Genomic DNA, 69,495 nt, shown 5'->3' with positions numbered 1-69,495 from the left:
CTTTAATAAAAATTTAATAAAAAACAATAAAATGTCTAATTTCTCTTAAATTAATAAAATAAAAAGAAATATAAAAAAGTTGAACAATGTTGAAAGTAGTGTTGAATTTTTGAAATGTTGCGTTAACAACAGTCTGTTACCAAAATATATATATTATTAATATTATCATTATTATCAGGACATTTATACAGCGCCAATTAAATTATTATCTCAAAGGCGCCATCATAAATAATGCAATAAATTCATGAATGACCGCATCTATAAAATCTATAAATAAATTCAATAAATTATAAGCATAAATTGTTTGCTACAACAAAAACAGGTAAGTTTTCAATAATTTCTTAAACATAATTAAATTTAAATCCTGATTTCTTAAATAAAAAGGAAGGCTATTCCACACAGCTGGTCCACAAACTGAAAAATTTCTTGTTCCAATCTTCAAACGGGTAGGCGGAACCATCATGTAATTCAATTCATCACACCGAAGTCGAATTGTTAGTGTTGAAACCACTCGTGGCAAACATTTGTCAACGAGGTATTTTGGTGCGCATCCATTCATATTTTAAAAATCACCCTTTTTTCAATCGTCAACCAGTGCAGTTCTTTAAATATAGGAGTTACATGATCGAACTTTGCCCCACCAACCACGACTTTTGCTGCACGATTATGAATAGACTGAATCATAGCAATTGACTTCTCCGGCAATCCAAAATACAAACTATTACAGTAATCGAGTCTCGAGTGAATGAATGCATGAACCAAACCTTCAGCTGTTTTTTTATCTATTGATCTTCTTATCAAATTCAATTTTCGTAATTGAACAGTACATACTCTGGATAAAAATTTTATATGTTCAACCATTGTCAATCTGGAATCTAATATCCAACCTAGACTTGTTGCTGTGGAACAAAATTGTATATTCAAATCGTCAATCAAAACAGAATCTATATTCATCTTAGAAAGCTGCTGCCATGTACCAACTGGCAACAGTTGAGTCTTGCTCCGATTTAGCCTCAATCGATTTGTTGCCATCCAGTCATTAATATCCGATAAACACTGGACAAAGTTATCAACTATAGATTGGAATCTTTCTGGGGGTCCCTTTACTGTTATCTGAATATCGTCTGCAAAAGCGTGACCCATAAATCCATGAAAATCCAGTATATTAAAAATCTCAGCCGTATATAACAAAAATAATGTTGGTCCTAACACCGAGCCCTGCGGCACACCAGTTGAAACCAAATGAATTGCCGATAAATCATCCATAAATAACACCTGTTGCGTTCGTTGTAACAAATAAGACCGAAACCATAATTCCACTGTACCTGATAAACCAAAACAGATCGCCAGTCGTCTTAAGAGGATATCGTGATCAACGCAGTCAAAAGCTGCGCTCATATCTAAAAATACCAGCAGGGAGGAATTTCCAACATCGATGTTTTCCAACAAAACCGATAAAACCTGCAACAAAGCCGTTTCCGTTGAATGATGTTGTCTATATCCTGACTGAAACACAGGCAATAAATTGTTCTGGCGTATGTGCGTCAACAGCTCCTTGGCAACAATTCTCTCAATCACCTTTGAAATAAACGAGAGATTGGACACTGGTCTATAGTTGTTTAAATCATTAATGTCCATGCCTGGTCTTTTTAACAGCGGTGTAACAATCGCATGTTTAAGTCTGTTTGGAAAGTTGCCTTGTTTGAAACAAAGGTTAATAAAACTGGTTAAAAACCTAGTAAACAAATTTATATGTTTCTGAAAAATGTGCGTAGGCAAAATATCCAACGAACATGATTTTGATGGAGAACTTAGAACTATTCTTTTAACATCGTCTTCAGTGCATACTGGAAAAGTAGAGAACACATTTTCAACTTTGAACTCTGACTGATTGAAGTTTGGATAATCTGCAGTCTTCGTCGATTCTCGAACTTTATCTATTTTATTATTGAAAAACGTTAAAAATTTTTGAGCTGTATGGTCAGTGGCATCTTTTAAACTTACACAGCAATTTATTAATAATACTCCAAATTTTTTTTGGATTATTTTGATTTTCCTTAACGAGCTCCTTCCAATATAGATTTTTCTTTTGAGTGTATATAAAACTTTTGCTTTCATGGCCATTACCCAGTTTTTTTTATCTTCTTCCTTCAACGTTTTTCTATATCGTTTTTCCATTTTTCTACAATAAGCCTTCGACCGTCTACATTCAGAATCAAACCAAGGTGCCATCGGATCATCTCTAACATCAACCATACGATAAGGTGCAACTATTTCAGTGATTTTCGTCATTTCGCTTTCAAATAAATTCCATAAATCATCAGTATTTTCACCCTGGTATAATCTACTTAAAGGAGAATCAAGGACCAAAGAAATAAAACGATCATGATTCATGTTTTTCCCGGAGGCAGAACTCTAATATCGAAAACTGGAAAAGACATAGAAGTGATAATCAGGTCTAACACACCTCCTAATTCATGCGTTGGTTCATTTATTCTATTAACAAGATTAAAATTACCAAAAACTCACATAATGACACACTGTGAGGATCCATGTGTTTCTCTACATGCACATTAAAATCACCAGCTAAGACAACATTGTTACTAAGCAAGGATATTATCTCTAAAACAGCAACAAGTTCCTGAAAGAATAAAGATGAAATTAAAGCCGATCCTGGTCTATAAACAGCCAATAAAACAATATGAGTTCCATTTATTTTTAATTTAATGGCTAATGCCTCAAAAGTCTTTAACACAGGTAATCTGATGAGTTTGAAATTAAAACATCTTTTAAAATAAATTATTAATCCACCATGAAATGGATCATGAGGTCTGACAAAACCTACAAAATTATAACCTGGTGGCATTGCCCGCCTAACAGCAATTTCATTACTAGACCCATGACATGTTTCAGTCAAAACTAAGATATCCAAACCATCGCAAATTACCTCATACACTCTATCATATTTCGACAAAATTGACCTAATATTCAAAAGCCCTAGTCTTATTTTAACATTGTTAAGCATTTTACAACCATTGTTTTTCATATGACTTTTACCTTTACCTTTTATGACTTTTTGAAACTCACGATCCGCCACTTTCCCACAGGTCCTCTGACCCTGTATAAAAAACCTCCCGTACATGCAGCTTCTCTTGATTTTGCATTAGCAATCAAACTTTTCAATTCACTCCTCTGTTCAGCAGTCAGATCATTGGCAAACCATACCTTACTAAGTTCTTCAGACATTTGCTTAAGTTTGTATGAACTCTTCATCACCAACTCTTTAGCTGAAATGTTATCCATCACTATCAAAATTGGCCTATTTGTTGATATAGATATATATTGAAACATGAATATTTTATATATATATATAAATTTATTTTCAAAGAAATATCAACTTAAAATTTAAATTATTTGCCTACTTCTAAAAAATGAACATTCAAATCATTCATTATTTGTTGTTCTAATTTTTAGTTTTAGATGTGGCTGCATTTAATACAATTTGAAACGACACTGATTTATCGTTATTAGTTATTTGCTGGTGTAAACTGTTTTGATGAGTTAAAGATTGATCTTTTATTTCTATATAGAAGCAGGACGTCCACTGCTAGGAATACTTGTCAAAAATGAATTGGCTAACTGCAATAAACCATCCCATATTTGTGTAAAGGTTAAAGGTCCTCTAGGTAAATTCTTCCAAAGTTGAGAAAAAGCAACAACACCTAATGAAAGAATATGAATACGTGCCGAACGACGCATCACACGCGCGCAAATCATTTGATAGGTGAGGAGTCTTTGAATCATATTTGAACCCGGTTACTTCCCGCACTGCGAAACAGCACCTAGCGCCTTAAACCATTGGGCCATCACTGGATTGAAAGTTTAAAATGTTAGCAGTATCAATGTCATAAATATTCAGTGTGGAAAAAATTTTCAAAATTTTGAGATCTAAAATGAATTTGAATAAAAAGAACACATGTAATGAATTTTGTTTTACTAACAAACACACATACTTACTCAAACATACATATTCCCACCATACTAAAAATTTGTACAAAGTTGATGGCTCAGCTTTGGACTGCTTCTCATCCTATTGTTGTAACCTTTAACAATCCTTACTACCAACACCGATGTTATAACTTCAATGATCTCTATATTTCCAACACCTGTGTTGTAGATTCCAACGATCGTCAAGTTATCGTTATTCCGTAGGTTCCAGATTTCCGATGGATGAACACAACTGCTTCAAACGCAAACCTTGTTGAACGTTTATTTGAATGCCAACAGTAGTAGAAATACGAAATTACTTTCAATCGAACTAACTAAATAAATCACAACTACAACTTCGCATCAAACCTCTCCTAGTCTCTTTTCGTAATATAGCGAAAATTGCAAAAATAAAGAATAATCAAAATAGCGCAATTTGATCATAGCAGCGGTTATAACAGGCGCTTTAACAAAATCAATGTTAATGTTAACAATTAGAACAAGAAAAACGTTCAATGAAAATGTTAATAATCACAACGAAAAAAGTGTGTCTTTAATTGTTTCTTGAATTGTAGTAGAGATAAGTTAGACTGGCGCAAACAATGTAGAAGATCACTCCAAGTTTTGGTCCGCAGATATGCGCTGATGTTTCTTCAGGACTTTGGGAGAATGTACAAACAGGACCTTTAACCAAAACTTCTTACTGCAATGTTCAATCTCGTCAATGGAGCCAGTAAGGAATCAAAAAAACATTTGTACAGTTTTGTCTGTAAAAGAAACACAAAAGCGTATTCTAAATTGTATGCAGATGTATTCTAAAACTATACAAAGGTATTCTAAGTAGGCGAATGTAACTGTTAAATGACTTGAACTGCTTGCTTTTGTAGCTCCCTGCACATTGAAACTTGTTGTCAGTCGCTGATTGGACTTTACCTGACTGAAATTTAAAAAATTTTTAACTTTATTATTTATGTTTTCTTTTTATGTATTTCTGATAATTTCGTAGTTATTTTGTTTTGTTTGATCATACAAGCTCATTGAGCTTCTGTATTTCCCGGCCTGAAATAAAACCGTGTGTTTGTGTGTGCGCGTGCGTGCGTGCGTGTGCCTGTGTGAGGTTACGCTTATCAACACTGAAAATACATTTTTACTGTAATTGCATTACTTAATTTTTAATTTCTTTGTTCCTATATTTTAATATTCTGATTGTCAGTAATTACATTCATTTAAAATTTCATTCCTATTTATCTCATGTGCCAGATTCTGATTTTTTTTAATTTCTATATTTTGATGTGGTGATCAATTAGGCATTTTAATTAGTGAAACAGATGTCGCGGGGCAGTTTTAATAACCAAATTAAATGCACTAAGAAAACCGTATGCAAATGAAGGACGGGCAAAGATTCTGAACTGAAAAGAATTTCAGCTAATATCAAAATCACAATGATTATGTTTGATAACCTGTGATCTCTTTTTTTTCTCTCATTATTTCACAGTTAAATAGCTATATAACCTGGTTGGTTTTGAGTTTTAAATTGAATTGTGACTATTTATTTTATTTTATTTTAGCTTATTTAAATTAATTTCAATATGTCTATCAGCGCATATAAATGTTGGGACGTTCGAACCAATGGATTTGATAAATTTCATGGAGAAAATATTTACGAAATTTTGAAAAAATTAGCAAGTTTTGCAAATGATAAAAACAATACTCGCCAGTTGAGAGAATTAAATGAAGTTTACAAGTTGTTGAACAAGCTGACAAATGAATTTTTACCAGCCAAGAAATCAACTATGGATATGTTGGCGAAAGGTTGTTTTGACGAGAATGCTCTTTCTGTTTTGCAACTTCTGGGAAAAGAAGTCATCCCACTTATTTGCAACGTTTTTAAAAACTCTATGAGTGAGGAAGTTCAACAAGAAACTAGCGAATTAATAGGAGTTGTATGTCGAAATGAACTTTTCTGTTCTCTTGTTTGGGATGATGAAAAAACAGTTGAAAGTTTGATCAGTCGTTTAACTACAAGTAAAGATATTAAGCATTTATTATGCCATATTGAAATAATATCAATGCTATCAAAACATGAAAACCAGATCAAAAAGATGGTGAACCAAAATGTAGTTTTCCACTTGTCGGCTTTGTTAGACTCCAGTCTGATAACAAATGGAAAACAACTGGAACAAATATTTTCCACTCTTCAAATTTTTATTGGCCATTGGTCACCTGACGTAAAAAAACAATTAAAAAATTCAAATTTACTAGGAAGGATTTCAAAGTTTTTGAATAGCGAAAATAAGGAACTTTCAACCGTTGCATACGAGTTTGTTCAAAATTTGATCCAATGCCCTTCGCTACTGAAGCGATTTGAAAGAAATGGATTTGTAAAACATTTCATGCAATCGTTCTATGCTGCTGATGGTGGTGATGAAAAATTGAAATATTTCAAGTACATTCTAGCCTGTTGTCAGTATAAAAATAATTTATCAAAATCAAACGTTCTCTTTCTTCTTGAACAGATATCCAACCCTTTAACGCTTAATTATTTCGGAAGAATAATGTCCATATTACTCTACCAATCCAATAACTCTGAAGAGTTTCGACAATTGTTTGCGGCGAATATTGTAGAAACGTTTACAAAATTTTTAAATAGAAATGCTTCTCTGAGTATTGTTGAAAGATCAGCGTACATTCCAAAACTGGCTAGTAGTACATTGGCCCAGTCGCTCAGCGGTTCAACTGATGAAACGAAGACAGATCTGACCTATACAGCTCTGAAAGATTCAATGAAATCTTATAAAAAAAGACTGCCATGTCAATACATCAAATATATAATTTCTTTCTTTCACCAATTTGTCAGAGAGACACACTGGATAAAATATTTTGAAAATAAAAACTTCATAGGGACAATGGTGAAATGTTTAATTGCTCACAAAAATGACGAAGTAATTGTTCAAATATTTCAAAAATTATGCACATTTAGTAATTATTTCCCACTCTTGCTAACGGAAATGTTTCTACCAGCTTTTCATCTTCATTATTTAGAAACTGAAGATGATAAGAGCTTACTGTACGATGTTCTCAACATTAACATTTTTTGGCTGGCCCGTATTTTTAACCGATTCTGCACGTCTTATTGGAAGGTTGTAAATAAATCTGACAGCGAAGTGAAAAAGAGGTCAATCATATCTTTAGCCTATCTGTCCAGCAACAAACAACATGAATTCACGAAAATCATAACTCGGGATACAATAATAAAAACCTTACTGGAAGTAATGCACGATGATCAGGACAAATATCAAACATTGGCGACTATTGCCTATGCTTATGTAATGCGACAATGCAAAGCCTCACCGTTGAAGGTTACAAACAAAACCATACATGATGAAGAAGTCTCAACAGAGCTCAACACTACTGACAAATTTTTAAATATTTCCAACAAAGATGTGTCATTTTGTTTTAATGATGGTCAAATTGTTCTGTCAAATAGTGATGTCTTGTCGGAAAAATCAGATGTTTTTAAAGCGATGTTTAAAGGATCATTTGCAGAATCATACACGAAAACAGTGAAAATGCCAGAAACATCAAGGGAAATCTTCACTATTTTCAACGACTGCATTTTATCCGGATCAAAGCTGCCACTGCAAAATTATTTGGACAGAACGGAAATCATTTTAGGCATATTTAAACTAGCCCACATGTACATGGTGGCATTTGTTGAGCAGCAGTGCATCGAAATCATGCAAATTAATATTGATAAATATTTGGAAGAGATTTTGCACAATCAGATTCTTTTATATGATTCAACTCTATCATTTCATTGCGTAGTATACGCATGTAGAAATATAAATGATAGTAGTATTTGTCACATTTTGCATGAGATTAAAAGGTATATAACATTTTCTGATTTGTTAGCATACTCCATAGCATTGTATGAGGAGATTTTGTAATGTTAGTTTCAATGTTCATCATACATTTAACATTATTCGTTTATCCACATTTTTACCCATTTGTTTCGGCTTGTTATTTTAAAATTTTAAAAGTTTAGATTAATAAATTTATATGGCATATTGATATTATATATGTGTGTCTATATATAAATACCTTAACTATCACAAATAAAACTTTTTAGGAGATTATAATTAGCATAACAATCAAATTAAACAAAATATCGCATGTACATATTTTATTTATTTTTATTATTTATTGAGTTAATTGTTATTTTGTTGCCGCATAGGGGCTTCAGTTAGCGCCCTTTATTATACTATTATGTTAGTGGTGTGAAAAAAATGTCTTCATAAAACGCTCTTATGTTATTTTTCTTTACTGAAAGAATCATCATTCTCACTTCAGTACTCCGTTCGTTGTCACCCAATTGACACTCAACATCGTTTAACTTCTTTGTCCTTAAAACTATAATTAAAATCAAATCTGGCATTCTTATTTATACAAATTAACTTCATAGCCAATAAATCAGCGAACGAATGAACGAACGAACAAATGACTGAATGGATGAACAAATAGATGAATGAATGGATCAATGAATGAATAATTGAATGAATGACATTTCATTCAATTTTATTGATGCTAGATCCCGACACTACCACCTAAGTATTGCGAGAGTAAAAGGGTATAAGTGAAATGAATGATTTTATAACTAAGTAAACCCATCAACTATGTATTATATTTGGTGTATATACGCGACTTTCAAAATCTGGAGTTGGTAGTAATACTGTACGAGTGGTGGATCCTGAATTTTGCGGTTTGGGAGTTGATTTCAAAGTTTTAAAACTGTAAAGTTGATGATCTTTTTTCCTAATTAAAAAGTTTTTTTGTACAAGAACACAGAGCACTAGGTTGTGGAAATCACCAGCCATCAAATGCATTTAAGTTCATGCAAATGCATGCAAGGCTCCAGAACTGTAAATTAAAAAAATTATAACATAAGTTCACTTTTCTTGCATAACGTATGTAAATAAAAAACATGAGAGTGATGTTTTTCAATTGTATTTAATAATTATTTAAGATTAAGATTAAAGCGAAAATGTACAAAGTCATTTTTTGATTGTGTAATCATTAAATCAATTTTAGTTTTTTTTTAAGTTTTATTTTTATTTCCGAATTAACTGTATCACCAGTTAATTGTTTTTTCTGCAAAATTTAACTTTCTTGTTGACTACTTGACTTGAGTAATAAATAAAATAAAATGAAATGAATGAGTTGTCTTGACTTGAGGTTGATCCTGAGCTGAGGAGATCTCACTTGACTGCCCACTCCAGACACACACAGTACAAAACTTAGTACTAGACTAGTACTGTGGTGGGTAGACACTGTATTGTACATTTAATTCTGGCATTGCTTTTTTTGTTGCATTTTGCATTCTTTGCTTTTGCATACTTTTGCTTAATTAAAAGCTAAGTTCTTTGTTACCAGCAAACATTTATTTATTATTACTAATATTAAATAAAATAATAATTTATTATATTATTATATTTCATATAATATAAATATAAATCAGGCTTGGTTAGGTTAGGTTTTTTTGCTTCTGTTTTCGCTCTGTGGGTGGGTTTGGTTAGTGTTGTGGTTAGTGTTGTGGTTGGAGGTTAGGGATAGAGCTGTTTATTATGATAGATCATGGCATAATATAATTTAATAATTTATGTTGATAATTAAATATAATTTAATAATTATATATAAATTTTTATTCAATTTATATCTAATATATGACATATATTAATTAATTATTATGTGAAGTATGTTATATATTTATTATTTAAATAATGATATCACGAACGCATATACCATATTACATTTCTAAACCTCATCCATTACACTCTGACTTCCTGACTAATAAATATCAAATATGTAAATAAGAAAGATCCAAAAAAGCGAAATTTTGTTGTAATTTTATTGTTATATGTAAGATAGGAACATCGATTCTCAGTCTTATATCATATTATACAATTATTAAAGTCAAATTTCGAAAAAAATATTCTTATATTATACGATTGCTACAGTTGTTTGTCAAACTTTGAACAAATTGTGACCTAATATTTATTTATTATTATTCTTATTTTCCTCTTTCAGTTATTTCCCAACCAACCAAGCAAACAAAGGCTAACTAGTATATACAATGAAAATTGAAATCGCCTTCATAGTTCTAAATTAAAGTAACGTTAGCATCGCCGAGGTTAAATGACGACGATATAAATATGAACAGCGAAACTCAAAATCCCGAATCAATTCTAACTCAGGCCAAGGAGGCTGACGAAGAAGACAAAAGTACTTCCTCCATCATTTATTATTTTAATATTATTATATATTATTATATTATTTTTATTTTATATAAATATTTTATAGTATATTAATTATATTATTATATATTATTTCAAAAACTATCAATCGTTTCATTTTAAAATCGGTCTCTCATATCAACTTGGCTTTGTTCACGTTTTAAGCTCTATTCTGATCAACGATTCATAGTTCCCATGTATTATATGGTAATATAATATTAAATTTATATTATATATATATATATTAATATGAAATAATATATATTAATGTAATATAATTTGTGTGATAATTTCAACAAACTGTAATCAAATTGCATCTTCTAAATTCACTTTTCACCATTTGTTCACCATTGAAAAATTTATTCATTTCTTGCAATAATGAATGATGTTTAATGTGATCTACTTTTTTAAACCAGTCAAACATTTAGAAAAGATGATAAATAAGAAGAGGAAGAGGAAGTTGTTTCAGAGAATATTTTGTTGCTGGAAGGCTGACACGGACTCTATAGGAACAAGGATCTCTGAAATTGTGACCAGCGAGGATGCATCCCTCAAAAAACTGCCCGTTGGTCCTCTTCGTTTCATCTTGGATCTCTGCAAGAAATAGATTATTGACTCACTAATTTTTTGTCCTTCGTTTTAATTTGAAATTTGGAATAGTTCTTAAATGATAAAAGCCTTTCATTTTTGTGATGATAGGATCATTGGGAATATTTAGAAAGCCATCAATGGTTGCATTATTTGTTCCACTGTTTCACCATCACCAACCACACACACACACACACCATCACCAACTCACCATCAGACAGCCGTTGCGGAAGGGATCGTCGCGGGTCCGACGCAGCAGTTCGCCGACAGGGTCTGCCTGGTTGTTGACCTCGATGAAACTCTCGTCCACAGCACTTTCAAGGTTTGTGTCAAATCTTTCGTGATGAGGGTGTCATCAGTTGGTCACTGGTCAGTTTGAATGGTGAAAGGGTCGCCAGAGTGTTCCGTGCCTCACTTGATGTTTTGCCCTGTCTATTTTTTTATTTTTTTGCTTCAACATTACCTTCATCATTTGCTCAACAGTTTTAATTTCGATAACATTCCCAAACATTTCCAAACATTTCCTTTACTCTTCTTCCCATTGCAAGCAAGTCAGTTTACAAGACAAATCGTCATCCAAATTTTAACAAATCATCAGAGGAATGCATGCAGAGCACTTGAAGCATGCTGATGACGGGATGTTGATGATGATGGTGATGATGATGATGGTGGTGATGATGATGATGAAAACGTATTAATGATTATGACATAACAGAGGAAATATATTGAAATATTGATGGAGGTTATGAACTTATAACAAAATAATGTTATGTACTGTACATCTGCCATCATCATCTGCTGGATGGCCAAGCAAGCAGCTATCATCTGACTAACCATTTAACCAATCAATCAACTAAACTGTTTATCAACCAACCAACCTGCCAACAAACCAACCAGTCAACCAACCAACCAGTCAACCAACCAACCAACCAGTCAACCAACAAACCAACCAACAAACAAACCAACCAACAAACAAACCAACCAACAAACAAACCAACCAGCCAACCAACCATCCAGCCAGCCAGTCAACCAACCAACCAACAAACAAACAAACCAGTCAACCAACCATCCAACCAACCAACCAACCAGTCAACCAACCAGTTAACCAACCAACAAACCAACCAACAAACAAACAAACCAACCAACCAGCCAACCAATAAACCAACAAACAAACCAACCAACAAACCAACCAACAAACAAACCAACCAGCCAACCAACCATCCAACCAACCATCCAACCAACCAGCCAACCAACAAACAAACCAACCGGCCAACCAACAAACCAACAAACCAACCAACCAACAAAAAACCAGTCAACCAACCATCCAACCAACCAACCAGGTAATAACGAATCCTGATTACATCATACCAGTCGAGATTGACTCACGAGTTTATTCTGTAAGTTAATGGTTTTTTTTATTGCTATTATTATTATTATTGTTATTATTATTATCATTGAAGTTTATTAGGTTAATTGAAGTGCTTCATGAATGAATGAACGAACGAACGAACGAATGAATGAATGAATGAATGATTAAATGAACGAATGAATGAATGAATTTCGATTGAGTACCGTCAAGTATTTTTAATAGAGTCTTGTTTTGGTTGATGGAGAACAACGACATATCCTCAATAAACACATTTTAAGTTGTGTATGTGATGCGTGTGTGTGAGAGAAAGAAAGAAAGAGAGAGAGAGAAAGAGAGAGCATGCTTAGGATAACGAGACACGCAACAACCTCCCTACAATTCTTGTTTTCTGGACTGAATCAGCTAATGAAACCGGCTTAGCTAATGAAATAATTTTGATTTGTATTACTAAACGTCTGGATGTGATGTACATAGGACGCACACACACACACACACACACACACACACACACACACACATACAATATATAATACACACACACACAAACACACAATGTGCGAATGCAGGTGTACGTTTTGAAGCGACCGTATGCAGAGCTGTTCATTGATGAGATCGGAGGACTGTTCGAATGCATACTCTTCACCGCCAGTCTATCCAAGGTTGCCGTTACTTTATCAATAGTACTACTACTATTACCACGGCGTTTTTTGCTACTTCTACTAACTTCTACTACTGCTACTTCTACTACTGCTACTACTTCTACTACTGCTACAACTACTACTGCTGCTACTTTTACTACTATTACTACTACTACTACCGATACTTCTACTACTAACTACTGCTACTACTACAACAACAACAACAACAACTACTACTACTACTACTACTACTATTACTACTACTACTACTACTACTGCTATTACTACTACTACTACTACAACTACTATTACTACTGCTGGTACTACTACTACTACCACAACTACTGATACTACTACTGCTACTACTATTACTACTACTGCTACTACTACTACTACAACTACTGCTGGCACTACTACTACAACTACTCCTGATACTACTACTACTGCTAATACCAACTACTGTCGCTGATACTTCTACTACTACTATTAATGCTGTTATACAGTAGAACAAATACAGCAGAGTATTGTAGTCATAGCTGTTTGTTGATGACACGCACATCAACAGTACGCCGATCCACTGACCAACCTACTGGACAGGAACAAAGTCTTTCAGCACCGCCTGTTCAGAGAGGCCTGCATATTCAAGAAGGGCATCTACATCAAGGACCTGCAGAGTCTCGGTCGGCCACTGGACAGGCTGGCCCTGCTGGACAACTCACCGACGTCCTACATGAACCAGCCCAATAATGGGGTGCGTAGGTGTGGTTGGTTTCTCCCACGTTTTTGTGTTGCATGCATGGCAGTAATGGCGCTGTGTTGTATTGTGTTGTGTTGTGATTTGAAAGGCACCGAACTACCCCATGTAACTAAGGTAATAAATGAAGTGGCAGCAGCAGGATAAAAAGTTATGGAAAATAAAAGTAATCGCGAGGACGAATGAAGAACATTCCACTTTTTTGTAATCGGTTAATCTATAATGCATTGTGTCTTCCCAAAATATGCCATTATATTGATACACCACAAATAGCAGTGAGTGATTGATTTTAACTTTTTTCATTTAGACCTATTGGATTGATAAACGATAAACGCAGATGTCAATCGAAGACATCTGTGGCATAACATTTTCCATTTTATACTACAGCTTTGGCCACGATGCCTATCTATTGGTCTTGTTGTCAGTGCGTTCAAGTGGTAAATGTTGTTTATATGGACAGCCGTATAAATTATGATGCTTGACCCTTGTTCTTAGGCTAAATATAAATTGATTGAAGGAGCTGCAGTACTGCTACTTCGTGTCAGTCGTTCAATGACGCACGTTGCATAAGTTCTTTTATTCTGTTGGAGCCCAATTGAAGCAAGCTTAATCTGTAAATTTTGTTTTAATTGTAGATATCCGGTTCATACCGCTGTTACAAGAACTCGCCACTGTGTTTGTTAATCAACTCATCAACTATTGCGTACAATGCTGGTACCAGAGGCGCACCTGTCATGAAACACCAACGAGCGCCTTCCAACATAGCGCAGAAACAAGCTGATTGTGCAGTGAGCAAATGCATGTTTGCTACATCAATCGGCACAGGCAATGCCTTTTTTCTACAAATTTCAAAAATCCACATAAAAATAATAAAACAAATAATTGTCTGCAACAAAAAGTTGTTTCCATGTCGACTTTCCCAGCAGCAAGTTCCACTCACAGTGCTGCTACATGATGGCTTCCAGTTTTTTTCATTTCCAATCTCTTCAATGAATCGAATGCTTCATGTGTATCTGCATGTGACGGCTTTGTTGTTGTTTGGTGTTGTTCATTTTTTGCGTCTTTTTATTGTTTAATTGTGGTTGTTGTAGCAGTAGCATTATTATTGGTAGTAGTGGTAGCTGTAGAGGTAGTAGTATTAGCGGCGGTAGTGTATTTTTGTAAGCTGTTTGTTAGGTTTTTATTCGTCAGAAAATAATTTCGTTACAAAACGGAGTTAATTGAGAACAACCACTTTGAAGATTCCCATAAAGTCCTGGTTCGGTGACATGAAAGACAGGGAACTTCTCAAACTGATTCCACACTTGAAGAAGCTTGCCACTTGCACGAACGTTTACACTTGCTTGCCAGCCATCCACAAGGCCAGATTTATCGATGGGAAGGAGAGTTTACAGCCCGATGAAAATGCTGATGCAGTTGACGTTAGCACGCAGAACAACTTGATAAACATCACGAGTCCCGTGCCAACACTTTCTGCAAAATCTTCCTTCGTCTTCGCTTCCGACGCCAGCAAAAAGAACAACAACAATTCTGGGGAGGTTGCTTTCAACAGGGTCATAAAAAGAAACAGTAGTTCTAATGTTATGTTTCGAAGGAACAAAAAAAGAAGCTCGAGTGAAGCGCAACATAAATCGACCAAATTAAACAGCCAGGTCCTCAAGAAGAGGAGCACCGATGTTTCCTCTAACCCGGATGTTTGCAAGGCACCGAACGAAAACTCGAGCAGTGGACAGCGAAGCATGGACCACTTGAACAGAGAAACTATGCAGCCTCCGCAGGATTGCACGAAACCAAGCAATCTGGAGAACATTTTTTCACTGTCCGACTACCACAAGGAAGACGACACTTGTGGACCGACGCCGACGAGCGGCTCCAGCAGGGGCAGCATGTTCTCGCTGAAGAACCACAACCTCCTTCCCAGGCAGTACAGAGATCCAAGCAATAGAAAGACGACTTCATTGAGGAACTTTATAAATAGCGATAGTTCTAAGCAAGCGCATCGAAACAGTGGTGAAGCGCCACAAGACAGCAGCCACAAACATCATCAACAACAACAACAACACATCTCTCATCAAAAATTCAACTCCAACCGACCATATTCAACTTCTGTTTTAGGAATGCAACAAAAACATAATAGCAAAACAACATCACATCAAGGACAACATCATCGTCACGACAACAAGAAAGAAACTTTCCATAGAGACAACAACAACCAGACGACAACTACACCAACAACAACAACGACCACAACAACGACAACAAATCCAAGCATCAATCTCCCTAATTACTTCGACGCATTAAACATCAACCTTGAGGACCGACAAAACAACAACATCGATAACAACATTAATAATATCAACAACACCTCTGTCATTAACAACAACAACTTATGCAACAACACAAACAACAACACAAACAATGCGAGAACGCTTCAAGTTAATAGCAGTAGTATATTTAACGTCTTCAACAACATCAACAACAATAATAATAACATCAATAATGACAACAGCAACAACGTCAACAACAACAACAACAGCAATTATAATTATAACAATAGTAATAGATATGTTTATAATAATATCTGCAATATCAGTGACAGTATTATACTCAATAACAGTTATAATAATAATAACAACAACAACAATAATAATAATAATAGTAATAATAATAGGAACCATAACAACAAAATAAATCTCCTTCCACCTCCAACTGGCATGAATATTTCAAGAACATATTAATTTTAGAAATAATATTTTTATTTTTTTTATATTTTTTAATTGTTATTATTATTATCAATATTGTTATTATTAATTTAGTTATTATTATTTTTAATTGGACCATTTCTTTCGGAACGATAACTTGTTAGTTAATTAATAGATAGATAGTTCTTTCTAGTAAGTATTGATAGTCTGATGGACGACATGCCATCAGTAATTTAGAGAAGATATAAATGTTAGAGTGCTTTATGCAGGGTCTCAGAGTTGGATCACGAATTTTTTCCACTCTGACTCCTTGATTGGAAGTTTTCCAACTACTACGACTCCGAGTTAATTTTTTAACTTTCGCATCATAATTTGTCTTGAATACCGCCACTGAAAGGGAACCAAATTGAAAAAGGGTTAAAATCAGACGATGTAGGTATGTCTTTCTTAGTAGGGATTACTTCACGTTTATTTTTTAAAACACGCTGAAAGAAAATTATGTGATTTTATTCTTATTCACTATCAGTATTAAAATGGTTGCGTATCGCTACGCACATGTATCTTCTAAAAAAAACACGGTCTTATTAAAATATTTTTAGAACAAAGAGTGAAATTTTTTCAACTTTCAAAAAATATCCGACCCTGACTACGAAAAATCCTCCGACAACATTTGTTATATGAAATCGATGTTTCTATGTATGTTTTAGGTTTTGTTTGTTTGTATGTATGTTTGTATGCGTGTGTATGCATTTGCTTGTTCGTTTTTTGCTTGTTATATATATGTTTTTATGTATGTTGTTAGTACGAGTGTTTGCATGTAAGTCAACATGTCTCAATACTATGCCAAAAGTTATCTATGTATTCATACGAATTTATTAGTATCTAGTCTGGTTTAAATTTATTATTAAATTAAAAATATTAAATTTGTCAAAGGATAGCATATGCTTGCAACATATACTTACACACACGCACACTCACACACACACATACATAGAATATAGATTTTAAACAATCGAAAGCACCACAGATTCCACATTATAAACCCTCCAATGGTTCATCCTTCATCCATTACTCTTGCTATCTTTTCAAAGCATTTATATTTTCATATAGTTTTTATTATGTCTCTACTCTGTTGTACAGGCTGCTTAGCATATATAAAGGATGCATTATTATTATTTTTGTTATTATTATTAATAGACTACATAATCGATTTTTATTCTTTATATTTTAGTTTATTTTATCTTATTTTCATTTCATTGTATGTTTATTTTACTTTTGGAAAATTAAAAGAGTTTCCATTATTATTATTATTATATGTTTTTTTTATAAGCGCTCATTACAGATCATCTTGTAGGTGCATATATACAGGCTGTCTATATATATTTCTATTTTTTTTAATACTTTATGGTGTGTGTGCGTATATATATATATATATATATGTGTGTGTGTGTGTGTGTATCTGTGCCTGTTTGTTTTGGATGTTTGAGTGTAGTAGCGAAAGATATATCCTAGATTTATTCCATTCCGTTGGCAAACCATTTCATAGCTTTATTGAGCAATGAAACCAAACAGACTTTTGCCAATTTTTAACTAGTATTTTATGTAATCATTTAAAATAACCATACTTGTTTTATTGTTATTTTTATTATTTCTTGTTATTTCTTCCCACCATAATAAACCCTGCACATTGGGGCTGCGTGATTTGATGGATGGGTAGATGGATATTTTATTAACACTTTTTTAATACAGACGATTTTGTGTGTAATGTACAGTGTACATTACATACGTACATATTATGTACGTATGTAATGTGTATTGTATTGCAATTTATCAGTAGATCTAATATACATATTTATATATTAATATTTACGTATGCATATATGAGTGTTTATAATTACAGTATATAATTACAAACATATGTATACATTACGTATATTTACATACATGTAACCATATATATACAATACATACATTTACTTACATTAGTATGTATGTACCTATAAGTATATATGCATATATTTATATGAATATATTAGAAATGGTTAGGTAGTAATTTAGTATCCATTTGTTTTTTTTATAAAATAGGCGAAAAGATAGATGGATGGATGGATGGATAGATAGATGGAAGGATCCATCAATCCATCCATTATCTACTTATAGATAATTGATGGATAAATGCATAGATGTTTTGATGAATGTGTGGGTAAATTATTCGACCTGTGATAAGATAGATAGATAGATAGGTTGGTAGGTAGGTAGGCAGGCAGGCAGACAGACAGACAGACAGACAGACAGACAGACAGACAGATAGATAGATAGATAGATATAGATAGATAGATGGATGGATGGATGGATGGATAGATAGATAGATAGATAGATAGATAGATAGATAGATAGATAGATAGATAGATATAGATAGATAGATAGATATAGATAGATTCATAGATAGATACATAGATAGATATACATATTAGTCATCATCAATTTGATGTGTTTTAAACTTAAGTTGATAATTAACACAATGGTCTTATTTATAAAACACTTGAACTCTCCTCAACTAACCAACCAACTAGTCGACTCAATCTTCCAGAGTCATTTGGTTTTTATTATTTGTTTTTTTTATAAAATGTGTTAATACTTTCAAATGTTTATATTAGATTAAGATTGTCAGAAATGCAATTATTGATGAAAATCACAGTGTATATATATATATATATATATATATATATATATTTATGTATATATATATATATATGTTTATATTAATGTATATATGTATATATATATATATATATATATATTAATCTGAGTTTACACCTTTACACCTATATCTATCTATCTATCTATCTAAGGTGTAAACTAAGATTAATATATATATATATTTATTAATTTTCTTTCACTTCAGCCAATCCGACCTCTCAGAATTTTTTATTTTCGTGAATTTTGTTGATTAGTTAATATTATTTATTTAAATAAAAAACTTTATGCAAGTGTATGACTTTATTAAAATGCTCTGACGAAGTGCACGATTTCATCCAAGGAAGGAATGGAACCTCCTTGTTATTTACATCTTATTTTATATCTTTCTGACGCAAGCACTCGATTATTCAAACAAACGTCTGGGCCCGAAAGGTGTAATGTAAACTAAGATTGGAAAACATTGAGGTCGCCATACGTCTGTTCTACAAAATCTTATTTTTACGTTAGAAGTTAACTATTTTGTGCGTTGTTTTCTGTCGAATTTTCATATTTTTCAACGTTAATGTAAATCATTTTTAGTTTTTTAGACTTGAATACTTTTTTTATGTTTTATGCCGACGACTTTAAAATATTTTAAAGAAAATTTTGAACCATCAATGCCCGTAGATAGTTTATTATTTTTAAATAGAATGTTTATAAAGCTAAAACAAAATGATAGTATCACTAGTCGTTTTTCATTAAATTGTTATGTGGATTTGTATATTTGCAATTTTATTGAATTAGTGCATAATAAAAATTATTTCTGTTCGAACTGCATGTTATTGGAAAAAATACTCAAATGCAATTTATTCAGTGTTAAATCTTGTTTGTTTTTAAGTTTAGAGGCTTCTGCAAAATCAAAGTAACATCACATTGATATCATATGTTTTACTGGCTGTTATTTCGGCAGAATCATTTCAATCATAATTGGGCCGCTTTCTCGTCAACTCTAAATTTCTAGCTTTCCAAACTCTGACATTACATTTTTCCTATTAGCTCAGTTCATAAACAGCCTTTTTTCGATCCTGATAAATTTGTTTCTCGAGATTGTTGATCGCAGCGCCATGTGCGTACGATTATATACGATCAGTAGGCCTAATGTTTATCAGTCGAAACAGAAAGGACTTGAATTATTTGAAGATAAAGTAATTTAAAGAATACATTTTGGTATGCCGCACTCTACGTGACCAGAAATTTTTGTAAATTTTCTCGTGATGCAGTCAGTAAAAAATGCCACTGGCGAACTTGAGGTTGTTGTTGATGACCTTCTCACCGCTTTTGAATCCTCTAATATGTAAATGTTTCCAACGTAATTCATTTTACATCATTTGCAATGTCAAGATGTTGAAGAATGCAATTTTTTCTAACACTTCTACTGAAAAGAAAACATTCAGTACTGAGGTGCGCCGACTTGGCCGAAACATACTGCTGTCAATACGTCTTCTTGTAGAAGTGGAGTGAAAATTCAATTCCAACATCGATAATCACAATTTATCTGACCATGTCAAACGCTATTTCGAATTTAATAAAAGAGTGAAAAAGCTTGCTTTTTTAACATTACTTGAACGGAACAGAATAATTTGTCACAGTTTGCTTCTACATTGAATCAAAATATCACTGTCACTTAATTTATTTTTCCAGATGAAAACTTCCTATCAGAACTTTTCAGAAAGGATGAAAGTTTAATGACACGCGGACTACTTTTATTTTTCTTGCTATAAAACAGAAAACTCTTACGGGATCTACAACCCTCAAATCAAGGAGCAAATAAACGACATCAACGAATCATCATTCCATATTTGAGACAAGTCTCAAATTTCATGTTTGTGCCTAGAACTTTGCATATCAGTAATTCTATGCATCTGTCTTACAATGGATGAATTCACTCAACTTTAAAGAAAACATTCACTTGTTTGAAGATTTAATTTTTTTAAACATTAGTTCAAAAAATTTAACAAAACTATTTCTACCTGATTTATTGCAGTTAAAAAAATGCTTGCACTTGATAAATCCCCAAGTAATTAACAAAGAATGTTATAATTTGAAAACAATATTAAGACGGAGAAACAGAATGATACAATAATATCAGCAAAACACCGCTAAGTTCCGTCCATGTTTATATAATGATTGTATCAACGTTTCAATGAACAAAGGTTTATCAATTAGGCATAAATTAAAAAGTAATACTATCTGAACGTTGTAGATATGTGCATATGTTAGCATCTAATGTCAACCAACTTCAAAACTGACAATAAATTTCTAGCGTTCAAATTAGTTTTGAAACACCAATGAAAAATACTACAAAGTTCGTATAAACAATTTCTGAAAATAATAAACTAAATAAACGTTAAGAAATAGTTTGCAGTAATTCAGGTATACAAATCAGATTTAGAAATGGTGCATTAATCATTGACACATAGCGATTTTTTAACAGGCAATTCTAACATAACGCATGTAGTAACGTGCTAATTTGATATAATGAACCTCGTAACGTGTTGCATTAATATAAGATATCTTTTAACAAATTCAAATAACAAAGGGATAACAATTGAAACTGCAACATAACAAATCAAATAACACCTTACACATTTATTTGCAACATACATGATGACGATTATGTAATAAGAAGATCGAATTATAAGCGACAGGCCCAACCAACTGGATGGAAAGTTATAAGAAGACACGACGTCAGAAAGTATGAACATTTAAGAAGATATTCAGCACGCCACTGCAAAACAAATGCTGGAAGCTTGGAACATAATTCATCAATAATAAAAAAATTAATTATTTCAATCAATTAATCAAACAATCAATCACTCATTTATTTATTTCTCCATCAACAAATATTAGAATGATAGCAAAAATAATTACCAAAAAAATTGAACTTTAAAAAAATATCAGCAAAATCACGTGAAAATAATAATCAAGTGAGAGAAACGTGAACAAAAATTTGAAATTATCACCCCTTCATCATGAACCTACTAGAAATCATCTCGCCACTCACCGCAGAATCACATCACCAACTGATGAACACGTGATGACCCAGCTGGTGAACATCATCTGCTGCATTCCAAGGCATGGATGGAGAGGGGCGGATAAGAAATAATTGAACGTAACTGCAGTGGGCAAGAAGATGCCAACCCATGGTGATGAAGAGTGATGACCGAAGATGAAATGGTGAAGATAAGATGATCAAGACGACAAAGTGTTAAAGATAAAATGATGATGTAAACCCATGCAATGCCATGACCCATGATCACGTCATCCATTATTGTCGTGCTAATTATACGTCTTTATAAATTACAATATTGTTCATTAGATAGATACTGAACGGTTGAATGAATGAATGAATGAATGAATGAATGAATGAATGAATGAAGGAATGAATGAATGAATGAATGAATGTACAAACAGATAAATTATGCATATCCAACATACAACGTCAAAATAAATGGACATCTATTAAAATATAACGACAAACAACAGAGCATACAGAGTAATTGAACAGCCGAAATGCATTTGAATATCTGAACATCTGTTGTTCTACAGCACGATAGAACCACATAACATATGATGAGATGATTACACCAACAACATGTGATGGGATGATTGCATCAACAACATGTGATAAGATGATTGCATCAACAACATGTGATAAGATGATCATATCATCATGAAGAATTAGCGAACAAACATAAAACCATAGATCATATTGAATTGTGCATCAATAAAAACAACCTGTCAGCCAACAGATGCTAATTTCATCTTAGAACGGCCACAGGTAGCGAGCGAACGAACGCAAACACACAACACAAAACAGAGTCCTCCATACAACAAACAGCTAAGGATTAGTTAACGAAAAAACACAATTATTATTGAACAAAACCAGCGTTAATCAACGACAACAAAAACTAAAGCATCGTTAACAACAGCAACGACAAAGAAATCAAAAACAGCAGCAGCAGAGGACTTTCAGTGATCTAATATTCTCAAATTGCCAGATACAATTTTGTTCTCGAGAATTGAACCGGGAGGAATATCAATTCTGTCACCGTGATTGGCTATGATTATCACGGTGCCCTGCATTGGGGAGGAGTTACATCAATTATGTTAATGTGTAGATGATGATTGGATTGAATTGATTATGTTAATGAGTGGTAGACGGTTGGGTTGAAATGAATATGTTATAAGTGGATGAGGAATTCAAGGCAGATTAGATTGCTACTGTTAAATTACCACAAACTGCATCACCATCATCATAATGACCTTGAGAGAAACCCCCTTTCCGAAGGTCACATCCCCTGAAACAGTCAGGTGATCAAGCTCCAACATGTCGGGGATGCTGGCAAATCGACTCAAAAAGTCTTTCACCTGTTTGACGTTGGTGGTGAGGAAGAATCATAATTATCATCGTCAGCATCATCATCGTCATCGTCACAAACATCTTTATCATTAATATCACCGTTATTTTCGTTGGCGTCATCATCATCATTCCTTTTCAATCATCGTCATCACCCCACCACCAGCAGCACCATCATCATCGTCGTCGTCATCATCCCATCCTCAAGATGTCACGACAAATGTGAAGCACGTACATGAATGATGTAATGTGGCATGAAGGAACATGCACCACCAAACATCAATGAATACGGTTTTTTTTTAAATTCTCATACGAACGCAAGAAGATGAAAACTCAAAAACAATACGCAGACTAAAGTGATTTTAGAGTGAGCAGAAATTCGACAACATATACGAAATTAACAACAACAGACACAAATATCCCTAGCAACTGACAATTAAAAGGAAGTTTCCATTGCAATAGAAACATGAATGTAGCGGTCACTCTGCATCACTGACGGGTGTCCAACTGCTACTAACGCATCGTGTGTGGATTCGCGTGAATCAACGCATCACACGCACTGCGTATGACAAGCGAGGATCTCGTTTGCATTCGTACACAGTCACTGCAACTCAGAAAAAGACGACACCTCTAACCATTACACTGCAACGTCTAGCCGCTAATGTTATTGGATCTGATGTTGATGAACGATTCGGAAAGCGAACCTTGTTGAACGAGTTGCCCAGTTTGACGAGAGGCACAGTGAGGAAGTTTCTCTTCGGGTTCATCTCGAGGAAGCCGTGCTTCAGGCTGTACAGGTTGCTCATGATGATCAGCAGGTCGGAGGTCGTCTTCACGGGCAGGAATCTACTGCGAGGTACGTTGATGCCTGTCTCATGTGTCAGGTTTGATCGATGTGTGTGTGCATGTTTGTGTGTGCATGTTTGTGTGTGCGTGTGTGTGTACGTGCGTGTGTGTGTACTTGTGATAATGATATTAATGCAATATGATAAGTTCAATGCAACACACCATAACACGATGCAACATAATCATGATACAATATCAAACAATACAAACCTATGGCCCCCTCAAAACTTTTAATGGCAGCTCCGACGGCTGTTTCCAGTTGGATGACATTCAACCCATTCTCCAGTGTCTGTGCGGGTTAACCAGTATTCAGCAGTATCATATTTATTATTAATATATGATGATAAGTAAATTACAATAACAATTAATCTATTATTCATTGACACAAAGATGCTAGATGAGCCATGCTTATTAATGAATGAAAACTGGAGAGTGGAGAATTTGGCTACCACATAGGTGCGTTCAAGGACCGACCAGTGCAACAACTCTCGTTGTGGTACCACTGAAAACCAACAACTGCATGCAACCTGCTCTGCAGCCGACAGCCAAACTCCATGTGTTTATGTTAGACTCAGCAGCGGTGCAGTAAAGTGGATCATTGCACAATCAGACAAACAAACACACAAACAATCAGACAAACAAACAAACACACTCAAACACACAAACAAACAAACACACTCAAACACACAAACAAACAAACACACAAATAAACAAACAAACAAACACTAATAAACGTACTTTGGGATTAACAATGATCTCCAGATGCACGGCGTGATCTTCAATGACTCGATTCATGGCTTTCAGATTGACCCACAAGTTGTTTGTGTTGAAAATTCTGTTGTTGTTCATATTTGCTGATTGGTTGGCTTGTTGATTGACTGAGTGATTTTTGGTTACAAATTATTTGAACATGGAGGCGAATGACATGAGACATCTCAGCCCACAGAAGCTCAAACAACATCAACACAGACGGCCAACCAGTTGTGCTTGGATGGATGACAGATGAAATTTTATAAGATTCCGTTAATGCAAACAACAATGGAAAAAACAATTAAGAAGCAATTGAATTACGATGAAATAATTATATAACTAATCAACTAGAAATATTTGTAAGCAATATCTTTCAACAGTTTTGAAAACATAAGAAAGAGTATCACTGGCTTATACAGTTTAACACAAAAATCAACACTCACATGAAAGAAACAAACAAAAAATATGAGACATCAAACCAACAGAAGAGCAAAATATACAATAATAATTAAAAACAAAGCAGCTAACTTGAACTTGCTGACACTCTTGAACTCTTCAACCTGGCCAGGAAAAATAGTTTAACAAACTCTTTCTTACTTGAATGTCAATCAAAAAGCCTTTGTAACATAACATAACATAACATAAACAGAAAATAGAGAGGCGCGTTCCTATGCCTCCAGCAAATGAAAATCTTCCATTGTATTTTAAAAATAATAAAATAATATCAAAAATGGTATTGAACGTCTAATCCTACCTAATAAACATGCTAATAGAAAGCATCTCACGACAAATCTCATTATAGCACCAAGAAATAGTTCCAGAATAGATATAACCACACAATTATACACAGCTATGTACCAAGTGTGCATGCACGTAACGAAATAACACGTTTTAACGGACAACACGCGACAACAAAGATACAGCAACAACACGAGCACAACGACACACAACAACGTACATGTTCCTTCGGCACTTGGGCCATCTCCAACAACCTCAACTTATCTTCATACACGACCAATGTACCTCCCTGATCAATGTATCACAATAATGTTTGTTTATCTATCTCAATGAAAATAATAATAATAACAATAATACATTATGCAACTGAAATAAGAATATACAAGTTTTATTAATTCTATCGCTAAGTGGTGCTATTGATACCTGTATTAAAGGTTTGCCACCAATACGCACACACACACACACACGCACACACACACGCACACACGCACGCACACACACACGCACACAACATAATGAAAAATATTTTAAAAAAATATGAAATTTAGTTAAAGTAATGATGAATGACAACAAACAGCAAGAAGAAGGAAACCTTGATGTCTGCTCTCGTTTTGTCCGTCACCTCCATCACAAACTCTGGAGCCTGACCAGATGGTGGGTTCAACAGGAAGCTCAGAATATCTGATGATCACGTGAGTGAGTATGTGAGTAGACGAGTGAGTGAAGGAGTAAGAGTGGGTGAATGAGCGAGTAAACGAGTGAGTGAATGAGTGAGAGTGTGTGATGTGAAGCTGGCAAAGGAAAAGAGAACAGTCACCAAAGAGTAGACTCTCAAAAAAACCAGCCAACATTTTTATCAGCTGAATGTGGGGAGTGAAATGGAGAGATAGACTTATGATAGACTTACTAGGCGGCATCATCAGAGATGGATGCATGCCAAGTTTTGTTTAATTTGGTAATTTACAATTTTTGTTCTAACATATTTTGTTTATCAATAACATCAATGATGGAGACTTAGAAATGAAAGAATTATGAAGAATTAGAAAAACTGGGAGCTGTGAATCTGCCTGCATCAGTACATGTATTTTGGCCGAAAATGTAAATGCATAAACAAAACAATAGAGCAACAACCAAAAAACAATAAATAAAAACAAGACACAAAGATAAAAATTAAAAATGAAAATTGGAGATGAACATTAAACGTAAAACAAGAGCACAAACCAACAACTGAACAGACACAAACAAATGTAAACCAACTGATATCGGCCGTGGCTCCCAGGTTGTCCATGTTGGATATGAAGACGTACTCCCTGCCTTCGTTGATGAACTGAGCCAGCAGACCCGTGTTGTAGAAGCTCTCGTACACATCTCCGTGCCCGGGCGGGTACCAGCTGAGTTCAACGAGTTCTCAATAGTTCAGTTAATGCTATCTCAACATCTCATCACACATTCAGTTATTAGCTGCTGCCTGATTAGATGCAGCAGGCGTGCAGATTAATGAGTGAAAGTGAATGACCACCACATAAGTTAATAATTGAAGTTAATGACCAATCCATAGGTTAATTAATAATTAATGTTAACGGAGTTTGAAAATCGCACGCAAACACTCAGCAGCTTGATGGTCAGTTGCGGAATAAAATAAAACACTGAAAACATTACAAACAATTTAAACAAAAAATATATTGAACAATTGTTTATTGCTCAGTGATAACAATTTCTAAAATGAAGTTGAAAGAACACATCATCACCTTCCATATCATCATTACAATTGTCATCACCAACATCATTCTCGCCACCACCACTGCATCTTATCATTAAGCAAGTTTCTATGGTGGTGATTCAAGAAAGTGATGCTAGGGGGTGGTGAGCCAATAAAATGTGACAGTGACAACAGAACTGAATGAATATGACAAAATAACTTTTACCTAGCAAACTATAAAGACAGCCATACGCACTTGCTAACATAAGTGCATACACACAAAAACATAGGGAAAAAGTCAAGTAAATAGCAATGAAAGCATTTAAATAAGTTACAATTCTTTGGTTCATGGGGTACGCAGGCAACAAATATAAAAAAAATGATGAAAGTGGCAATGAAAACATGATGGCAGTTAAAACATAGCAAACTTATTTTTTATTTTAGCTGAACTATTTATTGGTGGCGGCATTGAAAGAAGGGGTGATAGTTGCTCAATTGCTAGCGACTTTGTGGAGGCATCTTGCGGCAAAATGAATATAAAAATGAGTAACACACTATTAACTTAAATTAGGATTCTGTGAACAATTTTATGGATTTGAGAATTGCAATTTAATAACAAATCAAACTTTGATGAACACATTTATGCGGTTGTGAAGAAATGTTACAAGATGTTGGATATGTTTATTCATAGACATTTCAAGTAACATTATAGACTTTCAACTAAATATAGAGACGGTAAATTATGAACAAAAAATAAATCAATGTTAATATGTAAATAAGAATGTAACGAGAATGTAAGGTATATGAATATATAAGTAAATATGAATTAAGTGGAGTAGATAAGAACCATATTATCTGAAATAGAAACCTTATTGCAAGAGATGCTAAAAACTATTTTGTTCCATCGGATCAACAGGCAAAATACAACAACAACGCGTTGCGCGTGGTGTGTGCGCGTGTCAGTGCGTGTGTGTGAGTGTTTTCTAACTATCTGCGTTTCGAATCGTTATCCTCGTTCTCAATCAAGATTTTATAAAGAAAAAGAGATTTCTCGTATCGTTATTCAAAAGAGACATTTTTCAAAAAGTCTCAAAATAAAAATACGAAACTAAATTTTCATTTCGTATCGTTATTACAATGGTTCAAATCGATATAAATACACAAAAAACTTTCTTTGAAAAAAGAAAAGTTATAATAAAATCGTAACTATTGCTCAATTATCATGAATAGAACGACTTTGATTTCGGTTTATTTTTGTGCAGTACACTGGTGATGCAGAGTGGCGGGAAAACAACTTAGCTCAGACGGTAAATGTGCCGGGCGTCGGTGTCATTGCGCTTTGCCCTGGTTCAAAAACCATCTCTCAGAGACTCAAATATAATGTGGATAGCTTTTTGGTGTTTTCTCATAACTCACTAAATAGGAAGAGGAGCAATAAGTTCGGCAAATGAGAGATAACTGCATTTAGGTTCTACATTTTACTACTTTGTTATCTCACACACAGAAACAACACACAAGGAGTGGATGGTAGACAATGTATCGATATTAATAGCTGGAACTTCCACAGTCCTACTTGAGATGTTATACAAATTAATTATGTAATAGTGAGAGTAAGGATAGCACCACACCATTGAGAGTAATAATTATAAATAATAATAATAATAAAAATAATAATAATAATAATAATAATAAAAAAATAGCTGTCAGCACCGCAAATAAATTATTTAGCAAGCAAAAGGATTGAAGACACACGGGAGTGAGGACGTGAGGGTAGTTAATGTTGTGAACTTTTGGCTGATAAAAATACAACCATAACAAATATTTACATTTACGTATTTATTTAAATAAATTTATTTACATATTTATTTAAATATATATTATTATCATTGAAATGATTACTTTAAAATAATCATGTTAATAGTAACGAGACAAATTATTAGATAAATTCAAACAGCTGGATGGATCACAATAATTTAAGCATATGTCATCATCATAAACCAACATAATCATAATCATAGGTCATCATCATAGGTCATCACCATGACAACCATCCCAAAAAGTGAGAGTATCCTCACCATCATGGTGGTACTCATCAGTTAAACCATCGCAATTAGCAGAGACATCATTATCACGAATCCCCTCTCAAAATCATCATTGTTTTTTTTCATTGTTATCATCATCATCTTCATCATCGTCATCATCCTCATCATCTTCATCATCATCATCATCAGCAACAACAACAACAACATTCAACACCAACACCATCCTCCTCATCATTTTCATCTTCATCATCATCAGCAGCAATAACAACAACAACAACATTCAACACCAACATCATCCTCATCTTCATCATCATCACCATCAACAACAACAACATTCAACATCAACACCAACAACACCATCACCATCCTCTTCAGCATCACCACAAACGTTACCATTCTGAATTAGTCAATCCTTTGTGGCTTCTAGAAAGAAATACATTTATTCTACTTTAATCTTTTCCACCAAGTAAAAATAGTAAATATAGTAATCTAGTAAGACAGTAATCCCCAGCTATTAAAAAACATATGGCGCTATCATTATCATCACTGGTTTGAAACATGCTTGTGTGATGATGAAGATGATCGTGATATGTAATTATGTCCTATTGATGTTAAACTTCCATTAAATGCCTCTAAACAATGTGAATATTAATGGAAATATAAATATCTGTAAAAAAAAGTACTTTTTCCAATTTATTTATTCATTCATTCATTCTTTCATTCATTCATTCACATTCATTCATTCATTCATTTACTTATTCATTCATTCATTTATTTACTTAAAGGTTAAAAAGATTAAAGGTTACTCTCTCTTTTGCGCTTGCTTCAGAGGTTTCAACGACAAACACACACAGTGTATACGAATACGCGTGAAAACCACGCATCGTACACATTGCATATGATAGGTGGGACGATGACGATGATCAATTGGGAATGATAGCATTATAGTTACCTGTATAATTAATCTACCTGACGTCATGCGAACGTGACGAACACACCAGCTTCACATCTACAGCAACACATGCATCATTCAAAATCAGTAATCTACTTTTAAGGAACTGAACCATTGAACTTGAAACGTATGTTCAATGGGAAATGTTTCACAATTAATGCAATATATATGAAAAAGTTGAGATGATTTATTTGGCCCTAGGAAACTACGGAGAAAGTTTAATTTAGCTGGAGGATTAAATGGAGTAATTTAGACCTAAAACAGACAACTGAACTAATCTGTCAACACACAGTTAGAAAAATAAAAATGCAAAATAACTACATATGGATATTAATAGATTAACCTGTCTACTAAACATGAATAAGTGCAATCATACGGCAAGCAACATGGATGACCGAACAAAATTAAATACGCGAAACTACATTAAACAATGCAACATACCAGTAGGAAGCATCAAAGATGGAATCGTACATCGTAACTGACCACTGCAACACACCATCACAAAACAACAACATAATAAAACCACCAATAACAAAGACACCAGGGCGATATGAAGAAGAAAATTGAACAGCCAGTCCAACCAGAACAACAAGTTAAACAACAACTGTCAATAATTTACAGATAAAAATCAACACTCTTTTAAACGATTGTCTTTATAACTAAATGAAACTAGCAACTTTTTAACAAAAACAACGAATAAAACACCAACACAGGAAAAAAAATTGCAAGACTCACGCATCGAGATCTTCAACGCTGCAACTCCTTCCAATGGGAAGCAAGGATTCCCTATTGATTCTCGGATACCTGGATTTAAATGTTTTTGTTTTGTGTCAGTATGTTTGTAGTTTTGATTGTAGACATGTATGTTTATGTGTGTTTGTATGTGATGTGTGTGTGTGTGTGTGTGTGTGTGTGTGTGTGTGTGTGTGTGTGTGTGTGTGTGTGTGATTTTGTAGCTTCCGTGGTTAAGTGTGTATTGTTATTGTGATTTGATGCATGTACGTTACTGACAGAATAGCAGTAAGTGGTTAACTTGTTATAGTGCAAATTGGATTCACGCATTCAATACCTTATCAATATTTGAATACTGATAACTTACAGGACAAACACATTTGTTTGTACAACTCTCCATTTATCTACCTACCCATCCATTCATTCATCTACCCCTCAATCCATCCATCCAATATTTTCCAGTTTCAAAAAAAAAAACGAAAAAAACTAAGTTCTTCATCTGCTGATTGTGACAAACAGGCTTCATGCCAAGCAAAATAAGACTTGCCAGGCATCATTTACTATCAACTTTTAAACTATGCAATGCATCTTTTTGTTGTACCTTCAATAAATCCACTGTTCTCGACCTTTTTTTAAACCATAAGCATAAGCATTAAAAAATTGAACTAACTTCAACATAACCTATCTTTAAATTCAAATATTTATTTGACTAAAAAAAATTGGCACATAAATAAATCTGCTTTGAAACGTTCAGCTGGACAAAAAAGAAAAGTGTTGTTGGGATTGTCCTTAATGAACTGTCGAGCCACTAATTTGGTAACTTTCAATGAAACGCCAGAAACAAACTTCAACAGACGCTCAATTAGATTTAATAACATCAACTCGACATCAATTTCACAAACAATTTTAAAATCAAAACTTCATCTTGAAACGTCACAATCCCACTCAAAGATGTCTTCCTCATCAGCAACTCAGAGTAGCATGCAAGGAATTTGAGCTGGAACTCCTGATAACGACACTTACGAATGCTAACCCAAAGTGGTAGATAAAAAAATACTATGAAAACATCTGTAGCCTCTTTCATACAAATTCAAAAATTGCCAGATGTTACCTACCCCCTCGTGAAAAATGACAAGCAACAATTGAAAGATATGAAATAAAACATCCTATTTATTTTTAGAAATATATGATAGACTTATACATGCAAATAAATATGCTATATTAATGTATTTTGCACCACCATAGAATCTCAGACAGACATATACAAATAGGAACAGAACCTAACCCTACACACACACACACACACACACACACACACACACACACACACACACACACACACACACACAACACACAGACATAAACAATGCAGACATTCATCAAGTAAAGCGGGTTATACAAATGTCGAAAGCGAGCTTTTATTGCCTTAGGGACGAATCTACTATCACATGATAGTTCATAACATCTGAATAACGACAACAACATCAAACTGAACATGCTAACAATAGAAAATATATGAAGTAGTTGTAACAATTAGAATAGCAACAGTAGAAAAGAAACTTGAAGGCATAATTCATAACTACATAATACAATCATTTCTCTTTACAATTCATAATATGATAATCTCTAGTTGCTTTAAAATAGAGAATGTATAATATACAGTTCACTCAATAACAAACAGCTCTCAATTTAAATTGTGTCACAGTGTAAAATTAGGACAAATAAGAGCCATGTGTGCCACACCACCATGAAAATACAGATACAGAAAATATGTTCACAACGTGTAGTTCACATAAATCCTTGGCCAAATTCATGTACATGAATGAACGTGAGCATGTTTTTATTTGACCTCATTTGAAAAAAGTTTGTGACTTGAACTGATCCGCAAAAGACAAAGTCAGAGATTTAGCAGTAAAAAACAAGCTAAGGTCAGCATGGCTAAGAACGGCGCCAAACACTCCTTGTGGCCCAAGATAGGATGATTTCATCATTTGAAGGAGGTTTCAGCGGCAAATGAACGACAGGTTCCCAACGTCTGTGGGTTGTAATTTCGGTAGTATCTCGATTGCGAGGTTATGTTGAGGGAAGCATTAAATAGAAGAAAATATAGTTAAAAATGACGACATGCTGAGAGATGTGCAAGCGAGCGTACAAAGGCTTGCACGGCAGTAAAAACACACCAGGCTTCAATGACGGCAATGTGAATTCAAGTTGAAACCAAAGTAGAACCTATTGAAAGTATGAATTTGTGTAAAGAGCTTGTTCAGAATTTTTATCTCAGCAAATCTGAAACGGACTCTACATACTCCTGAAAAATCTTCGCCATTAAAAAAATGATAGTCTCATTTACACGGCCTCATCTATCAAACCAAAAATCCATACAAACTCATACCTAAGAAAAGACAGGGATAAACAACAGCAACATACTTTGACTGGTTGAACATGTGAATGCTGACATCCATGGCTCCATACTTCCTCAGCGTCTTCTCTGTCTCCTCCGATGTGTTGAAGGAATTCATGAGAACCAGGGGGATGTTGACTCCGTAAGTCTTGTTCAGGTTCTGTGGTGGTAATATTTTCAGTGTAATTGATAATTTTTTTTAATGGAAGTATTATGTGATGGACATTGTGATAGTTTATTTTTGGTGATATGGACTTAAAGATTTTAAATCTGCGCTCAGTGTTTTTTATGATATGTTATGTTAAGTTATGTTGTGATCAATTGACAGATAATAATATTTCTTGGATTAAGCATATAAATCTAAAAAATATTTAATAAAATTTTTTTTAATAAATAAAATTTAATATAATATAATAATTTAATATAAATTTAATTTTATCATAACAAATAAAATCAAGCCATAGTTTGATCTGTCTTTATCTAGCTTGTGGTGTAACTTTAATTTATAACAACTTTATTCGTTATCTTTTTTTTTACTCAAGAAATTTAATCATATTAGCGCATTTTATACCATTGTTCATTTAATCTCTTTGAACCAAACATATGGATTCTAATAATGTATGAGGTTTTTGTTTAAAATTTACGAAAAGCTTGTCAAATCTCAAGTTCTGAAGTATGTCCTGTTTTTTTAAATGATAATCAATGATTTCATTGTTGTTTTAATAACTATATTCAACTATTTTTTAGATCAACAATCTTCCATTCCTTGATTTTCCATAATGGTGATATTTTATGGAATGATCGGTCGTCTTCTTTCATGCCAATAAATAACATTCAAATGAAAAGTTAAAATTATTTCTTGCGAGTAGGAGTCCAAACTTTTACTTTGAATCAGAGTTGAAGTCAGATTTTTTGAAGACTCCGACACTCTGGTTATAGGGTTTTATAGGATGTTGGAAAATTATCAAATTTTCCAAAAAAGTGTACCAAGTACACACACAGACACACACACACAGACACTCAAAGACACTCACACACACACACACACACAAACACTCAAAGACACTCACATATATACTCGCATATACACATACGAACCTCAATTTGTTGGACAGTAAGATCAAGGAAGGTCAACTCATTCCTGACTGAGATAAGGGACTTGGTGCCCGTACATCCCATGCTCGTCCCCAGACCTCCATTCAACTTCAGGACAACCAACTTGTTCAGCATCGATTTAATCTTTTCCTTGTCCATCTCTACTTTCAGTTCTGCATACGGCTTTATCTGCATTTGGTTAGCTTGTCAATTATATTTTTGTTAAGTCACTGGTGAATTTGAAATAGGAAACAAACAAGTATGTGCTGCAAAAGTGAAACCAATGACATCTCAGACTACATATACATATTTTCATTAAGAAGGTTTCCCATCCTTTCACCACAAATCTTGAATTAATCATTTATTTCAATGGCAGATTTACTACATAATCATAATGCATTCATTAGAACAACCATGCATCACCTAGCCCATGGTAATATATATATATATTCTAACAACCTCTCAGAACAGATTATTCCTATGTTGCATTTAATAACAAGATAATTTTTAGGTGTACATCAGGCAATAACCAACAACAAGAAATAAATGAGAGTAACATGCCATGATGTGGTGTGAAATATTCAGAACAGCTTGAAAACTGAAAGCAAGATCAACTAGCAACAATTAACAAAAAACAACAGTCAAACAACATCAGCAAACAACCAACAGCAAACAGCCAACAGCAAACAAACGCCAGCAAACAACAACAACCAACAGCAAGCAACAATGAACAAACAAACAAACAAAAAACACCAACAAACATCCAGAAACATTTTCAACAAACAAACAAACAACTAACAGCATTTTGAGGTAAGGTCTTGATGTCCTCCCAGTGAACAGCTGACCCAGATTCGTGCAAGAAACGTGAGAACAACCTCTCAAAACCATCAAACTCCTTCCTAACGGTCTAAACTCATTTTTTTATTAATTAAATCAAATATTAATCTAATAAATAAATTAATTAATTTAATAAAAAAATGAATAAACAATCAAATGAATAAGCAAATAAATAAATGGATGAATGAACAAATGAATATAAGCAATTCAAGATATAATCCCATACAAAACAAATAACAGAGCTACACAAATGGTCAGCTGTGAAAATAACAATGAATTAAACTGAAACTGGATAACAATGAATTGATTAGAAATAAATTAAAATTTTAATTTTGGCAACAATTATATACATTAAAAAAAACATTTCAATTATAAAAATATTTCTGGTGGATGCAAAGTGAAGCCTTCTGAAATTCACAACAAACAGCAACAACAACAGCAACAAATAACAAACAAACCAACAACAAACAGACCAACAACAAACAAACCAACGACGAGGACAACAACAATTAACATACAGTTTTGTGTTCGGGTTTAGCAGTCTGGATGAGTTTCTCGAGTTCGTTGTGCAGGGTCTCACGGGCATTGTGAAGGGTCATCTCCTTGAATGCTGCGTCAAAAACTGAGCTCGGAGTCCTCTTGTGAGACTTTATTGCAGTAGCTGATGCCTGCGCCCAACGGCAAAACAATGAATGTTATATAACACAACTCGAGTAACTATTAGTTATAAATATATAATAAAATAATAATTAATATTATAATTATAACAACAACAATAACAATAAAAAGAAGAATTATTGTAGTATTTTAACCCATTTTGTTTTATTATTATTATTTTATTATCATTTCATTTAATTTTATTTCTCTTCTTTTTCATAGTAAATGTATAAATGTATGTATATATGTATATATATGTATGTATATATGTGTATATATGTGTATATATATATATGTATGTATATATATATATGTGTGTGTGTGTGTGTGTGTGTGTGTGTGTGTGTGTGGGTGTGTTGGTAAAAGTAGAATTTATAGAATATTGTAAAAAAAAATATATATATGTGAATATTTATTTGAAAGCTATTAATCTGTCCTTTTTTAATATTTATGTCTTACTGTTATGATTGAATGTTTTGCGCATTTATCAAATGCTGTTTATGTTTTGTTTATGTGTGCAATCTTTCTTCCTCTGCATTTAGATTTACAAAATCATTTTTCAACAAATGATAAAATATTTTTTGATATCTTGAGGTTTTTGAGATAAAATAATAATAAAATAATAATAATAATAAAAATAATCATAATAATCATAATAATGACATTTAAAATACACTAAGAAATTAAACAAAAAAATTATTAATTCATAAAGCAAAAAAAAAAAAAAATATATACTAAGGTAACTAAGGTAACCTGCTGTGGATTAAAATAACTTTGGTCAAAATTGTTTAAATGTAAAAAAGACATACTTACAATAAAAATGTCTACTTAATAAAAAACGAATAAATAAAATTAAATTTATTCACGTGTAAAAATTGTTCAACCATTTATTTATTATTATTTATATATTTATTTTTTTTATTTAATTTATTTATTTATACATTAGGAGTCCTTATGAACTGGTAAATAATAAAATGATCTTATATGATAATTTCAAATTCATTACACTTCACTGAGGACAAATGCGTCTGTACAAATATTCATCTGCTGTTAAACTCAACTTAAGTGAGGTCTCCATTCAACAATCTCATTGACACAACATTTTATAACTTCATTCCTATTTTAAACGTGTTAAATGAGAAATTTGCTTTATATAATTTAAATATAGCAGCAGAACAATGCATTCATAAACTATAGCATAACATCCATAATTTATCAACTTATTGTACTGTAATACACAAAGATTCAAACACACACACACAACACACACACACACACATATATATATATATATATAATTCTGATGACCAGATGAAGATGATGATAATCAGATAAATCAGAGACTGAGTAAGATTATTATTATGACTCACCTTGTTATTATTGTGACACGACTAACAAAATATTTCTAGCACTATGAACAGTTCTAGAAATATTCTATTTGTAATAATCATCTATGTCTGATCATCAAATTATCATCAGTACATTGTAGTCATTAAATCATCATCATTATCACACTATCAGTTGAACATGGAAAATCAATAATGCACCTTGAAATACACCAAAAAATTCATAAAATTATAAATAATGAAAAATAAATTGAAAATCATTAATTAATTAGCTAGAGAAAATATAAATATTAATTTAAATGGGAGAAAACCAGAAAAAAGTGCTGGAACATATCTAAGGTCTGCAGAACAGACCCATGTTCTGCTTGGTTGTGTTTCATTATATTTAATGTCATTAAAAGAGACTTTAATAACATTTGTCAATTTTTAATAGCAGATCTGAGCTAACTTTGCTTGCAGCAGAAATTAAGAGGAGGATCAAAATCCACAGATCTCTAATCTTCTAACTAACCAGTAACCAACTAAACTTATCAGTAAATGTTTGGCATTAGAAGTTAGTATAACAGTATAACTTCTTACAAAGTTGCAATTATGTAGCTAATATAATGGATGCAAAATACTTATATACAGCAAAACAGATAATAACAAATGTTTTATGGCAGAATTAAATAAAAATGTTGAAAAAGAGCAGACAGCCAAAAATGAAGCAAGGTATTTTTTTCTAATAATTAAATGAAAAATACTTAAAATGTGGTAAGATAACAATTATCAAATTTAATTAAATTAAACAGACTTAAATTAATTTAAATTAAAGACTTGAATTAAACAAAATTTCATTTTCTTGACTACCTCTTTTTATAATACTATTATTAACAAGTTCACTTTTGATGCTAGAAACAAGATATATATATAGGTCTCTGTTTGTAATAGTTATTCATACAATACTCTATAAAATTTGGTAATTCATACAATATACATATTATATTTATATATATGTAAATATATAGTTATATTATATATAATTATATTATAATAAAAAAACCTTATAGCATAATAAACACTCATACTTTTATTATTAAAATTATACATTTTAGTATAGCTTTAGATTATTTTTTATACTTTCAAACTATGACATATTTATTATGCCATAAAATTTATAGCATAGTGCATATGACATATGCCATATGTCATGTCAATAACATTAATTAACTAACCCAAACTAGCTAAACCCTACACCCCAGTAAGTTAATGTGTGTAGAAGCTGATGCTTATTTAAAATGTTTTATCACTAGTAGTTTTTATATTATCATAATTAGGAAGTTAGTCAAGAGAAAAGTGATAATTTGTCCAAAATTTAAAAAAAATTTATTCTAAGCCATTTTATAAAATAGATATAAATAAATAAATAAAAATAATTAAAATGTTAAAATGTACCATACCATTGTTTGTACTGTAATTAGCAGTTAGTGATGCGTTTGGGTTGTCACAAGTTCAGCAGTTACTAAACAAGACTCCTTTCTTGAAAAAACTTTTGAATTTCTTTTCAACTTTGAATGAAGTCAGTCCTATAGCTGCTATTGTTTTAGTATTCAAAACAAAGTTTCACTTCAGTTTATTATTATTATTCCTTTCAAATATTTGCAAATTAAATTATTAAAAATAAATAATAAAGTTAAAAAAGATAAATTTTGGTCAAAAAAGCAACGGAGCGATATTGAGACATTTTAAAAAAGAACCTAACCTAAAAATTTATGTTAAGAATATGAATATAAAATCAAATCCGAATTAAATCTCGAAACTTGTTCAGAAGCTTTTTTATTTAAAGAGCTAAATCGGGTGGCCTAAGAAAAACCGTACAAGAAATGGAGACCAGGTTGGCTGATTAGGAAAAAAGTTTAATGCGTGTACGCCGTACTTGCAGCAGAAAGTTGACCGATCAGTCAGAGGTTGGACTTTTCATCATCAGCACTGGCAAGGTCAGGTTAGGTGGAAAATTCGGTAAAATGCTGATTAGTGTTATAATAAATTTAATAAATAGAATACATACGTATAGAATATAACATATTCTATATTATATTATGTTATGTTCTTATATTCTACATTATATTCTATATATACATATGTGGTAGCGAACAAATACTGGCTCTCGAATGCACCCATGCACATTTTTAGTGCGCTTTAGGGTCTGGTGTCATTCTGTAGTTTCCATCATATATATATAGAAATATAGAATATAACAAGTCTAAATGTGTTTAAATAATATGCAAATGAATAAAATTTTTAAAAATGGATAGATAATTATTAAAAAACTATAAAAAGTAATCATTGTAAAATCGCTCATCACTATTTTAGGCACTCTAAAACTAGCTATATAAAGGTGCGGCAACGAGTCGGCTTCACTTTGTATTATTTATATTTTAGCGAAGGTTCGCGCTTGGTGTTGGGTCGCCGCTCCCAACATGTAGCGATCAAACGTGTGGCAATGGTTAATAAATGTGCGGCTTCTTTTTTTAAGGGATGTTATAATTATACTCTTAATGAAAATGTTCATTCCTCGGCTTCCAGACTGATAAAGGCAAGAAAATATCTGAGTAATTTTTTTATTATTTTTTTTATTTCCTAATTAAATTTTTAATATTTTGTTAACAATTTAACTTTAACGTTTAACCACGGTTAAATTAACTATAAGACAGAAGACTGATAAAATAAGAGTTGCAAAGTTTTTTGGAATGGTTATTTATATAGTTAATTATATAATAAAAATTAAAGTGTTCAGACGAATTAGTTTAATAATTAATTTATAATTTCATTATATATATATATATATAATTAATTATAGTAATTAAATTTAAATTCACAACGTTTTTTATTAATTTCAATTTTGATGGGATTTATTGGAGCTGAGGATACGCGAGCTATTTGAATAGAGCAATTTGTTCGCCACATCAACTCCGCATATCATTTGTTGCCGCATGTCATGTGCGTTCATTCATGGCTGATGTGTGTGCGACATGTGGCTTCTGATGACTGCTGTTATGTGCAGCTACGAACGGTAGACAGATACGAGCCACACACCAATTTTTATCATTTACTGGAAAGTGTTGCTAACATTTTTATTGGCTATTATTGTTGTTATTACAGTTATTAATATTTCTAATGAAAATATTTTTAAAATGATAATATATATAGTAATTTAGCTACTATACTATGCTACAGACGATAAGGCAATGAGGGTCGAACTGTAGCATAACTAATTTATAAAAGCTTGTTGCAAAAATAATTACCGGCAAAAATGGATATCTGCAATTCCTAGAAAAGATCGGATCCCCACTATCCATTTTTGAGTAATTTTATTTATTTCTCATTTTAATGTTTTGTTAATAATTTAATCTTTAACCTTAACGTAACCGTTATGCATCTTTCTAACTGTCGATAGTTTCCAAATTAAACTGGCTAACCTTCATTCTCTTGTGTTGACTTTAAATTTTATGCTTACTCTGTACAGTGTACACTAACAAGCATTGAACTTAAATTTTACCCTAGGTATGTGAAAGACACTTTGACTTTGTAAAGGAGACCATTGTATTGTCAACAACTCGTTTGAATTCTAAATCAAGAAAAATAACTACTGAACATTCTGAAAGACCAAAAAATTCACTGCCTTTATCTTTTCTGGTCAGGCTACTACACTATCAATTAATCAATCAATCAATCAATCTTTGTTTAGCGTCTTTGGCCATCAAATTAGCGCCCAATTAGGTGATCAGTTGTATCCATTTCATTTAAATTTAGAGTTTTCATATCTTGCTCGATTGTTTGCGACCCAGACTTTTTTGGATGGCCTTTGTGACGTGTGCCAGGTACTACAACATCTGTATAACATGGTTGTCGTCAGGATGGGTGTCCGGATGGAAAAAATTTCCCCAAAATTATTCTATGCCATTACAAACAAAAACAACAGCCCCTAGTCCCCAGGGGAGACTACTATGAAAGAATAAGCCTATTTTATATATACAACTCATTCAAGCTTTATACTAATTTTGCTGTGTTAATAAATTGTTCATTTTGTAAAGACCTTTTTTTATTTAATAGATTATTAGAAACATTAGAAATTTTATCTAATTTTATATATAATATAGATGAGTGAGTATTGAAATACCAAACTTAAGCTCTCGTTGATTTAGTGATGTGTTGTAAAAAAGGTTAACAAGTTCTGATTTTTGGGATGGTTTTTCAGAAGAGGCTAATCAAAGACCAGTTGATGTTGACTTAACTGAGTCATCTTTATTTAGATGAATGTGAATTAAATTATTGGCCTGATTGTAATAATGGGTGTTACCATTTCTTATCAAATTTGACATAGTTCTAACTATATTTTGAATAATTTTTGTAAAATGAGTAATAATAATAATTTAAATAAATAAGGAATGCTAAAAATTACTAACATTTAAAATTTAATTAAATATGTAGTTATTATGTTGATGGCAAAGAAAACAACAGTCTACCTCGGGGAACCGGGTTTCTAGACGCAAAACGAAGATTGATTGATTGATGTAGTTATTTTGTGTTATAAATTTTTGCAGTTCTTTCTGCGTATTCTTTCCCACAAAATTATTTTTCTCATTTTGTTCTGTAATTGCTTTACTATTTATACATGTGTAAGTGTACACTTGTTACTTTTGTATTTCTTTTTATATACAAATCAAAATCACATTTTTAAACAAGTTAACTAAATCAAATTATTATGTTTATTAATTGTGTAATGCACTATTTTTTTTAAGATTTTGTGCTTGCCTTATAATTTATACATTTGTATTTATTTTTCTTTTTTGGCCCGGCATTTTTTTTATATTTAAATAAGAATTTTGAACAATTAGTCAAACGTATAATAAAATCTTATGTTTAAATTTGTTACCTTCTTTTCGTACTTGCCATATAATTAATAATTTTTATTATTGCTTTTACATTCCTTTTTATCCATCATTATATTTGGCAACAAAGTAATAACATTTAATTTTTGTACATGTTTTTTAATTTGATTTTGTACCAAATAATGCATAATAATTAGATATTTAAATGTTATAAGATGTTGTAATGAATGAAAAATAAATGTGAAGCAGAGATTTTGGCGACTTCGTTATGATTTGATTGTAATTATTTTTTCTATAATTAGTTTAATAAATAAAAGAAAGCTATGGTGAGGATGATGTGTGGGGTTAAAGTGAAGGATAGGAGTAGTACAGAGCTGATGTCAATGATGGGACTGAATGAGGACATTGTGACATTGATAAGGAGATCGAGATTGCGGTGGTATGGACATGTGTTGAGAAGGGATGAAAGGCTCGGGATTAGGCGAGCGTTGGAGTTCGAGGTTGAAGGAGTGGTAGGAAGGGGTCGTCCGCGATTGGGATGGAAAGAGCAGGTGGAGAAGGACAGGGTGAAAGCGGGGTTGCGTGATACTGAGGCGAGTGACAGATGTGGATGGCGTCGAGGGGTATTTCGGTTTCATCATAGGTAGCCAAACGGCAACCCCCGATCTCGGGGAAAATGTCTGAACGTGTGTTGTTAGTTTAATAAATAATAAAAATTGAACATACTGCAACTGTGTTGGCAGTTTCCAACAGTCTGTATAGAGATAGAGCACGTATCTTGTCGACTTGTATACATTTAAATACCCTATTGAAGGGACGGTTTATCAATGATAGGTTCCTATTGCTCATTTTTTATTACATTTCTAATTTAAGTGGACTTCACTTTGCATTCGCTTAGAGTTATTTTTAATGGAACATGTATCTAATACGCTAATAATCCCTTAACGGCACATGGGCTATTTACCCTTTAGCAGATAATTGCTTATAACCCCTTCGCAGCAAACATGCTTAATACCCCTTAGTGGAATATGCTAAATATTATTCTATATAGAAGTAATAATAATGTCATTTATCATTACAACAAACGCATTGTGCAAACAAACACACGTGAATCAAAGTATCACGGACTTGTATGTGATAGACGGGGATCTATCCGCATTCGAACACAGTTTCTGCATCAGCAATACTAGGCACCTTAACCATCGCACCGCCCAAAAATTTGTTTTCCCACCGAGAATTGAACCCAGACCGCCAACGTGAAAGTCTAGATTTCTAACTAATAGAGCATCTGAAATGTGATGTGCTGTATATGCACCGTATGATTTTTAATAGTTTGTACAGTTATACAATTTTCTTAATAACATGTCTTGTGTTAAAAACAATTGAGCCGTAAACAATGAATCAACCGTGTCAATTTTATACCGGAAATTGATGTTTTAGATTTTTAATAACCAGGGGTTACAAAAAGATACGTTTTTGTATGCTGAATCCAAATTAACCTTCAGATTTTACATTTGAAAATTTTAAGCTTGGTAAATTTTATATTGAAATTTCAGCTAAAATGTTTATTTTCGTAATTTAGGAATTAATTATTTTTATGTTTAAAAAAAAAAGAAAACTAATTTTAAGCAACGAAAGATTTTATATTTTTATTAAATACTGAAATAGTATTAGCATTATATACATTATATACAATGTCTAATCAATGTTATGTCAATTACAAAGTAGACAGTTTCACAGCTTGCAGCAAGTATCAATTATTTCCAAACTTTACGAGATTGTACATTTCCTTCTTGCTCGCATTTATACTCATTAGTTGTCTGCTGACGATCTCTGATCTAATATATTCATCCCTTCTTTCCTGACTGTAGTCATGTTCACTTGCCTCTATAACCATCTTGACACATCTCTCAATACTTTGAATGTGTGAGGGCTAGTCTGGGACTATCATTGGAGTGTGCAAAAATTGTTTGACTTGAGCCGTTGTTAAGCTACAAGTTAGTGGAGATTCATACATTTCAGAATCCCAATGAATGATTCAAGTAGGCAGCTGGCATCAGGATTGATCTCTGGTGTTACCCTTTGTCTTAAACTCATATCCCCCATCTGAACGTTGGCTGATCTTCTTACCACAGGCATCACTATCTGCATCACCTCTTTGTCTTGGCTTCTCAAAAGCTCAAGCTGAAAAAGAACATGTCTCGGATCATCAATCCAACTATGCTTTACTTTGATGTTAAACAAATTAGGCATATATTAGGCAATGTTTCTTATATCCTGAGTATTGTACACTTCAGTCATCTCACTGTTCTTCTTTTGAACTTTGTTCTCTACATTTGATTCAGATTTCTCAGTCATCACTGTCCTCACCAGAAATAAACTGTACAGCTAAGTTTTCTTCTTTCTCTTTCCTGGCATTTTCTTCTAGTTTCCTAGCTCTTTTCTGCTCAGAAAGGCTTCTGCTTTCTTGTCTCTGAAGTTCTGCTTCTTGCCTTCTTGTCTCTGGCACATTTTTGTTCGCAATCATGTATGTGCTGATGCTTCCTTGCTTAGCTCTCTGCGCTTTAATAAACATCAATTCGATCACTGGAATCTTCTGATCTCTTGTGCAATTACAATTTATGTTTACCTTTTGAAAACATTCAAGATTATTACATCCATATTCAGAACAATTGGACACTTACAATGAAGAATGTCGTTGAAATTTCTTTTTGTTTCTTCCACAAATTAACGATTCTTTTCTGGATTGTTACTTCATAAATAACAACAGGATATTTAAACTTAGAATTTGCTTTGGTCCACTGATAAAAGAGGGCAGTCATAATATCTTTGGCTAGTTCTTTTTTGGTATAATTTTTTTGTCCTTCTCGCTCAACTGCCTTAGCAGAATACCGTATCTTAATAAATCTCTCACAGTTGGTAACTCTGAGATAATGATTTCCCTGCCAGACTCCACATAATGATTAAGATGAGTGGAGGTCTTTCATCTGGTTTTAATTGATGCAGCCATAATCAGAATCAAAATAACAATGATAGTCTTTAATTTATTGCAATATCTGAAAAACATAAAAACAATGTGGTCTAATTTTATTACATACAATATTAGGTGAAACTGCACAATCTGATTAAAGAGATGCACTTCAAGCTTGACAAATGCTGCTTTATGAATTTTTCATGATTTATAGCATAACTAACAATGGGGGTACATTCAACTTAAAGTCATGTTACCCGCTCTTCCGTAAATAATGTAGCATATTTGTAAAACTTTCACTCAAAATTTACCAAGCTTAAAGTGCATTCATTCAAAATTGAAAGATACCAACGGAAACAGACATCAAAAGGCTTCTTTTGTCATGCCCTGGTTTTTTCAAAAAAAACTTTTTAAAATTTGACACGCCTTAGTATACATATATGTATATATTAAAGAATATTATGTTAAGCATATACTATAGAATATTCTCTTGCATGATTTTCTTCATATATTAAAGTATGTATAAGTATATGTGATATTCTCTGTAAATATATATATGTCGGTTCGATTGAAAATATAAAATTTCATACATTGGTCTTTGTAGATAAGTTCAGACACGTAACATGAACTGCCCTGGTTGCTTGGTCGAAATTAAATGTTGGTTTTGAATTCTAGAGCATCCTTTGATCCGCATTTTCAAATGAGAACGCCCAACGCGTGTCAGTCAGTTGGGGTTTGAAAGAAATAATTAAATGTGTAATTTTTACAGTTAATTTTCAATTTACACTCTCAATCTGAACTAGCTAGTGTATTCAAATGTATTCTGATCTGATTCTCCTCATTCATTTCATTTCATATCCATCTCGCTTATAATTGCACATCATAAAAATTAAAATCATAGCATTGACATTGGCATTCATCAAAGAGTAGACTAGACTAAATAAAATATTATAGAATGAGAACATACAGTCACGGATAGATAGAGAGATACTACTTACTACAAATGCAAGGAGGTATTTGTCTTACTTACAGCAAACAATTTATTTATATTTTATAAAAATTTATTGACCATTTGGCTTATAATAATTTTTGAATCATAATTTAATTTAACATTAACTTCAGAATAGCCTTCATTACTACAACAACAGTACAACTACAACGAAGAGCATATCTAACTAAAGCTAAAAAACTGAAATAATAGCAATGAAAGACAATGATATTGACAATTGTTATAAAATTAAATTTAAATATTATGAATAATAATAAATTTGGTTCATGGGCAAACTAATTTGCATTGAAAATTTTCTATTGTAACACTGCACTGGCATGGGCAAAACTGAAGAAAATTGTAAATTGACTGGAGAAATCATATTAATTTCTCAAACAGGTAGTCATCACAGCGTTGACAAGGTGTTGTTTCATCAAGCCAGTGCTTATTATCAAGCACTCATTAACAGTAACATGAAAGATGCCCATTTCAAAGAACTTACATTGGAGTGTTTGTCTGAGTGTGGCTTGGTCGAGGTTAAGGAATATTTGTCAAATTTTCAAATCGATAAAAAAGAATTTAAAGGCCAGACCACCTTGACCTTTTCAAAAATCATTAACGAAAAGTCATTAATTGAAGTTGAAGAAGGACTGAAGGGTGCACATTATTTGCAAATTAATGGCATGGTTGCTCAGTATCTTCAGCTACTCTTAAAACATTTAAAAGACACAACATGGTTACATATTTTAGATCTTTCTAACAGATATTCATTGGATGAGGTGGCTGAAAAGACTTTAGATTTTGTTTGTGAGAATTTCAAAAGCCTAACAGATCATCCAGACATGCTCTTGTTGTCACAAAATGAAGTGTCTTACTTTGTTGAATCAGATCTCATCAATGCACACAGCGAAATTGACATTTTTAATTTCGTTATAAAGTGGATATCTTATGATGATTCAAGAAAATACTGTGCAGAAGAGTTGCTGGCTAAAATCAGGTATAGCTTAATGACAGTCAATGAAAGATGTGAAAGTAGTGATGTGCTTGATAAAATGAATATATGTTTTCAACACGTTGAACACAATGCAAGACTACGGAATACAGTTGGTGTTGCTTTGGCTCTTGGAGGATTCACCCAAAAGGTCCAGACTTGTTTTGTTGTTATATTTGCTGTATTATATTTTTTCTTTGAAGTTGTTAGAAGATAAAAATTCTTGTCCAGTCTTGTTTTTATTTTCTGAAATTTGTTGAAGATTATAAGATAACATTATAATTGATGTTGGTGTGTACGCATCTGTATTTAGTTCAGGGCTACTTGTATTTTTTTATTACTATTTACCTATGATATTTTAAACTTTGATTCCATGTGCAGCCCATTTTTATTGTTAAAAAGCTACTCAATTATGATGGTTTAGTTTATTTATTCTAACTATAAAAAGTGACATAATAAAATGAAGATTGATGATGCAGGCATTTTATGTTAAATCCTAATTATTTTTTTCATCAAACTAGTTTTTAAATGTTATAAAATTTAGTGGAAATTGAATTTTTTTGCAGGAGTTCAGTACAAATCGTTTTCAATTGTTGCCACTTGATAATCTCTTGAAAGCGTGTGAGTGCAACAGAAACCTCGACGAAAGTGAACAAACTTCTCCTGAAAGCAACAATGATAAGTCTGGATGCATGCGAACTCGTTGCAGCAACAACGGCTCTGTGGTGTTCAGATCAAACAAAAAGCAAAAACTGCCTAATACATTGTGTGAACATGGAGCTTGCGTGATTGACAACTGTTTGTATGTAGCCGGTGGACAAGAACATTACTGCACCGATGGGAGATACACTACCAACAAAGTGTATGTCTTCAATCCGGTTCATTCCATCTGGTCACAGGTCATTTACTATTTGCTTTTTTGTTTAATTGAAAATTTTTGATATCTTATGAGGTTTCACGCTGTTTACAATGTAATGAATTAATTTTTTAAATCGATTACTTAATTAACTTTTTTTCAAGTTGCATCTTTCCTAATCTTCTAGTTTATTTTAAAATTTCATAATAAAATTATTTATACTTTCCTATTGAATATTAACTTAATGTTATGTGTATAATAATTATGATAATATGAGCATTTTTATAGCGCCGATTTGCACCTCTGCTTCAGAGGCGACTGCAGCTTACGTGAATGTATTAAAAAGCTAAGTCTTTAGTTTTTTTGTAAAGACAGTGAGGAGCGTTGTCTCAACTCAAGAGATAATGTATTCCAAATAACTGGAGCAGAGTGACAAAAGCCATGGATAGCAAGCAATAGGAACGTTTAAAAAACCTGTTGAGGATTTGCGGAGTGATTTGACATGCCAGTGGCGGGTTATGACATGAGGTCATGTAGATATGTTGGGGGTTTTGACAATTATATTTTGAAAGTTAGGACTGCAAGTTTGAAGATGATTTTGAGGTGAAAGGATGCCAATAAAACATTGGAAAGTGAATGAAAGAGCTGGAGCAGAGAGGTTTGTTGAGAATCAATCAGTCTGACGGTTTTGTTTTGAATAGTCTGTAGGGTTTTTATATTTTTAAATCTTTATATAATCCAGCCATTTATTACAATCACTATATTTTTTAAACTTCATAAAAATGAATTCACACTCATGTTTCAAATATTATTCAGTGTTCAAAGATGCACGTGCCAAGAAGTTTATTCTACCTTGGTGAACTGGCTGGACACATGTATGCAGTTTCTGGATACACAGCTCCCAACACGGACACACCAACAGTTGAAAAGTACATTCCCACTGAGGATCGATGGTGTATGTTAGCACCTCTTCCTGTCAGAGTTCACGAACTGGCAGGTCAAATTCTTTCTTACTTTGATATGTATTTTCTTATTTTGTAAGCGATTTTTATTTTAAAACCATTTCAGCAAAGATTTGATTTTTGAACCAAAGTTGTAAGACTTTAAACAGAAATTAAAGCGCCACACCGTTTTTTGCTGATTATTATGCTTCACTGATTTATAAACTGCTAGTTCAGTGGCATAATTAGAATGTGAAAGTATCAGTTTTTATTTTTCTACACACGGCGTCCTGTTCTTTGCCAATGATATTGTCGTTAAATCCTATAGTCGCCTTTTTCAATCAGTGATCAATAAGTTTTGAAAAATGTTAAGAAACCATAACGTTGGCGCTAAACAGCACAAAAAGCTGCTCAACAAAAACAAAAAGCTGCTCAAATAGAGAAAGGCTACATATTAATTAGCAATTTATACCAATTAACAATTTATACTAAACAGCCACGAAAAGCACCGTGTAAGAAACCACGATGACTTTGTATGACATAAGAGTTGAAGTTCTGGCGCATGTCAACACTTCATTACAAAAAAAATTTAAAAAAAGGAATTTAAAATTAATGACACATTATTTTTATTTGAAATGTAGGTTTTTAAATCAATTATGCCTTCCATCTCTACTTTATGCCTGCTGAAACTTGTTCCTTCTAAGTTTAAATTTATTCACTTTGACCACTTATAAAAACTTATTGCACCATGTGTTTTTTTAATTGTATTCTTTTTTTAAACTCAATCAATTTAATTTATCTAGACTTTACATTTGATGCAAACTGTTTTTCATAATCAAATTCTTTCGATAACTAAGTGTTGCCTTTTTTTTATCTTATCTGCTCCTTCGTGATCCTTTTCTTCAATTAATTTATCAGTAATCCTTCCTACACTTCTCTTGCACATATTATTCTAATTCTGCTTAGTATGGGTAACCATTAGCGGAATTAATTTAAAATAGAAAAAAATGTCTTTGCCTGTCTTTTTAAAAAGCTCAAAAGTTAGACAGTTGAAATACTTCCATATCATGTATGTACGCCACATAATTGCTTTGATAATGAAAGTAATCATAATCTTGATACGTTTTCGCAATTCAACCAATTCAATATTTCCACACATACTGTCGTATCGACAGGTTGTGTACGCGCTGGCAAGTTGTATGTGAGTGGAGGATTCCGAGGACCAGACTCTGGCCACGTTGACCTGGTGTGGTCGTACGACCCAGCTCGTGACGAGTGGTGCTCCATGACTCCACTCCTAACTGCTCGCAGTTACCACGCTATGACGTCTGTAGGCAGCAAATTGGTGGTCGTTGGAGGGGTCAGATATCTTGGCGATGATACGTTCAAGGATTTGATGGTTGGCCTGGCTTTTTTTATTTTTTATTTTATCCTGCTTGATAATGTACAATAAACTTTAAAAAGGATGGAGAGATTTTTGATTTCGAGACGAGCCAGTGGACAACCATGTTGAGGTTGAAGATGCCTGCCTGTTGTTCTCCATACCTTCTCATCGACAACTGCCTCTATCTCTTCGGTGGACACTCCTTTGAGGACAGTGTTGATCATAACTATATTCAGAAAATTAATCTTTCAAAATATACCAAAGAAACAACTGTCAATGCATGTTCTTCGATTACAGACATTGATACTTGTAAAAGTGCCGAATTTAACAATTATATGTACCACTTGTTGGATGACGATACCAAACGACGGCGAACCACTTGTGTGGATGACGATGGTGATGACGTTGATTGTAAGACTTATAAATACGAAGCACAGAGGATATTTTATTTCAGCATATGCATCATGAATTTGACAAAACGATTTGTTGGGCAGTTCCGCTGAATTGTGCTTTTTAAATTATGTTTAAATGTTCATATTTTTTCTAATAAGTACTTCTTTACTATTTTTTTAAAAATGTATTGTTTTTATGTAATAAAAATTTTGTTTCAAATGTAAATGGTTTTAGTAGATAATCGTAGATAAATTTTGAATGGGAGAGGGAGAAACACGAATGAGAGTAAAGGCATACACAAACAACGGGAAGTGCAGAAAAAATAAAAGTGTTCAACAAAAATAATTCAATATTAGAATAAATGGGAAAAAACGATCAATTTTTTGGGAGGTGTACCGGATTTGATTTTTTAAAATCGGACTGAAACCGGATTTAGTCATATTTACAAACTCCAATCCGTGCATCGGTTACATTATATGCCATAATTTGTGAATATGGATGGCTTCATTAACTTGCTTACTTCAGTCATACCCACCGTAAAATATTGTTTATGTCACATCCTTATCAATAATCTAATAAATTCACTTAATTTCATTGCAAATCGTCCTGTTTTATCCTCGTTCTATTCTGTCTGTACTGTTCATGTCATGGGGTATGCACAAAATACCCAAAATCAAGTATCTACGCTGCATTATGTTTTGAGATAATCTGTCACCAATCTCGTTTCATTATTTGTGTCATACCCGTAACTAAACTCCATGCAAAGCAACTTCAGTGTTAGTTGTTGGAGACTGTTGAATCCGTTGTGAAATGCAGTTAGTTGCATTATATCTATAGCGTGCGACAATTGTTCAATAAATCAATCACTGCATATTGTACAACAACCTTGGTGGCCAGGACTGGTGAATTTTCCAGGTGATGTCACTAAAGTATTTCTGGTATATTCAAAAACATATGAAATGAAAAAAAAACATGAGCTAAATCAAAATCTACATTTTACTGAAAATGGTCAGAGTCTAGTTCCACACTAGAATGGGCCATGAAAGTGACTTGTTAAGTTCATTCAGTTGCAGTAGCGAAATGAAAATATTGAATTACTCTCGGTTAGTGGCATTATGTTGCACGACGGTGATCACATTCATTTAATTTTAATGATATAAATAAAATGTAATTTTAACGTAGCCGGTGTCTCTTACCAGCAGGACGGATGGCTCATTTGTTGAAATCAATGTATGCTCGGCGCTCTTCGTATTGTAATACAAAACAATTAAACCTTTGTAACTCACGCTCTGATTTTTTAACACAACATCCTTCTTTTTCTTCTTTTTTATTTTCCATAAATCTATATGCAGCTTGGTATATAAATCAATTATAACTATTAATCGACATTACATTACATATATCAGTCGATAACTAGATACGTAACTCGATTGTAATCTGGATAGTATTTTGTACCGCAAACTAACAGCAGAATACGAGAGGCAGAACATGTTTTGGATTATATCGAGATCACGTTTAACTTTACGATAAAATGACGTCACAAATCACATTTACTCTGGGCTGTTCATTGCAATGAAATGCAAAAAGGTAACATTCCTAAAATATGAGCGAATCACTAATCTATACTTTATAATTTTGTTGCTTCGACATTAAACGTGTAATTCAATAAAACTACTAAATAAATTATTGGCAGGCTTATTTTGATTATACGAATATTTAAGGATGTTTTGGCGTGTGAGTGTGTTCTCATTTATACACACTTATCATATGTATCACCAAAAACTTTCAATTAGATTAGACAAATAAATAAAAATATAAAACTTTGAACTATTGTAGACGTGTTTGTGTGTGTGTGCTTATGCTCTAAGTCATATTCATCTTTATAATATATGTATGATGCATATGTGTATTTATATATTGCATTTTAAATCGCAGTTCGTGTATACTTATATGATAGATAATAACCAATCTATATTATTATGATACTGGCATACTTTCGCGCTAGTTTTTCGCAGCCAGCTAACCCAACGATAAATGATAGTACAGAAATTTATATTGATATATCTGTTCAGTTATGTATCTGAAAAGTTAAAGGTTGTTATCAAAATACAGAGATACAATCAATCATACATACAAACATCTACCCACACATACATATTATATATTACATACACTCATATACAATACAATACACATTGATACTTGATATTGACTACACATGCATATATTATAAACATGTATCTGAATGTCTGAAAAGTTAAAGGTTGTTATCAAAATACAGAGATACAATCAATCATACATAAAAACATCTACCCACACATACATATTATATATTACATACACTCATATACAATACAATACACATTGATACTTGATATTGACTACACATGCATATATTATAAACATACACATACATACAATAAACATACATATACACACACACACATATACAATAAACGTACATACATATAACATACATTTACACATACATATACAATTATACAAACACACAGTGATAAGTAGGATATGTTGACCGTCAAAATTGGTGGGAGGTACGTTCTTGCTTCAGTTTCAACTTGCATGGTTTGTTCATTTCATCATCAGCATTTCTTCAGATGGCTCTAATCACCTCACCCCCTCTCGCTGTCGTTTTGTTCTTGGCGAGCTAGGGTTTTTTTTAAACGTATTAATTATAAAAATTTCATTAAAGTTTAATTTTATCTGCCTTTAATAATTTTTGTAGCTCCAAATTTTTAGTATTTTTTTGTATCAAAAGTTGAGACATTTATAAATTATTATAAATATAAAATTATAAAATAAGGCTTGTGCTTCAGTTTCACTTTTGCTACACTTTCTAATAGAAATAAAATAAACATTTAATTTACTTAATTTATTTTATACTTGGTTATGTTTTACATTTAATTTGCATATATATAGATATATTGCATGGAATGTAAGCTTGGGTTTTATTTGAATTTCAATTTATTAATTGAGCAACAGATCTGTTTTAATTAAACAGTAATACTTAATGTAACATATGATCCCATTGGAAGTACTTGAACTGAATAGTATGTCCATATTTATTGATTGCCTGTGTTGACAGATGAGATGACATTTTATTTCATGTGATGTTATCATGTTGACTTTTCTCAGCCAGCTAACATCTGTTTATTTTATATAACCTGTTAAAGTGTTAAGTTAATGTTAATGTTAAGTTAATGTTGCGTTTCAAGTATGTCTCAATCAATTTTTGCTTTTAAGAACTGTTTAAATTATTTGTTAGAAAATAAACATATTTTCCTTCATTAATTAATCATGTCATAGTTAAATAATATCTAAGCCTCAAATTTTTTGCTAAATTTGTCTTTACATTTTTTAATAATTGAACAAATTGTTTCAGATTAGTGAAAGAAATCCTTGTGATTTCAAGAGCGCCAACATTCAATATTGTTTCCAACAACTACAACATCAACAAAACTTCCAGCCTTATTTCTGGTTTTCTCAGAAGATCTCTTTGTACCTCGAATGTTCGTGTCACTCTACACTCTACAGCATTTTACTTTGTTACTTTTTACTTAATTTCTTTATATATACATGATTGCAATTTATTTATTAATATGCCAAACTGTGTGATATTTTATTTAACTTTTAATGGAATTCAGTGTTGTCTTGTAATTAATTAATTAATTAATTAATTTATTTTTATTACTATGATGTAAATATTGAAAAGCATTGTTCAATAGGAATTATATGTATATATCAAAGAGGTTTTGTGCAATGAACTTATTAATTTTGGTAGGCTTTCTGTTAAGAAGCTTGTAAGTTAGCTTGAATCAAAGTGCATGCACAAGTGATCTGAGATATTAAAAAAGCTGTAAATTGTTTCTATACAAACAAAGGTTTTATTAAAATATTAAAATTTATTTGTGTAAAACAAATTTATTTTCTTAATAGAAACATGTTGTTGGTAGAAAATCTTAAAGATAATCAATCAATCTTCGTTTTTGCGTCCAGAGACCCGTTTTCCCGAGGTAGGACGGGAATGAATAATGTTGGTGTGACGACAAACTATGTTTCTATCATGAAATTGTTGCAGTGATTTAGTGGACTTTAAGAACTGATAGGCTTTAGATTAAGTTAATCATCAGTAAAGGTAACAACTCCTTCCAGTTGAAAATTTTTGTGTCCATGTGAACTTTTTTTGATGAAAGTATCATTAACATTTGTTACTGATTTTTTCTACCTGAAACATTCAACAACAAATTCAGACATCAGACCCAAGCATGAGTAAAAAGTTGAGACTCGCCGATAGACTGACTGGAACAGAGAGCAATGTTTGGTGAGTCAAATGTTTTACTTGCAACTTTTCAATTTTCACTTGTTCATTCACAGTTCACAACTGATGAGCTCTTACAAAGTTTTACAGTTAATAACACAATTTATGAATCTGGTTGTCATAAATAAATTTAGTAAACTGGTAAGTTAGTTTACATCATTATAATCAAGAGCAAGTGCTCTTAAGTACAGTCATAAGTACATTAGCAATGTTACTGCAAATAATATAATTCTAACGCTAAACTAGTACAAAAATTTTAAATTAGTACTGACACACTGACATAGTATAAGTACTGAAACATTAACATGTGCAATCATAGTTGTGTACATTTTTGTTCAAACAATTGACTAACAACACATTCTAATCAGCATTGATTTGCATGTAGGGTGGAGTTTGGAAGCTTGGCAGCTGAGTACAAAGCTTTAAATTTAGGACAGGTAAGTTATTTATAATTTATAAAGTTTGGTGTTATAATGTTAAATGTATGGTCCAGTTCATAATTTTCACTGACAGGTAGTGAAGAAATGGATTTGCGAGTTTGCAAAAGGTTGACAAAATAATTCTCAACTAAATGTCAACTCTAGTTAATTGCTAATAGGATATAAATTTTTGTTAAAATTATTTTTTCTATGGTGACCTGCTTTTGCTGTTGAAATTTTATAGGTTGCATGTGTGTGTCTGGCTAGATAAAGTGAATTAATTGTAATGATGACACCCTGACACTGTTGTTTGTTTTCTTCAGTTCTTTCATTCATTTCATGAACTTTCACTATGTATCAGTTAATTTTTATGAAAGTTCTTTCTTTAAAAGCTGTCGATTGCTTTATTATTATTATTATTTATCTCTCTAATATTTTTTATTTATAGTTGTTCTTTTTTCTTATGCAAATGAACTTAAAACTGAATGATTATCAATTCTTTGACCAGCCAGCTCACACGCAGCCTGCATTCAATCAACTTGATCATTCAGCCGATCTTCTTATTTATCAACTCACTAACCGACCAATCAACTAACTAGCTAACCAGCTAGCTAGCTATTTAACTAATCAATCAAACAAACAAACAAACAAAAATAATTTTAGGGATTTCCAGATTTTTTCCCGCCAAATTTCGTGACGGATGCCTTGCACAGTGTGGCTTCCAACAAGGAGAATCCCTTCCTTCATCAGTACACGAGGAGTTATGTCGGTGAAATTGTTTGGTCATAACTTTCTGCATTTTGTTGTTCATCATTTTGTTGTTCGTCATTTTGTTGTTCGTCATTTTGTTGTTCGTCAAATGTCCTTCCCTATCAAAATTGCACAAATCATTACCATCATGATCATAATCATCACCGTCGTCCGTAACCACGATCATTATCAGGGCCACCCTCGGTTAGTGAATGCCCTAGCACAGATTTATTCAAAAATTTTCAACCGACCGATTGACGCGCAGAGTGAGATCCTGGTAACAGTGGGAGCATACGAGTCCCTCTTCTGTGCCCACAAGGGATTCGTCAATCCTGGAGACGAGGTGGTTGGTGGATGGGTAGATAAATGGATGAATGGTTTTTTGCATTTATATATATTTATATATATATCTATATTTATATACACCTGTGTGTGTGTGTGTGTGTGTGTGTGTGTGTGTGTGTGTGTGTGTGTGTGTGTGTGTGTGTGTGTTTGTGAGTTTGTTTGTTTGTTTGTCCTCGGTTATGGAAGATAGAGAATTTTTGTTACTTGTTGGTTTTTGCCAATGGGTTTTGAGTTTTGAACAAACCAGACTTTAAATTTTTAAAAGAACATATTTTGCATGTCCTCTATGAGTGTCTGTTGAAAGTTTCAAATGTTTTAATGTGAAATTCAGTGAAATTCTCAAACATATATAAATAAATATGTGTATAAAAAAAATAGATCAAAGAATACAAAACAATGCAGGTGATCATATTTGAGCCATTCTTCGACTGTTACGAGCCCATGGTCCTGCAGGCTGGGGGCATTCCTCGTTTTGTACCTCTAAGATCGGTCTGTGTTTGAGTGCATGGATGGATGTGTGGGTGCATTGATGGATGTATGGGTGCATTAATGGATGGATATTCAGACGGAAGGATAGATATGCGGATAGATAGATAGATTGATGGATGTATGTATGGGAGGATAGATGAAACAGCGATTGTGATGTTGTAGGTGGATAGATCATAATCAACAATACACAATAATGTTACTGATACCGTGCTATTTATATAGCGCCCTGTGCATGGAGGATGGCGTCGAGGGTTCGCACGATTATTAGTAGGAAAATTAAGGGACCTCACAAGTTAGACGAGATTGAAATTTCAAAGAAAAAAAACAAATTTTAAACTGTCAGAAAATTAAAACTGGCAAAATAAACAAATATCTGCAGCAGAAAATCATTCAACTCGGTGACTCGACATCCTCTTCATATTAATTTATTAACCACGAAAACAAATTATTAAACGAAGACTATTATAACAACAACAATAACGGCCACAAACTAACAACAAGCAAAAACACATCAAACAACAACGCTCTAGTAACAAACAACAACTCGCCAACAACAACCAACAACACATCACACAACGACAAACGACGACAGACAAAGCCGGCAGGTGAGCTGACCAGTACAGCAGACTGGACATTCAGCAGAGAGGAGCTGACCAACCAGTTCAACGAGAAGACCAAGATGATCATCGTCAATAATCCCAACAATCCACTCGGAAAGGTTGCTTGATTGTGGTGGTGTTAATGATGATGATGTTTTGGATGGTGACATGGATGATGATGCTGGTGGTGATAGTAGTGATGACCATGATGGTGATGACGTTTTATTCATGAAAGATGATAATGTTGATGAGTAGTACCATGTTGTTCATGCACATGACACGTGTTGTTAAATTCGCATCAGCATGTTACTAATCAATATGAACAGTATGCGAATTTTTTTCGCCAAAAGAAATTTTTGTTCATTTTTTTAAAATGAAAATTGTTGACGTCATCAGGTTTTCACGAGAGAAGAGTTGGAATTCATTGGTGACCTGTGCAAGAAACATGATGTGCTCATTCTGGCTGATGAGGTGTACGAGAGGCTGGTCTACCCTGGCAAGGAATATGTCAGAATCGGTTGGTTTGTTTGTGGTTGGTCGGTCGGTCGGTCGGTTGGTCGGTCAGTTGGTCGGTCGGTTTAGTAAAGTAGTAATCTGTTTTGTTGAAAGTGTTAATTTAACTCTTTAATTTTTATTGCGCGCTCGTCGAATCTGTTCTAAACTCTTTTCTACCTCTGCGTGTGTGTCATGCGATGTGATTGTTTGTTGTAGACATTACAGTTTTGTAGACATTACAGCAAAAGTTCAAATGCAGCAGCAGCATTAACGATGTATAAGCAACTGAACCACTCAATCAACCGACCAGCCAACCTACCTGACCTCTGGGATCGAACGGTGACCATAGGGAGTGCGGGGAAGACTTTCTCAGTGACGGGCTGGAAGTTGGGCTGGTCTGTTGGTCCCAGTCACCTCATCAAGGCGCTCTGCACTGTTCATCAGAATTCCGTCTACACCTGTCCCACACCTATGCAGGTCATCAGGCTGGTGATTGCAGTAAAAATGGTGATGATGCATGGTGATTTTATTTTTCTTTTTATTTACATTCTCTGCATGCACACTTAATTTATTGGTGAATAAATTTTTTATCAAAGTGTTTTAATTTAATTAAACAAACTGTTCAAGTATTAAAATCTTTTTACGTTTAGTTACATTAACCAGCTTGGTGTCACTTTTGACAAACGTCTGGGCTCTGAAAATTTTGTTTCCAACGTTGTGGAAGCTCTTTCTCTTTGTCTCATTCTATTTCGGCTGGATTATTAAAATGCCACTACCACTGGTGGTACTTCTGCTGCTGCTGTTGTTTCTTTTGTTACTACTACTGCCACTGCTACTACTAATACTGCTGCTGCTACTGCTAAACTTGCAACTACTACCGCTAATAATACTAGCAATAATAACAACCACACAAATAAATACTCAGGAAGCCGCGGCACTGGGATTCGAAAGAGAGTTATCACTGGCCGAAGGAAGTGAAGACAGTTACTTCTGGCAGATTCCGCGAGAACTCGTGCCGAAGAAGGAGAAGATCATGAAGATGTTGCTGGAGATCGACATGGTGCCCGTCGAGCCTCAGGCCGGGTACTTCATCGTGGCTGACATCTCCAAGACAGGTTGGCTGGTTGGTTGGTTGATTGGTTGGCTGATTGGTTGGTTGATTGGTTGGCTGATTGGTTAGTTTTTGATTGGTTGGTTTTTGATTGGTTTTTAATTGGATGGTTTTTAATTGGATGGTTTTTGATTGGTTGGTTTTTGATTGGATGGTTTTTGATTGGTTAGTTGTTGGGGCTGATTACCGGTTACGGATTTAGTTTTCAGATTAATTAAAATGATGGCTGGTTGTTAGTCTCGAGGGTAGGCCTCATGGTAGCACATCGTCGTCATCGTTGTCGTGATCGCCAGCATTTTCGTTTACATCCCGTTCGTCATTATCAATGAAAAATATCTTGAAACAAATCGGTAAAATTAGGTCAATTTAAAATTTTTAATCGTACGAAAAAGGTTTCAAAGTTGACCCGAAGAACAGTGAGTCGAAGGATTACCAATTCGTCAAGTGGATGTGCAGAAACAAAGTTTGTTTGTTTGTCGTTGGTTCGGTATTTAAACATTATCGCGTTAACTGCGTAAACTTCGCTTTTAACTTTTTGTAGCCGATCAATTTCAACCACCCAGCAACAATCAAACACACAACCTGACCAACCAAAACAACCGATACCCAACTAATCAGTCAACACAACCAATAATTTTTGATCAACCTTTAATCGCATTCAAACAACCAACCACATTCAACCAACCATCCAAATACATTCAACCAACCAATCACATTCAACCAACTAACTGCAGAAATTGTCAGCGATACCGAACAGTGCCTTCTACACGTCAGAACACAAAAAACTTGCCGAGAATCTTGTCCGCTTCTGCTTCATCAAGGTTGCTTTCGTTATCTGCCTTCGTTTCTTTGTTTTCTTCAAACATTCAGTCAGCAGTAACTGATCTAAACATTCCACCGTTACTAACAATACCAACAGTAGCATCAACAACATAAACAAACAACAACAACACGCAACATTCTATAATATTGGGAACAATCTTTTACTGACCAAAAAGATAAAATCAAAATGAAATCAATCGAAAATTATTAATAATATATAAGAGTGTAAATAAATAAATAAAGGTTAAAGGTTTCTCTCTCTTTTGCGTTTGCTTCAGAGGTTTCAACGACAAACACACACAGCGTACATGAATACGCCTGCAAATCACGCATCATACACATTGCATATGATAGGCGGGGATCTCTTTGTATTCGAACCTAGTCATTGCAATAGCAAGACCAGGCGCCTTTAACCATTGAGCCATCACGCTGCCCCATATAAATATAAATAATTTATAAAATTTTATAAAAGAAAACAAAAGAAAATCCATTAAAACGAACGATCCTCTTATGCTCGTTATCGTTGATAAGTGCATAAGAGTAATAAAATATATTCAAATGGTACTATGCACTGTTTCTGTCACAATATATTCCGTTTTTATAAGTTTTTCATCATAAGAAATAGGACATAGGATTTTAAATAAAGATATGTTAATATTGTTATAAAAGATTTTAAATAAAGATATGTTAAGATTATTTTAAAAGATTTTAAATAAAAATATGTTAACATTGTTATAATAACAATAATAATAATAACAATAATAATAATAGTAAACAAAAACACAGGAGGATTCTACATTGGACAGAGCCGCCAATATTTTTCACGAGTGGAGAAGCTCTTTAAAGAACGATTAATCAAAATTAAATTAATATTAATTTATTAATTGGATTAATTGTAATTAATTAAATAGATCAATTAAAATTAATTAAATAAATTAATTAATCCTTTTAATTTAAATCGAGTTAAGTACATTATTGAATTGATTGATTGAAATGAATTGTTCATAATATTTTCATTTTTTTCATAAATTATTATTATGATAGTTCGTCGCTCAAATTTCTTGGATGCATATACACGTGCTACTTGTGAAACATCTTGTTTTTGCTGTCACGTTGTTGAGTTAGTTAATGTTATGTGAATGAATGAATGTTATTTGAATGACTCAATTGGTGTTTTGTGATGAGTGAATTAGTTGATGTTGTGTGAATGAATTAATTAATGCTATGTAAGTGAATGAATTGATGCTATGTGAATGAATGAATTGATGTCATGTAATAAGATTGATTGATGTAATGTAATGTGATTAACCTACCTATGCATGCATATATATTAATGTATGTGCATGTGCAGGCTTGGTCTGATTGATGACTGACCGCACTTACTTCATTCGCTATCATTCTGTTGCAAGTCAAACCTTATTAGTAATTTTTTATTAAGTTTGCCATAATTATATTTTTTAAATATGTTTATAAGTTATTTTCACTTAACTTTTTGTTTTGGCATAATTGGTGATAACATTTTCATAAAAAAATACTCTTACGAGTCCGAAGATTTCTCGTTACATTCGAAATTTCTTTAAACTTCTCAATCGGCCAGACACAAGAGCTCGCTCCCTGCTAGATCGCATACCTCGATCAATTGTAACAAATTAACTGAAATATTTTGCTTTGTGAATGACAGGTTGTTTTAAAGTGGAAATCGTTCTGAAAGGGTTTAATACAGCCGTTAGTTGACGATAAATGCGAGGATTTTTTTGACAGAACCAAGCTGATTTGTTTTGCTGAAAAGCCATCATTTGTAGAAAACACATTGTTTATAGTAAAAAAAATTAACAGTTGATGATAGTTTAAAATTATAACGGCCTACAAAATCTTAAAAATTTTGAGACATTGCGCTTTTAAGAAAAAAGTGTTAAAGAAAACAGAGCTTGCGTTCCACAAACCTCAACAGAATATTTTCTGGCATGCACGAAATTGAAGTCGTCAAACCGTTGGCTGTAGTCAAGGTGCCCGGGAATTCAAACAGATATTCAAAATTATTGTCAAGTTTAGTCAGGTTATAAATTGTAAAACCGTTACTTGTCATAAATGTTTTAAATAATGATAACCTGTAAAAAAACGCTTGTAGTCATTTCTGAAGTATGCTGTAGATAGAAGTGTAAAATATTAGCTAGATAATATTTAACTCGTACAGTACAATCCACAACCCTGCTCATCAAAACAGGCAAAATCACCATAAATGGAATGCAGCATAACATTGTTCACCCAAACGTAAACATCTCTACAAATCTTTCAATGAAATAAAAATGTTGAGAGAAAAAGTGTGAATGGTTGATTATTGGTTTTTTGTAGTTGTGGGAGCTCGCATTTGTTTTCATCCCACATTTTTTGCAAAGTTTTAAATATTGGTTTTTTTTTACAAAAATTCACCAAATTATTTTGAGGTGAGAATCTGAAAAAAATTTACAATAAAAATTTACATAGAGACCTTAACCCTAATCTTAAGGATTTCTCCGCTACATGTTTGTTGAATAGGAGTTGAGATTGAATCATTGATAATAAGTGGATTGACTCGTCTTTGCGTCATCCACGATGAATGAAACTTAAATTATGAAACTAAGCTCTCTTATACGGGTATTACCTGAATCTGGTCGTCATATTTTATTGCTGTAATTGCGCGTTCACTTGGCAGATCAATATTTTCATATTATATAACATTCTTTTCAAATTTTAAATTTCCGTGTTACGTTCAATTAGATGAACCAGCTCATGAAGCGGTTATATTGTTGTTAGGATGTCAAAATTGAAATTGATATTAAATTTAACTTTCAATTTTGTTAAATTTAAATTAAAAAACCGTTTAAAATAAATTAGACCAAATGGACATCACCCACCAGATCAAAGGGACTCTTCACTGAATAAACTTTTATGAAATTAGACAAAACGAATATCATTCATGAAATGGAATGGACTCTCGAATATCTAGCCACCAAACGCAATGAATCCAGGCACAATAAATGATGGATAAAATAGACGAAAGTATAAGATCAGTCACTAACTCTGTTCAAAAGTCCTCAGATGATGAAGATGAAGAAGAAGGTGATGGAGATGAAAATGATGATGACGATTACTTGAGGAAGAAGAAGATGACTTGATGATGATAATGATGACTTGATGAAGAAGAGGATGATGACTTGATGATGTAGATGAAGATGATGATGAAGAGGATGACTTGGGAATGAAGATGTCAATAAGGTGATGATAACGATGAGCGGGACGATAGTAGATATAATTAAAGTTATCTGCGGTTTAGGTTTTGGTGCTCGTCACAATTTAAAAGAAAAAAGCTTATTTCGCCTTGTGATTAATATGGCTGTTAATTGCTCAACCTGGATGGTCCTTTAAGCTTTCACAACAACATCTTCGACACAGTATCGACAACAACATCACATCAATTACGACAACATCTTCAACCCAGAATCTACAACAACATCACATCAAAAACAGCAACATCACACCGTCACAGCATAACATCATCAACATTTTATTCGGTTTGGTCCCACTTTATTTTGCAATTTTTGATCAATGTTCAATGTTGAAGAATTTTAACTTTGTGTTATAGCTTAAGTGCATTGTAGGGTAGAGTGGGACAAGAAGCCATAGTTAAGCCTTTGACGAGTGACTAAATCTAAAAAATGGAATATTTCTACAACATTAGTGATTATTTTACTAGATTGATATGTCCTTCATCTAATTTTACAAATTAAATTGTTCAAACATAGGTTTCCTATGTTTTATAACACAAACCGTAAACCTCTATGTAACGATCTATTTTGTTGTTTGCCCGCCGCATTCTTTCATCTTGCGTCATCAAAGTCCTATAAAACATGGTGACCTCTTTTTTTTTTTTCTCTCTCTCTCTCTCATCTCTCTCTCTTCTTATCTTTCTATTTCTCTCTTTCTTTCTGTTTGTCTTTCTGTTTGTTTTTCTCTTTCCATTTTCATCTCTCTCTCTTTTACTATCTTTTTTTCTTCTTCTTTCTACCCTTACTCCACATTTGACACTTCATTTTCTATCTATGTTTTAATTTTTCTACATTTCGATAGTTCACATACGTTGAAACATAATCGCATGCGTGCCAAACAAACAAACACAAACAACACCAAAATACAACACGCTCACACTCACACACACGCTCACACATAAATTTATATTCACATTCAGAAACGTAAAAGTGACACAAGTATTCAGCACATAAGTTTCAGTAATATTAAAACTCAACCATAATATCCGCAAGCGCTATAAACAACACTCTCACAATTACACACACACACACACACACACACACACACACACACACACACATACACACACACATATGCATATACACATACAAATATATAAAGCACATATTTAAATTCACAGATGGAAAGATGTTAGGATGAATGGATGAATGGCAAACAGCGGGATAATGACTGCCTCATTACTGAATCATTCAAATAACAATCCAATCATCTGTCAACCCTATATATACACATTCAGAAGCAGCTATATAAACGCTTATATGTATAATGTTTATGTATATATATATATATATATATATAAATATAAATATAAAACGATATATATATTCTTAAGAAATGGAAAAAAGGTCAATGCTTTTGGGATATGGTTTATGAGAAGAATTATGAAAATTAGTTAGACCTCTCATACTTCGAATGAGGATGTATTAAAACAGTCCGGTTTTGAAAAGAAGAAATTACTACAGGTAATCCGACAGGGGCAGATTTTTGGTCACATCATGCGGAAGGAAAGAATGGAAAAAAATCTAACAACTACTGGGAAGATTGCAGGGAGATGAGATCGCGGTCAACAGCGAACAACATTCGTGAAGTCCTTGTGTCACTTGTTGAATATCACCACATTTCAACTACTACAAGATGTTAAAGATCGGGTTTTGTGGAGGTTGATGGTTGCCAATGTCCTGAAAGGATTAAACACAAGAACGATAAAGAAGATCAATCAATCAATCAATGATTCTCCTTTGTCCATCAGGGAACCGTTGAGGCTGATGGTCTACATCTAAGCATGCTTTTTACATTTCTTTTTTTTCTTTTCAAAAACCTTTTCTATCTTTGGCCAGTTTTATTGGATTCAATGTTGTCTATCCATTTCTTTGCAGGTTTACCAACGTTTTTCTTCCAATCTCTTTTCCTCATTAATACCATCTTAATCAATCTGTCTTTTCTCATTCTAAAAATGTGTCCAAAAAATCCCAATTTTCTTTCTCTGACTTGGTCATATACGCTTTTCTGTCTTCCAAAAGAAGATATTTATATATATATTTATTTATATATCTATATAAGAGCTAATATATATATTATATATTATATGAATTCTACCAAATTGTGAGCATTAATCAATTAAAGTTTGTCTTTTCAATTTTCATTAGTAGAATTTTTTTGAAATTGTTCAATTTGTTGAAAATAGAATTATCAAAGTTCATTATGAAAATTTAATGTAACTGTTGTTATCCAAATTAGGCCTTAGGCGATAAGGCGTTATTTCGATTTTTCCATTTTGCGAATCCAACTTGCAATCAACACATGCGACTTCAATAACCCGCCAAACTCTTGACAACAAAATAGACAAATAATTTATCAAAACACTAACACAATACATCTAAAAATTACAGAAACTGTCCTAATAGATATCAATAAACCCCGAATAAACATCCAACAAAGAATGATAACATCATTAACAACTAGACGTCTTAATACTAACTTCAATAACAATGAAGAACAAAGGAATGACAACAACAAAGATGACGAATAGACACCAACTAATAAACTTTGCCAAAGAAATTGGCTTTATTTAAAAAAAACTATATACATGCACCGAAGATGATTTTTGAAGAATAGAAGTAAGGCCTTATCTGTATGAAAAATTTGGATAACAACAGTTTCGTTAAATTGTTAATTAAATTTTCATTATGAACTTGGATCATAATTCTATTTTTAATAAATTGAACATTTTCCAGAAAATTCTAGTAAGGAAAATTAAAAGGGCAAACTTTAAATTAATTAATGCTAACAATTCTATAGAATTCATACAATACCGTATAAAATAGGATCTCCTTCCAACATATATATACATATATATATATATATATATATATATATATGCATATATATATATATATATATATACAGTAAAAACGCACATGTTTAATGCAACATACATAAAAGTAGTTACAAGTGTGTGTGAAGAAATGTTTACACACCAAATATATTCACGTAGCACGCATCAATACAACAAAACGCCATGTACGTGAGTATGTGACTCCAAAGTGAATAACAAGGGAGAATATATTATTCAAAAATACTAACCTCCACACCGCTGTAGAATTTGTTTCATGGATTTGTAATGCAGTCTCGTTATTTCGCACAATTCACTCACACACACAAACACATGCATGTACGCACACACACACACATGCACACACACACACAACTTCACGTTGTTATTAAAATTTGATTAATAGTATGGTACCTCTAACAACAAAACAACAAAACTTTATATTCTAAAGAACTACTCCACCTCAATATAATATGGAATATTTCTATGACAACATCTTTTGCAACAATAGCTGAACTAAAACAACAAAAATTACTCACAACAACTGCAGAAACAGCTAGAGCTTAATAAACTACAAAAGCAACAGCATATAACAACTATATTTGTATATAAACAACATCAACAGCGTCAACAACAACGTCAACAAGAACATTGACAGCAGCAATAACGTCAAAAACAACAACAACTACATCTAAACAACATCAACATCAACAACAACATTAACAACATCAACAACATTTACAACGACATCAACAACGACATCAAAACAACATCAACGACAACATCAAAACAACATCTACGACAACGACAACAACAGCATTTACAACAACATCAACAACAACATCAACATTGACAGCAGTAACATCATGGCAATGTTTTCCTGTTGGCCAGCCTACAAACACAAAGACAAAACAAAGAAAGGTTATTATCATTATTATTTTTAACAATTTTTTTTACGAAAAACAAAAAAGAAGTCAGACTAAATTAAGACGTCCCACCAAAGATCGGAATCCAAAGCGTTAGGCTTAAAAATGACAAATCACGCTGCCCAAACAAAGTTGAAAATAGCGACGGACCAATTCATACAAAAAATTTATGGCAAGAAAATATACATACAATATTAATATAAATATTAACTAAAAACTCACCAAAGCCACAACTAGATGAGTTTTTAGTTGATATAAGGATGGCGGGGTTGCAATTGCAAGGTTTCAAATATAATAGGATGACCGTTCCAATGTTTCGGATCATAATATAAAAATTTCTAGCTTTTAGATAGTTCGGGAGCGCTGTTGAACATCGCCGAAATAGCGCTTCATAAACTTATAAATTGATCGATTGATTGTGTAGTGTGTTGTTCTCGCATGTCGTGTGGTGTGGTGTGGTTGCGCGTCGTGTGGTATAACCTAATAATAATGCGATACGAATAATAATAATAAAATAAGGATTAAAAGAATAAAAATAATTATTTCATTCTAGCAATAATAACAAAAATAGTTAGAAAATGATAACAGTGACTGGCGGTGGCGAGAGATGCATGAATGGTTTCAACACTCTAATTTGCTACAATTTACAATTTACTGTTTGCGCGTGTGTGTACGTATGTGCGTGTATGTATGTATGTATGTATGTATGTATGTATGTATGTATGTATGTATGTATATATGTATGTATGTGTGTGTGTATGTGTGTGTGTATGTGTGTATGTATGTATGTATGTATGTATGTTTGTGTGTGTGTGTATGTAAATGTGCTTATGTGTGAGTACGTGTGTATACGTGTGCTTATGTGTGTGTGTATGCAAATGTGTGTAAGCGTGCGTGTGTGTGTCTGTGTGCTCATGGGAATGTGATATTTATAATCCTAATTTTTAAGTTTAAATAATAATAATAATGATAATAATAATAATAATACAATAATTTACAGTTAAAATAGCTTAGTATTATAAATATATATAATGAAAACAACTTTAACAATAAAATAATCACCTATCACAACCACCACTACCACCACCACCACCACCACTACCACCACCACCACCTCTACCACCACTACTACTACTACTACTACTACTACTACTACTACAACAAATAGTAACAATAGTGACGACGAAACATTTGTGATAATGGCAATAGTTATGCAAATAAAAGACTGACAGCAAGATTGTTAGCGAGAAGCCGGATTCAGTTCAGCGCTTGGTCTCGAATATAATTGTCGCTAGCTTGCCTGTAAGATGGCCAACGTAATGGGATTCATCAAAAATCGTCGTCGTCATCATCATCATCATCGTAGTTCGTTTTATAAATTTTGAAACCGCCTCCAGGTTTTTTATTGGAGTTGCCATCTACCGCGAAAATGTTTTTAGTGTTTTTGTCGGATTTTGATCATCATCATCACCACCATCATCATCATCAACATCATCACCATCATTATCATCATCATCGCCAGCATCGTCTTCATCCTCATCTTCATTCGCGGTCATCATCATTATATTCGTTTAATTCGTCCTTCTAATATTATTTTATTCATTATTGAATCCATTCTAGCATGGTAAAATAGAAATCATTTTCATTACACAGTGAGTAAGAAGGAATCCATGCAAACAGAAACATTTGGGTCATTCTCCGTCAACTTGAACGATTTAAAAAAAAGTCCACGCCTGACCATCTCCGATTTTTTTTAAATTTGAACAGTAAGTACCTCAATGTATTTCATCGACAAAATAAAATTTTTATAAAAAAATTTCAATTATTTTTCAAGTTATGAAGATTTTTGTGACAGCATCCTCAAATTTTTGAGCGATTTTTTTCAAAACTTGTACCTACGTAGAACGCTATATCTCTTGAACTAGCCAACATATCTTGATGAAATTTTTTGTGCATATCAGTGAAACAATGTAATAACAAAAAAAATAAATGTTATTGTCTCGAATCAAAGGATATTTTGAACAAAAAATCTAGAAAAAAATGAATTTTTTGAAAATTTTACCGATTTCAAAACAGCGTAGCTCAAAATCTATCGCAAAATAAATAAATATTTTTTGTTATTTTAGAAGTACCTATAGTCACAAATA

At 32.9% G+C, this 69,495-nt stretch overlaps 8 protein-coding genes across 8 annotated transcripts in view; 6 read left to right on the top strand and 2 right to left on the bottom strand.

Annotated features, from left to right (window-relative positions):
- The window catches only part of HELRODRAFT_164856 (hypothetical protein), a gene marked incomplete at both ends in the record, with an annotated part of 4,113 nt that extends 3,881 nt beyond the window's left edge, over positions 1 to 232 (top strand). Inside the window, one exon of the mRNA XM_009030809.1 lies at positions 179 to 232. Coding sequence (XP_009029057.1) covers positions 179 to 232 — 54 coding nt within the window. The remainder of the gene's footprint in view (positions 1 to 178) is intronic.
- A 5,344-nt stretch (positions 233 to 5,576) lies between these two features.
- Positions 5,577 to 7,934, top strand: HELRODRAFT_164855 (hypothetical protein; the record flags this gene model as incomplete). The annotated part of the gene is made up of 1 exon (XM_009030808.1): positions 5,577 to 7,934. One exon carries the CDS (start codon positions 5,577 to 5,579, stop codon positions 7,932 to 7,934), a length of 2,358 nt encoding a protein of 785 aa, XP_009029056.1.
- A 3,199-nt stretch (positions 7,935 to 11,133) lies between these two features.
- Positions 11,134 to 14,972, top strand: HELRODRAFT_122772 (hypothetical protein; the record flags this gene model as incomplete). Its single annotated transcript, XM_009030807.1, has 5 exons — positions 11,134 to 11,187; positions 12,206 to 12,262; positions 12,801 to 12,893; positions 13,438 to 13,623; positions 14,868 to 14,972. Coding segments are annotated over 5 exons (495 nt in total), but the record flags the coding sequence as incomplete, so codon positions are not given.
- Positions 14,973 to 23,039: 8,067 nt separating this feature from the next.
- On the bottom strand, positions 23,040 to 36,118 carry HELRODRAFT_186577 (hypothetical protein; the record flags this gene model as incomplete). The annotated part of the gene is made up of 14 exons (XM_009030806.1): positions 23,040 to 23,147; positions 23,334 to 23,438; positions 24,132 to 24,295; positions 24,484 to 24,562; positions 25,012 to 25,108; positions 25,552 to 25,583; positions 25,982 to 26,050; positions 26,354 to 26,442; positions 27,019 to 27,152; positions 31,190 to 31,258; positions 33,614 to 33,747; positions 34,686 to 34,871; positions 35,482 to 35,589; positions 36,038 to 36,118. 14 exons carry the CDS (start codon positions 36,116 to 36,118, stop codon positions 23,040 to 23,042), a joined length of 1,455 nt encoding a protein of 484 aa, XP_009029054.1.
- Positions 36,119 to 44,391: 8,273 nt separating this feature from the next.
- HELRODRAFT_164851 (hypothetical protein) lies at positions 44,392 to 45,215 on the bottom strand (the record flags this gene model as incomplete). Its single annotated transcript, XM_009030805.1, has 3 exons — positions 44,392 to 44,621; positions 44,764 to 45,022; positions 45,078 to 45,215. 3 exons carry the CDS (start codon positions 45,213 to 45,215, stop codon positions 44,392 to 44,394), a joined length of 627 nt encoding a protein of 208 aa, XP_009029053.1.
- A 1,475-nt stretch (positions 45,216 to 46,690) lies between these two features.
- Positions 46,691 to 51,106, top strand: HELRODRAFT_189601 (hypothetical protein; the record flags this gene model as incomplete). The annotated part of the gene is made up of 5 exons (XM_009030804.1): positions 46,691 to 47,494; positions 47,910 to 48,242; positions 49,016 to 49,196; positions 50,316 to 50,539; positions 50,605 to 51,106. 5 exons carry the CDS (start codon positions 46,691 to 46,693, stop codon positions 51,025 to 51,027), a joined length of 1,965 nt encoding a protein of 654 aa, XP_009029052.1. The 3' UTR covers positions 51,028 to 51,106.
- A 3,209-nt stretch (positions 51,107 to 54,315) lies between these two features.
- On the top strand, positions 54,316 to 61,834 carry HELRODRAFT_108146 (hypothetical protein). The gene is made up of 14 exons (XM_009030803.1): positions 54,316 to 54,444; positions 55,186 to 55,256; positions 55,639 to 55,690; positions 56,336 to 56,437; positions 56,616 to 56,765; positions 57,170 to 57,256; positions 57,849 to 57,974; positions 58,252 to 58,372; positions 58,661 to 58,827; positions 59,276 to 59,465; positions 59,854 to 59,923; positions 60,195 to 60,282; positions 61,070 to 61,432; positions 61,613 to 61,834. Exons 2-13 carry the CDS (start codon positions 55,201 to 55,203, stop codon positions 61,136 to 61,138), a joined length of 1,278 nt encoding a protein of 425 aa, XP_009029051.1. The 5' UTR covers positions 54,316 to 54,444; positions 55,186 to 55,200; the 3' UTR covers positions 61,139 to 61,432; positions 61,613 to 61,834.
- Positions 61,835 to 67,288: 5,454 nt separating this feature from the next.
- The window catches only part of HELRODRAFT_164848 (hypothetical protein), a gene marked incomplete at both ends in the record, with an annotated part of 5,905 nt that continues 3,698 nt past the window's right edge, over positions 67,289 to 69,495 (top strand). The window contains 3 exons of the mRNA XM_009030802.1: positions 67,289 to 67,343; positions 67,394 to 67,395; positions 67,576 to 67,630. Coding sequence (XP_009029050.1) covers positions 67,289 to 67,343; positions 67,394 to 67,395; positions 67,576 to 67,630 — 112 coding nt within the window. The remainder of the gene's footprint in view (positions 67,344 to 67,393; positions 67,396 to 67,575; positions 67,631 to 69,495) is intronic.

The sequence above is a fragment of the Helobdella robusta genome (genome assembly GCF_000326865.2).
Source record: "Helobdella robusta unplaced genomic scaffold HELROscaffold_7, whole genome shotgun sequence".
Lineage (NCBI taxonomy): Eukaryota > Metazoa > Annelida > Clitellata > Rhynchobdellida > Glossiphoniidae > Helobdella > Helobdella robusta.
The sequence above is the reverse complement of the archived record's forward strand: the minus strand, read 5'-3'. Positions and strand labels throughout refer to the sequence as shown.

Excerpts from the sequence above, each read along its gene's own strand:
- HELRODRAFT_108146 (XM_009030803.1), top strand. The coding sequence starts at position 55,201 with ATGAGTAAAAAGTTGAGACTCGCCGATAGACTGACTGGAACAGAGAGC. Across the intron at positions 57,975-58,251 it reads CCAACAATCCACTCGGAAAG|GTTTTCACGAGAGAAGAGTT; the intron begins GTTGCTTGATTG and ends TGACGTCATCAG. Across the intron at positions 59,466-59,853 it reads GGCTGACATCTCCAAGACAG|GTTTCAAAGTTGACCCGAAG; the intron begins GTTGGCTGGTTG and ends CGTACGAAAAAG.